The sequence below is a fragment of the Semicossyphus pulcher genome, unplaced genomic scaffold (genome assembly GCF_022749685.1).
Source record: "Semicossyphus pulcher isolate SPU_LCO1_2020_fin unplaced genomic scaffold, fSemPul1.0.p SCAF_6, whole genome shotgun sequence".
Lineage (NCBI taxonomy): Eukaryota > Metazoa > Chordata > Actinopteri > Labriformes > Labridae > Semicossyphus > Semicossyphus pulcher.
Genome location: NW_027211737.1, coordinates 31,730,001 through 31,789,320, shown reverse-complemented (window position 1 = coordinate 31,789,320; position 59,320 = coordinate 31,730,001). Strand labels below are relative to the sequence as shown.

The 59,320-nt window shown below is 42.0% G+C and overlaps 3 protein-coding genes across 4 annotated transcripts in view; all 3 read right to left on the bottom strand.

Moving 5' to 3' along the window:
- Positions 1–503: 503 nt before the first annotated feature.
- On the bottom strand, positions 504–3,139 carry LOC138610067 (ladderlectin-like). The gene is made up of 5 exons (XM_069682759.1): positions 3,079–3,139; positions 2,285–2,391; positions 2,071–2,199; positions 915–1,026; positions 504–577 (listed from the first exon to the last, which is right to left on the bottom strand). The coding sequence occupies exons 1-5, from the start codon at positions 3,137–3,139 to the stop codon at positions 504–506; spliced, it is 483 nt and encodes a 160-aa protein (XP_069538860.1).
- Positions 3,140–19,872: 16,733 nt separating this feature from the next.
- Positions 19,873–31,236, bottom strand: LOC138610676 (protein-lysine 6-oxidase). Its single transcript, XM_069683476.1, has 7 exons — positions 30,609–31,236; positions 29,172–29,280; positions 27,729–27,860; positions 26,898–27,054; positions 25,156–25,251; positions 23,357–23,472; positions 19,873–22,628 (listed from the first exon to the last, which is right to left on the bottom strand). The coding sequence occupies exons 1-7, from the start codon at positions 31,135–31,137 to the stop codon at positions 22,622–22,624; spliced, it is 1,146 nt and encodes a 381-aa protein (XP_069539577.1). The 5' UTR covers positions 31,138–31,236; the 3' UTR covers positions 19,873–22,621.
- Positions 31,237–44,196: 12,960 nt separating this feature from the next.
- ddr2l (discoidin domain receptor family, member 2, like) overlaps positions 44,197–59,320 on the bottom strand; it is a 27,988-nt gene continuing 12,864 nt past the window's right edge. Inside the window, exons 1-19 of one of the 2 annotated variants that reach the window (XM_069683305.1) lie at positions 55,540–55,791; positions 54,978–55,076; positions 54,417–54,519; positions 54,063–54,138; positions 53,051–53,203; positions 52,391–52,538; positions 51,496–51,601; positions 51,222–51,411; positions 50,887–51,133; positions 50,684–50,770; positions 50,399–50,538; positions 49,878–49,989; positions 48,717–48,833; positions 47,821–48,065; positions 47,572–47,699; positions 46,855–47,052; positions 46,533–46,767; positions 45,920–46,069; positions 44,197–45,188 (exon numbers count right to left, since the gene is read on the bottom strand). In XM_069683305.1, the coding sequence (XP_069539406.1) occupies positions 45,054–45,188; positions 45,920–46,069; positions 46,533–46,767; positions 46,855–47,052; positions 47,572–47,699; positions 47,821–48,065; positions 48,717–48,833; positions 49,878–49,989; positions 50,399–50,538; positions 50,684–50,770; positions 50,887–51,133; positions 51,222–51,411; positions 51,496–51,601; positions 52,391–52,538; positions 53,051–53,203; positions 54,063–54,138; positions 54,417–54,519; positions 54,978–55,038 (2,631 nt within the window). In that variant the 5' untranslated portion in view covers positions 55,039–55,076; positions 55,540–55,791 and the 3' untranslated portion in view covers positions 44,197–45,053. Of the gene's footprint in view, positions 45,189–45,919; positions 46,070–46,532; positions 46,768–46,854; positions 47,053–47,571; positions 47,700–47,820; positions 48,066–48,716; positions 48,834–49,877; positions 49,990–50,398; positions 50,539–50,683; positions 50,771–50,886; positions 51,134–51,221; positions 51,412–51,495; positions 51,602–52,390; positions 52,539–53,050; positions 53,204–54,062; positions 54,139–54,416; positions 54,520–54,977; positions 55,077–55,539; positions 55,792–59,320 lie in introns of those variants that run through there. The other variant, XM_069683304.1, reaches the window with a different exon arrangement.

Sequence of the window (59,320 nt, the reverse complement as noted above, 5' to 3'; positions counted from 1 at the left end):
TCTGAGCCGGGACTCGAACCAGGAACCTTCTAGCTGTGAAGCGACAGTGCTAACCACTGCACCACCGTGCAGCCAATAGTATTCTTTATCGGCTTATTGTTAATCTATTGTGTACATTATCATTTAAAGGTATGACAGCAGCAGCTCTTTCCATGAGGAGAAAAACACCAATAAAAACAACATGTAAGCAGCTTGTTTAAATGCTCAATACTTTTATTTGTGCATAAGAAAAGAAATCTGTTAAACATGCACAATTAAGTTGTGCTGAAAGCTTTCCACACACTCAGGTTGTTCTTATTGAAACCAAAATGTGTCCGAGCTTTAAATCCTTCAGATGTTCGTGTCGCTTCATTCTTTATTAATGTTTCAGTGACAGGATGGAAATAAATAAGTAAAATAAGATCTTCAGGTTATATGAGACTAATTACATTAAAGGTAAGAAGATGGGAACAGAAGTGTCAATCAGTGCTTTTGTTGTTGTCGGTGTGTCATGCGTCTGCGTGTCAGCCCAGGATTTTCTTGGCGCAGACGGATGGAAGGCGAACATTACAGGTGACATCATCCCAGCACTTCTTACCTGGAGACACAGGAAACACAGGAGTCAGTCAGCACTGTACCTTATTCTTTTTACTGATATAACCACACAGCTACAGACAGTAACTTTGTGATGCACTTTAAATTTCCATAGCTGCAATAAGTTGTGTTTTAAAACTGTATTAAACAGATTAAATATAATATTATACTCTTTACTTTGCTGAGCATCAAATGTTTCAATAACCCAAGAAATGCACTCTTTGAATTATTTAAATTGTGTTTCTTTCCGGCAAAAGTTAATATTTATTATTCTTAATAAGTGATGGATAAAAAGTAAACTCAGCCGAGCTGTCTGGCTTCCAGGGAAATGATTGACTTACTTCCAAAGTTCATTTGTAAACAATGCTGTTTGCCAAACTGGTTATCGGGCTGTCCAGAACACCAGCTGCCGTATGTGAAAGGTGTTCCGTCAATCCAGAACCACAAACGCTCCTGAAGAACAGAAGAGATTCAAACATTATGCAGGATCTAATCTCAAAGATTTCAGTTTCGTCCTGTTTGGCGCCACCTGATGGCGATAAAAGGTAACTGCAGGTGCACACTTCCCAGATATCCAGACAGTGCTGCATGTGTGACGTCCACGGTCGGCTCCGGTTGTAACTCTTGATTTTCCTGGCTGACGGTCGCTTTCCTTTTCAGACTGTTTGCTTCATCTGAGCGTCGAGTTTGTTTCTTCTTCTTTGGATTTTCACTTCTTGTTGAAGTTGTATCTGTAGTCATCCATCTTTTCTTTGTTTGTTCAGCCATAGTAGATTACTGTTTACTCGCAACACTTGCAGAGAGCGGAAAAGCAGCCGCTTAGCTCCACCTACCCTCTCTGGCAGACCAACCACTGCTGGCTGATGGAAAACGCGTCACTAACTGGGCGCTGCTTTTGATTTTTTCTGCAAATGTCGCTACAGACAGCCAGTCTGTAATAATAATATATACAGCAAATGCAAAGGCTTTCATCAGTGGGCCAAAGGCTCAGGCACCATGGTGTTACCTCATTCAGAGATAGATAGAGACTTAACATTTATTCAGATGAAAGTCTTCCAGATTATCACTTTAAAGAAGAAGATTTAAAGATATAAAAGAACCATTTCGCCATCTTTGAACATCTTCTGCAGGGCTGCCGTCTGCGTTGCAGGATATTTAACCTGCTTGTTTCATTGCTTGATACTTTTATTTGGACATTAGAAGAAAAAAGGGCTGGACTCGGCTGGACTCGGCTGGACTCGGCTGTCCACCTACACAGGACGCTCCTCTAAATACAGCTACGTTCAAATCCTGGTCAGAGCAGACCGCTGGTTTGAAGGAGGTGTAAAGAAAGCCGTCTGTGTTAGAGTTGAACGACCATCACTTGACAGAGATGGTGGCCAACCACGTCCAGTTGTCTTTTAGATTACACCTTGAATTATCGTGACCTGGATGTCTGAGAACCTTCACACATGTTGTACACCAGGTGAGCACCTTGTGTGCTGGTGGAAAGTGTACCTGTTGTGCGTCAGAGCCTCCGATCCACGTGTTTTTATACCCGTTCCAGGCAGTTAACCTCTGAATGGCCAGGTACTCGTCAAAGCTGCGGACAGACGCCAGGTTGGCCCTCATGGACTCACAGTTTTTCTACAGTGGAGACAAACAGACGGGTGAGGAGAAGGACCACACGGAGGCAGAGAGAGATGCGTATCATCCAGATCGGCCGGCTTACCTCGGCCATGGGCCAGGACATGATCTCAGAGACGTAGAGGAAGCAGCGGTCCCGGTACTCGGTCCAGCCGCAGGGACAAGACGAGGACCTATAAAAACGCGACTCTCCTGAAGACAAGCAAAGACATCGTGTTGAGTCTCTTCTGAAAAAATCTCTAATAATTAACTTCTGATGGTACTGGCTTCACTTCATGATTGAGAGGCTGTGACATTAATCACTCCTCCATTGAGCCGAAAAGCGTCCATAAAAACCGCCAACAGAAAGCAAAGATTCGTCTTCATTCACTCCTTTCTTCGTGACATTTACAGTCTGTGTTTGTTGAAGTGCAACATGACAAACGTCTTTATAAAGTCATCAAAAGAAAGTGCAAAGGTTTGTTTTTCCTGAGCAAACAGGTGTTTAAAGACCGGCTGAAATACACCACACTTCACTTTCACCATCCACCCCAACCTGTTTACTTTATATATTATTATATAAGTATTACAGTCATCTTTATGGTGATCCAGGTTCCATGAAAAGGGCGTCAATGTAAGAATGTTTATTCATTTGTCATCAGATCATGTCTCTAATTAATTCACAGAAGAATATGAAAAGTGTAACCCTGTTCAGGTGGTTTACCTGCAGGAGGAGAGGACGACAGCCTTTTTGTCAGCTCTGATGAAACGTTCGCTGACGGCATGTGCGCGTCTTTCTCAGTCGCTGCCTGGGCATCTGTTTGAGCTGAATGAAAACGCTTACATTAGAAACATACTAATTAAAACATAAACAGACACAGAGCTCACAGTAGTACTCACCAGCAGCTGCAGTCAGAGCCATCACTGCACACAGCAGCGCGGACACAGTCGACAGGGTCATGGTGAAGATGATGTTTCAGAGATGATGATCGTCTACAAAAACAAAGACAAGAGAGATGTCACTCTTATATCTGTTAGGACAACATGTATGGAGGTGTAAGAGTGCAAAAAAAAAAAAAAAAAATCTGTAAAAGAATAAGAAACAAATGTGGGAATAAAAAGAGAGAGATTTAAAGCTTTGACAGCAAACGCGACAGGGGAAAGAATAAGAGGGAAAGGAAGGGTTAACAATAAATTACATGATAAACAAATTAATAAAAAAGCAAGAAAAAAACACGTCTTTGAAAGCATGAAATAAATTAATATAGATTCTAAAAAAAGAAATAAATCAAGGAAAAAAATGACAAAGCTTCAGAATATTCTTGTTTTTCCTCTTTTGTTCTCTTTATAATTCCAACATCAAAAGTAAATCGTAGCGTTGTCAAAATGTGCGATAGTTTAATACTTTTAATACCACATTTTTACCACAGGTTTTTTTTGCAGGGTGTAGGAAGCCTATGTTGACCTTTAAAAGGTTTGTCATATTGGTCTGCCTTCTTGAGGCATATTGCACAAAAATCAATAATCAAACGTCATTTTTTCGGTCTATTTTGACCGCACCAGCAGGAAGGCACAGGGTTTAGTTTTTAGAGGTCGCCTGTGTGTGTCTGTGTGCTCCGCCCCCGTCACACCTGGAGCTCTTTACAGCAACAACAGTAAATTAAAAACGAGAACATTTCCTTGTTCCTAGGACTTCCATTTCTGTTGCCGCTGTATCGAGAATCATTTTCACCAGTATCATATCAAAGTTTAAAATTGTGGTATCGTGACAACCCCAGTACATATTCATTCATAAATCCATAATCCAATTTAATGGCATTCCTATGACTCCATACACCTGTAGTGACCGATAATCTAGTTTACAAAGAGAAAGATGAAGAGTTGAACAAACCTGCTGCAGAAAGATCTCCTCTCGGTCCTCCTCAGTGTGAAGCTTCGAAGTGCAGAACAAGTGAAAAGCAGCTCTTTTATACAGTTTCTCGTCCTGCCGTCACAAGCAGGAACAAAGGCCGAGCCCACCCACAACACAAAGGCTGGAAATGCTCATTTTATCCATAAAGAAAGTTTCATTCTTGGGCGTTTCTAAGTGTTATGACACATCCGAACTCTCCTGAATCATGCTTTAATGATTAATCTGCAGATTTATTCTACAGCTTCAGGGTTACATTATTATTATTATCACATTATCTGCAGTCCAAATCTACAAGAGGCTGTTCAGGGGCAGTTAAAGTTTTCACATGTGTACACTTATATAGAATAAAGACACAAACACTCACAATTAATTGTATTTGTCTTCCTATTTAATTATATATATTTAATCCTTTTTATTTACAGGACCTTTCATTATACGGTCATAATATCTGTCATCATAACATTTCATTTCATAGCTACGCCGACGACACCCAATTCAATCTCTGCATAAAACCCTCTGAATGCAATAAACTGGCGACACGCAAAGCTGCTTCACCGATGTGAGAGACTAGACGTCGCAAAACTTGAACAACTGGATTCTGACAAAACATGGGCCATAAGAATATCCTCCGCAGTCAGATCCAGCCACTGCTAGGCCTCCTCATCCCAAATACTAAAGACCTCCACCAGGTAAACATCTCCATGTGGTGTTCTTCATGTGCTACAGGACACATCAGGGACAACATCAGCAGTCATCTCCATGGCTGGGCCTGTCTGCTTTTAAACTGCAGTGTACCAAGGACAGGCTGAACAACACGTTTTCATGTTTGAGATGTCACAAATGGAATCGGTTGCTTAGTCGTTTCTTTGGTGAAACGTTTTTAACATTTTCTAGTAGATAACCCGAGAGACGTCTCTGCAGCATGTCCAACATGAATGTGACGTTATAAGTCAGCTGTTTCACAGTATAATGCACTGTGACCTCCATGACCTAAACACAGCCAGGTCTCCCAATGTGTTTCATGAATAAAACAACACATTACAGACGAGGGAATATTGAGGATTGGTTGGACACAGGAGATGTTTTTGCTGTATCACTGAGCTCTTTGCTAATCCCTCTCTGTACATACGAGTGCCCTCTTCTCTGAACAATATCCTCCTGCTTCCTTTTAACGTAAAACTCAATGTAAAACTATTGACCAAAAGCTAAACACGGGCTCGTGGGGAACAGACCTGACGACAGAAGAGAAAGGCACTTAAACCAACTACGTAGAAATAATCAATGTTCTAGCTGATAGGTTTGTTTTATTTATTAGTCTGTTTCATAACCTAGAGACTCCTCCGTGCAGGTTTAAGTAACATAAGTTGGCTCGGCTCCAAATGTAATTCCTCAAACGACTTTGATAAGAAAAAGAAAGGATGCTGTCTGTCCACGTTAAAGAAATCGGACGATGTTACCAGACTGCTGGGTTTGTCGTCTTTGCTCAGTAATGGAACACGCCTCTGTGTTGTCAATGTGTCAGCACTTCAAAGATCATTGTCGGCCCAGCAACACCCAAATCCTTCATCTGACAACGCTCGATACAAACACGGGCTCGGTAAGATTTAATATCTAACCTGAGACAATATTGGCTCAGTGCTAAAAAATAAGGTAATTTCTGTAAGTGTGCGACTAAAGTTTAAACCCGCTGACATTTGATCTGATGTTCATGTTCAAACAATAATTAATAACTGATAATAACTGTAATGATTAAACTAAATTTACTGTGTACTGACATGCTTGATATCAGTTTTACCCTTTGACCTCCAAAGTATTCAGAAGTTTTCAGCTATTTTTAAGCCACAGGCCCGATTTTTATTTAGTATTCATTTATTTATTTGACATATTTTGGCATCTAAGTGACTGAAAGGGACAAAAAGTTTTTGAATTGCTCCAGCAGATTGCTTTATCTGGAAGCTATAAAACAGGCTGTAATGGCTGTGAAATAGTCTTCGATCAAAGGTCGTCCACTAAGAGTTCTTGTTGTTTCCACTGACAGGCTCAGATTGTTACTCTAAGTGTCTGACAACATTACAGAAAGGATCCCTACAGAGATAGACGAAGAAGATTTTTTAAACCAGAAACAGCTGTGACGTGGCTCTCTTGATATACCATACTTTATTGATAAAAACAGTAATTTTACGCCCTAGAACATGGGACTTGTAAGTCTATCCGAACTCAGTTGTTCATTATCTTTTGTGTTGTGAAGTGACTAAACAGTTTTAAATCGGGAGTCCAGATCCAACACACTATTTGTGCAACACACAAAAAACATAAATAAACTGTTGAAGGTGGACCAGCTGCTCCTGTCACCTGCAAGGTAAAAGTGCAGTTTTTGTCAGTGGAGTCTGGTGTGTTTGCAGAGAGCGATGTAACGTCTCTTTCTGCTTAAAAAAACCATCTCCCTCTGTAACAAAAGAAATGTGCCTGATCAAAGTAGGTCCACTAAAAGTTGTCTTGTTCTTGTCACTGCTCAGTTTGTCTGCGTTGAGATGTCTCTACTTTCTTCACGTCAATATGATCTCATCTTTTATTGTTAGGGACGTTTTTGGATGATATAATAACATTAATGTATTATATTAAATTTAAACATGGTTTGTTATATAACATTATTACATAATACATTATGCAATTATTGTATCTACTATAATAACATAATACATTGGCATTATGCACACGCCTTCTATTGAAGATGAACAGAAGACCTTTCACGGGACTCTGACCAGGTAACGCCCTCAGCAGACTTCCAAAAACAACAGGTATAAAAATGTTTGTATCACACTTGACTTTTGATACACACTCGGATAGGATTTTGGTTGTCATAACGTTAGCAAGCATGCTAAGGTTAGTCAACTAGCTCTAACATAGCTACACTGCATGGATCTGGCATTGTGCTTCGTAACCAACCATCAATTACCAGCCAGATCAGCCCCGGGAGTCTGCGTGAGTTAGCTGATGTTATCTACTCGATGGTATTTTGCTACATTTCCTAACTGGCAAATCGTCTGCGACAGCAGACAAGCTAACGTTTGCTTGTTTGCTAATGGTAGCTTGTTGCCAGCCTACAGTCATGTTAGCTGGCGAAGTTATTTGTCAAGCTAGATAACTGACATACACACGGATAGTATTTTGGTTGTCATAATGTTAGCGAGCATGCTAACGTTAACCAACTAGCTCTAACATGAATACACTGCATGACTCCCAGCAACTCCTCACAAGCATTAGCGGACGTTACCCAGGCAGGGCGGCTGGAGAGAGCTGGGATGAAGCACTTGTGCTGTGAGAGAAAACGCGCTGCACCCGGTGAGAGAACGCTGCACATGGGTTTTGTTTCTATGACAACAATAAGTTGTTTTGATCCCCAAAAGCAATCGAAGGTCTCCATGATTCGACTGAAATGTTTCCTGTTTAATATCCCCATAGATTTCCAGAACATTCTGATATAAGAGCCTGCATCACACATGACTCTAAACTGTCAAATCCCTTTCATCACTCACCTCAGCAATGGAGCTCTGTCCCTCTCCCTGCATTCTGACTCGGTCTGCTCACATGTCTGTCTGATTGGATGATGAGATGTGAGGTGAGACACTCTGAACACTCGCTGTGTGTCCTCTTGTGTAGCATGGCGTCCTCTGCTAATCTGTTGTTTGCCCATCGAGTCTTTCTCCCACAAATAACTACTAATGACATATTATTATTATTATTATCATTATTATTATTATCTATTTAAAGAGGTCTGGGATATATTACTTCAAAATACACTTGAATTACACTTGAACTTGAACTTACTGTAACTGAAAGATTACTATACATGTAACACTGTTTCACTTCACTTTCATCTGTTGGCAGGTTACACAATATTTGGTGTTGGGCGCCTTTGGTTCCTGTTTGAAGTCAGAGTAGTACAACCACAAGTGTCTAAGCAGCTATTATCCAACGACTATTAAACTCTTCATTTATCTTCGTTAACAGACATCTGGATGCAAATACAGGAAGGCCCTACGGCATGCTCGAGGTGTCTACTACTCCTCCCTTATAGAAGAACATAAAAACAATCCCAGGTACCTTTTCAGCACTGTAGCCAGACTGACAGAGAGTTACAGCTCCATTGAACCATGTATTCCATTAGGCCTCAGCAGTGATGATTTCATGAGCTTCTTTAATGACAAAATCCTAAAGATTAGAGACTCTGTAACCTCCTGCCGTTAACTGGTGCAGATGTATCTTTGGAAACTGCTCAAAAACCTGATGTTTACCTTGACTGTTTTTCTCCAATTGACCTTCCTGAGCTAAATGCTCTGATCTCTTCGTCTAAACCATCAACCTGTCTTGAAGTCTTTCCCTCAATTAGCACTTCTTTACTAGATATGATCAATATGTCTTCATCGACGGGCTATGTACCCCAGTCTTTTAAACTAGCTGTAATTAAGCCACTTCTTAAAAAGCCTACCCTAGATTCAGGCACCTTAGCTAACTATAGACCTATATCTAACCTTCCTTTTATCTCAAAGATCCTTGAGAAAGCAGTCGCTAATCAATTATGTGACTTTCTTCATAACAGCAGTTTATTTGAGGACTTTCAGTCAGGATTTAGAGTCCACCACAGCACTGAGACAGCACTGAGAGTTTCAAATGATCTACTTCCTGCTTCAGACAGAGGACTTCTCTCTGTACTCGTCCTGTTAGATCTTAGTGCCGCTTTCGACACGATAGACCATCACATCCTGTTACAGAGACTAGAACAGCTAATGTTCATTACAGGATCTGCATTAAGTTGGTTTAAATCTTATCTATCAGATCGATCTCAGTTTGTTAATGTTCATGATGTGTCCTCTATGCACACCAAAGTTAGTCATGGAGTTCCACAAGGTTCTGTGCTCGGACCGGTTCTTTTTACCTTATATATGCTTCCTCTGGGTAATATCATGAGGAAACACTCCATTAATTTTCATTGTTATGCAGATGATACTCAATTATACTTATCTATGAAGCCAGACGAAACCAATCAGCTATCTAAACTAGAAGCATGCCTTAAGGACATAAAGATCTGGATGACTAGAAACTTTCTGCTACTTAATTCAGACAAACTGAAGTTATTGTGCTCGGCCCAAAACACCTTAGAGACTCTTTCTCTAATGATATAGCTGCCCTAGATGGCATCAGCCTGGCATCCAGCACTACTGTTAGGAATCTGGGAGTTCTGTTTGATCAGGATATGTCCTTCATCTCCCACATAAAACAAATATCAAGGACAGCCTTCTTTCATCTTCGCAACAAACATCAGACACATCCTGTCTCAACACGATGCAGAAAAACTCGTCCATGCATTCATTACTTCCAGGTTGGATTATTGTAACTCGTTACTATCAGGCTGCCCTAATAAGTCACTAAAAACTCTGCAGCTGGTACAAAATGCTGCAGCACGTGTGCTAACAAGAACTAGGAAGAGAGAGCACATCTCTCCTGTATTAGCCTCTCTGCACTGGCTTCCTGTGAAATCTAGAATAGAATTTAAAATCCTTCTTCTTACTTACAAAGCTCTTAATGGTCAGGCACCATCATATCTTAAAGAGCTCATAGTGCCATATTACCCCTCTAGAACATTGCGCTCCCAGGATGCAGGCCTGCTTGTGGTACCTAAAGTCTCTAAGAGTAGTGTTGGAGGTAGAGCCTTCAATTACCAGGCCCCCCTCCTCTGGAACAATCGACCAGTCAAGGTCCGGGAGGCAGACACCCTCTCTTCTTTTAAGAGTAGACTTAAAACTTTCCTCTTTGATAAAGCTTATAGTTAGGGCTGGCTCAGGCTTGGACTAGCCCATAGTTATGCTCCTATAGGTTTAGACTGCCGGGGGGATCTGACACACCAAGCTCCTCCCTCTCTCTCTCTCTCTCTCTCTCTCTCTCTCTGTCATATTAATGCAGCTCATTAACTCTGTATCTTCTGGTCCCGTTAACATTACTAACCACATATCTTCCCGGGAGTTCTCGTGCTCCCTTGTCTTGTAGGTTCCTGGGGATCGTTGCTGCAGACCACCTGCTGCTGTGGACCTGCTCGACTCAGACTGGAACAACTATTGATATCAGCCTTCCCTATAGTATCATTATAGTTGCTGCTAATGCTAATAGTAGACCTGTTAACTGTTACAATTACTATTATTACAGCCTTTCATCATGACTATGATGTTGTTGCTATCCTGCATCTCCTTCTATCCCACTGTTCGGCCCATCCAGTCTCTTCAGATGTTCAACATGAGTCTGGTTCTGCTCGATGTTTCCCTGTTAAAAGGACGTTTTTCTGCCAATGTGCTGAATGTAGCTAACTCATGGTGATTCATGTTGGGTCTCTCTCTAAATAACTAGGAGTATGTGTTTGTAAAGTATCTCCAGATAAAGTCCACTCCAGTCTCGCTTCTGGGGTTGCTCGTTGGATAGTAAACAACGCGGGGAAATATCAGAAGCCACAGGTAGTTTAATGAACTCGAGTTGGTCAGAGAAGAACTTGAGGGTTCAAATCAAATCAAATCAAATCAAATTTTATTTGTATAGCGCCAAATCATAACCAGAGTTATCTCGAGACACTTTACAGAAAGAGCAGTTCTAGACCGACTCTTTGTTATGTTATGAGGGTTGCTTGTATACAGGACGTAGAAAGGTTTGACAGTATTTACATTATAAACAGTGTGCACAGATTCATGTTGGATGATATTTAAATGATTAATTAAGGTAATGATCTTATTTACGTGGATGTTGTTTCACTGTGTTATTGTACATGGATATATCCTGACAATCGGTGACGGTTTATCTGAGTGGCGGCCTGCGGGAACAATCTGTTTTTGAGTCTGGTTGTTTTGGCATACCATGTTCTCTAACGCCTATACAGGCAACATCGGGTTAGTTTAGCTTAGCATAAAAGACAGAGCATGGAAAGCTAGCCTTGCTCTGTCCTGAGGTTACAAAGCCACCTGTCAGCACCTCTAAAACTGCCTCATCAATGTGTCCTGTTTGTTTGAAGCGGACCTCTGAAATGACGACTGAATGTGCTCTGAGTCGCAGCCCTGTCGTCAGCTTTAACAAAATGCATTGTAGTGCTAATCTAAGGTTAGGTTTAACAGTCCAACTGAATAATTTAGACGAGCGCGTAGTAACCTCTGGAAACAAGGACAAGACAACGATAGACATATGTCGTTAAGTAAATGGAACAACTGACATTAACCACTGACATGTAGTGGAACAGAGTGAGAATCATTTATGCTCCACTTTAATCAGAAAACAACGTTATTTATCCCAATTATCCCTCACGGATGTCGAAGCTGCTGCAGTCTCCGGTGTTACTTTCACAGAGCAGGGTTTAGTTTTATAGCACTGAGCAAATGTTTGCTAACTTAAGACATTGAAGCTCCTGTTGTTTGTGTTGGCTGTCAGAAGAGCCACGGGCAACAGGTAATATTTACCTTTCACTACTGGCTCAGCACTTAAGTAATAAAATGAAATTAAACAGTCACTATCCTGAAAAATACTCTCTTGAACTTCAAATGGAATGCATGTTTGCATATCTGCCTGTGTGCTGTCAGAGTCTGTTTGGTCACTGTAGCATATTTAAGGGCCAGACTTTGTTTTGTTCAGCAGCTTCACACAGGAAGGCTGTGAGGAACATCCTGCTGCAGGTATGGTGAACACTCTATTATCAGTCTCTTTCTAACTGACAGTATTATTTTATGTTTTGTTTGTCTCCGTCTATGACAGGTTATAATCATCCTTATACCGAGAACAGCTCCACCATGAAGCTGCTGACTGTGTCTCTGCTTCTGTGTGCCATGATGGCCCTGACCCAAGCTGCTCGTAAGTATTTACTGGTTGTGGTGGATATAATTTACTGAAGCTCCGACAATAATTTCTGATAATGATGATTTGTTGGATGATTAATGGCGAGCTTCTTCGATGTGAATATTTTCCAGATTCTGTCTCTACGACAGCTCACTGAATATCTTTGGGATGTAGACAAAAATAAGTTTCTGTTTCACGGAGCCCTTAATCCTCTGATAGAAGCATCCTGTAGTGTTTATTTCATGGTACCGTTCAACAACTTTTGTCCCTTTTTCAAGGTTAGCTTCTGTTCAAGGTACTCTTTAGCAACTATTTAACTGTTTAGTGTTGGTTTGGGTAGTGTGTAACATCAGTTTGAAGGTAAGGCTTAATGTCCATTAAAAGGTACCCTCTAGCATCTGCTTTACCGTATCCTACAGCGTCTGTTTAAAGGTCCCTTTAGTGTCTGTTTTATGGTACGCAATAATTCAACATTTTGGAAGATGACATGACCGTCAGCCAGGAAAATCAAGAGTTACAACCGGAGCCAACCGTGGACGTCACACATGCAACACTGTCTGGATATCTGGGAAGTGTGCTCCCGTTATTACCAGTTATCACCACAGGTGCTGCAAAACAGAACGAAACTGAGGGCCTCTGTCGTACACTCAGGGCAAAGTGCGCAGCGCAAGTGTCATTGGTATTTTCCACCGTACGTAGTTGTCCTTTTCACGGCCAGCGCCCACGGTGTGTAAATAACAAGTGATCTTGTGCCCACGTTTGGCACCCATGGGCGTGTCTTAAAATGAGGTGTGGTCGGCAAAAGCGTGGCGTGTTGCTAAAGTGTCACTCCACCTGAACATATTCATGAGGTTAGTTGAGCGCTGTGGGAGACGGCTGCCTCTCCAGTTGTTATCTAATTTTGTACTTTTTTATATATATATATATATATCGATAGATATATATATTTTGACCTTTATTTTTTACCCTCTGTGTGCTGATTCTTTCCTATTGTATTGTACTGTATAAGCTGCTGGAGACTGAATTTCCCAGAGGGAGTCATCCCAAAGGGATCAATAAAGTTGAGTCTAAGTCTAAGTCTAAGTCTAATGAGGGTGTAAGAGTCACTGAACCAAGTGTGGTCAAAGTAGGGGGGGGGGGGGGGGGGGGTGTTTTGTTAGAAGAAATAGACTTAAAAGTCTCAAATAATAGAAAGTATCATTTATTATATTTATTATATATTTTTTAAAATCATAATAAATATTGCAGAACAAAACATCGTGCAGCCCCGTCCTGTATCATGATATGTATGGTGTCGTCACACTGATGTAAGTGTGATGCCCTGTGATGGTTCTTCTGTTATTTATTCTATAATAAAATGTATTAAGGATGAATAAATGTAGAAGTCAGATTTTACTGTTGGAGTAACTCATTTTTGTCATGTGTCTAACTGTCCATCCAGCTGCTCATGAAGAACCACAAGACCAGTACTCCTTTGGTGTGTATGGTTTTCATGATTTATAATGACTGTATGCAATCGCCACACTCTTGGTTTAAGAGTGATGCCCTGCAAATATTATATTAAACCTTATTTTGCCAGATTTTACTGTCAGAGTAACTCATTTTGAACTGTCTTCATTATTTTCATTCTGCATTAATGTGTCTAACTGTCCATCCAGGTGATGGAGATGAGCCACCGCCAACTGTGCCACCCTTTGGTGTGTATGTTTTTTATTGTGTATGATGATGGTTTACATGATGGTTTCCCGAGACACAAAACAGGCAGTAATGGCTGCAACATAATCCTACACAGACTGTGATAAGTAGTAATGCCGATCTCACTGTTCTGATTTCTTTCTTACGGCGTATTCACACTGGAAACGTGGCGTGTGTGTGACGGCAGCGGAACGTAGTGTAAACAGGTTAGTGTATTCAGACCGCCGGCGTGAGTCGCACGTGTCTCGCGCTGCTCATGTGCTGAAAATCTAGAGAATAAGAGGCTCGCCTATTCTCGGCCATAATACACGGTGAAAATGAAATATAATGAGTTCTATTGATCTCTGAGAGCTATATTAACATCTCTTCCTGTAGTAAAAGTAACAGGCATGAAGGTCAACACTTCCGGTATGCTTTTCAAAGTAAAAGCCCGATCTCGAATTCTGACTACCCCTCATTTGTACACAATGCTTTTATTTTGAAGTGTTTCCCAGGCCGTTGTTGTTGTTTCTTTATTTGTAACATTTCCAGGAAGTTATTTGATGGATGAAGTCACTCACAGGCTCCTCATTCCTGTATATAATAAATCTAAATTACATTCATAAAGCGAACATATTCAAATTGTTTATGGCCTTTATTAAGGTAAAACTCATGTAGAAAGACGGGGCTGGCAGGATCAGCCCAGCTGAAGCCGCAGCCGACACGCAGCCGGTGTGAAGACCTTGACGGCGCGAGCTGGAGCCATCACGCCACGCAGCTGTCACGCCACGCAGCCGTCACGCTCTGCTCACGCTTCCAGTCTGAGTGAGCCGTTAAGGTTACCCAATATATTTAATGTTACTGTAACCCCTGTTTCATGATGTGTATGGTGTAGTGACCGTCCAATGTTCTAACATTAGTCACTTGCATGTGTGTATGAGCAGGTCTTGACGCGTAACCAATAACTAATGTCCAGAACGAAAAAACAGGAAGTTAAAACATCGCCTGTCTCCTCTGGGATAAACAATTATTTTCCAATGAGGAGTATCCGTTTGTTGTGCAGTGCTGATGATGTGTCCGTCTCCGGTAGATTAGTGTCCGTTTACACGGACAAACGCACGATAACGGTTTCTAGCATTCATTTAAAAACAAACGTAACGGACTGAAACTCCGTCTGTTTTCTCTCCTCTTCGTTTTGTGATGGGCCCACAGCCGGGCCGCTGATGAAGCAGCGGAGGACTGCTGTTAATAAGCTAACGCCACTGGTAAAGCTAATATAACGCTAACTGCTAATGTCCAGCTTCATTAAAGCATCACAAAATGGAGAGAAAACTGACGGCGAGTATCTCTGTCCGTCACGTTGTGTTTAAATTAACTTGTAAAGGCGTGTTTGTCCATCAGAGCGGACGCTAAGCTATCGCTAATTAGCTGGAATTCGGTCGGACAGACTCTGCAGTGTAACATAACGTTATGGAGTTTTTGAACATTTCATGCCATTAGTCAGAGACAGACCAAAGTGAAGCTTTTCTTTATTCACAACAGAAACTTGAGCAGTGACTGATTAAATATATTTTGGTTAGTTACATTTCCCTGTTATACTCACTTCATGGCTGCATCACCAATGTCCTCTTTTATTGTGGTGGCCTCGTCTGTACTTTCCTTTTTCATGTGACATTATGAAGTAAATCAACAAGATATTAACTGAGTCACATCATTGATATATTAACATTGCATTGTACAAGAAAACAAGATATAATATTTTTTGTGTTTTGAATATAATGCTAATACTGAAATTTAGCTATTGTTCTTTTTATCTGATTAATAATCGATTAATTGTAGAAATTATCGACAGATTAATCGATTATCAATATAGTTGTTAGTTGCAGCCCTACATGTTACCAAGTACCCCAACACGGCGGTTCCCAAACTTTTTATGCAGCGCACCCCCTTCTACATCCCGACCGGGTTGATGTACCCCAGACCCCCAATGCTTAAAAAAACAACAACTTTATAGACGCATTAAAGGCATCAAGTTTAATTCTGCACAAATAATGAAGATATTCTAAATAGTCAACAGATCACAAGATGCACTCTTACGTTCAAACTGAAACTGCACTGCAACAAACTTGTGCACAAGTCGTCACTTTTAAAGAGCAAAGAAGACGAGTGAGGGCGAGGAGAACTACACAGGCAGATCGGCCCATCATGACAGAAGATGGGGAAATGCTGTCATATTTTCAGCTGCATTAGAGAAAAATTGAATCAAGTTTAAATTACAATTACCGAACATAACACAGCGGTTACAGAAATTAGAACATCAGTAGCCTAATTTGAATCAAACTGCAACAATAAAGTCGCACACGATCCACCAAGTAAAGAGAAGGAGACTGACACATGCAGAGGCTCAGACACAGATCACATGCACATCAGAATTACAGAGCACTGTTGTTTCTGTTTCTCTCTTTGAGGTCGTCAGTAAAAGTCCTGCATGTTACTTCAGTTAAAGTGTGAAAGAATAATCAGATAAATAGTTTAAGTGTTATTATTTTCATTCTGCATTAATGTGTCCAACTGTCCACGCAGGTACCCCAGGAGGAGAATCTGGAGACCATAATGGAGGACATGGTGAGTATGGTTTATTTATAATGATGCCTGTTTACAACATGAAATGAATAAACAATACAACAAATAAAACAACGGATTTACTGAGTCACAAAACAGGCAGTAATGGCTGCAACATAATCCTACACAGACTGTGATAAATACTAAAGCAGATCTCACTGTTCTGATTTCCACCTTTCTTACAGTTACCTAATATATTAAATCTTATTGTGACCTCTGAATCATGATATGTGTGGGGTCACCAGATCAAATCTGTTAATACTTATTCATGCATCTTATTGCATTATCCAATATTGACACTGAATAAACTCACGTTGCAGCAGAAAAGATAAAGTTACATCAGAATTACAGAGCACTGTTGTTTCTGTGTTTCTCTTTGAGGTCGTCAGTAAAAGTCCTGCAAACTTACGTCACTTAAAGTGTGAAAGAATGATCAGAAAAATACGTATAAATAGAAAAATGTACCCTGTGATGGTTCTACTGTTATTTATTCTATAATAAGATCATCATTATACATGCAGAAATGTGGACGGCAGGTTTTACTGTCAGAGTAACTCATTTTGAACGAATAGGATTATTTCCATTCTGTGTCTATCTGTCCATCCAGTTCATCGCAGAGAATTAAACGCAAAATACGAATATGGACCCATGGGTATGTATGGTTTATATGATTTATAATGATGCCTGTTTGCAACATGAATTGAATAAACAATACAACAAATAAAACAACAGATATCCTGAGTCACAATCAGGCAGTAATGGCTGCAACATAATCCTACACAGACTGTGATAAGTATTAATGCAGATCTCACTGTTCTGATTTCCACCTTTCTTACAGTTACCTAATATATTAAATGTTATTGTGACCTCTGCATCATGATAGGTCGTGATGTTGTGATGTACTGAATATCATCACGGCTGTCTCCGGCATGATACGACCGAATCACAGAAGTGCTGATATTTAGGACAACATCACGACCTCAAGTGTGATATTGCTTAAGTAACATCATCATTATGCATGCATAAATGTAAAAGCTGCATTTTACTGTTAGAGTAATTAATTTTGAACTATTTTCATTTTGGATTAATGTGTCTAACTGTCCATCCAGGTCCCCCATAGCACAATAGGAACCAGTCCCACATGATCCATGAGCTGAAGGTAAATCAATCCACCGTAAGAACATCATATTTTGTGATACTGCATCAGTTCTCAAAAACAACATATTGATTTTTGATTAATGGCTGACATGCAAAGATTTTATTTTCCTAATGAAGTCAAAAGTTACTCTTCAAAAATAAGCAGTGGGGGTGCTGGTGTAGCTCAGTTGGTAGAGCAGGCGCCCCATGTCTAGAGGCTACAGTCCTCGACGCACTGATCGCAGGCTCGACTCCCGGTCTGCCGAGCCATTTGGTACATGTCTTCCCCGACTCTCTGCTCCCCACATGTCCTGTCTCTCTTCAGCTTTCCTGTATAAAAATGCCAAAAAACTAATCTTTAAAAAAAATAAAAAAGCAGTGCAATGATGCAGTGCAAGTAGTTTACTTAGTTGTTATCCATCAATCAGTTGGTTAGAAAATGAGCCCAAAATGAACCAACAGTCAAACCTCCAAATAATTTCAAACACATGCAAATTATTTCATCATGCAAAGGAGAGAAGGCAAATCCTGATGTTTGAACATGAAACATGACTTCAATATATCTATAACAAATCTTGTGAACTCTTCATATACTTCATCTGTAAAAGAATAACGAAACATAAGCACAAATCTTCAAGAATTAATTCTTGAGTAAATGTAAATTCCACCGCTGATACTGATGCACCATTAGACAGGTTAAGGTGTATGTTTATGTTGCGTTCACTGACTCCAGTGTGTTTATATATTTACAGGAACACTTCTGGGATGCTTGTCAGGAGAGAAGTGTGAACCTAAGCTCCCATTCGTCTGCAGTCAAACTCCCATGTGATCCCTGAGCCATCAGTCTCCTCTGCAGATTGAACTGTTCTTTCTTGTGTTCAGCACATTAAAAATTAAGCATTGAAAACGGCTGCTGTTCTGTGAGTCTGTGTTAAATCTCTGGTGTGTTTGGTGTAATCTCAGATATTCCAGTTTTAACACTGTACCACAGTTCTGCAGTATTTTAAGTAGTGCTGATCTCTATGCCACAAAGTGTGACAGAACTCACTATTATTTATGTTGAAATATATCAGGCGCTTTTTAAATATGTTTATACTTTTCCCAAATTGTTTACATATTTGTATACATGTAGTTGCAATTCTGTCACAGAAATGTTCTTCTGCTCAAATGTACGGTGGCCGGCAAGGGCAAACATGCTGCTAAAAGCCAAAACAAATACATTAACATCAAACACGCTGCAAATACAGAAACGATGCGAAGTCAAAAACACACAAACTCAGAAACTGCATGCAAAAGAAAAACGCTGCAAATACAGCCCTCACAACGGAAGTGCTCCAGGCCTGCAGGGGGCGCTCGTTGTGACAGGTTTATTATAAGGGGAGAGAAAGGGAGACGGTGCGTTTGTCCTTGCTGGCCACCGTACACCGTAATAACTTAGCATTTCCCAACTCCTCGTTTTTCTCCAGTCCCAAACTCTCCAGTCACTTCTGGCTCCAAAAAAAACCAACACCATGGTGGCCGGCAAAAAGGTATTAAATAAACTAATGGACGACGACACAGTGGTCACATCAATGTCTTGCAGTGGTGTAATGTAACGAAGTAATCGTACTTCGTTACAGTACTAGAGTATGTTCTGGGAGTATCTGGACTTTACTTGAGTTTTTAAATTTCTGACAACTCCCCGAACATTCTCCGTTACTCGTTACTTCGTCTTTGGGAGACATTTGTTGGTCTACTGAGTGTGGATAATCCGGAGAGAGGTTGAACACTGATGGTGGCAGAAATGCAACATCGTGGACGTTAACTGGTGTAAAAACCTCAAAGAAGAAGAAGATTGTTAACTTCCCTGCTCCTTTTCCTCTGCTCCACCCGGTGCAGCGTCACTTCGCCAGCACTTTGCCCATCTCTCTCTCTCTCTCTCTCTCTCTCGGTAACTACGTCCCCACCCCCCTACCCCCACAACACAAGTTACAGCAGGAGGACAGGGACATCACAGCCGTCATGTTATTGCGGAAATAAACCGTCTCTCCTGGTTGTTCCAAAACAGTAAGAGTAAAAAGACCCTGAAGTAACTTCTCCAAAGGGGTTGACTAATAAGATTATTCACGTTTCCCTTCATCATGATTGAAGATGCTATTGTTAAATTAGCGCCATTATTGTGCGATCACACAGCACGCTTTTATGCGAGTCTGTGAGTCAGACAGACAGACGTAGATGATAGAGAGGAGAGAGAGCAGCAGCAGCATTTTCTGGTTTGATATCTGTACTTTTACTCAAGTATGGCTTTCAGGTACTTTACCCACCACTGATTTCTTGTATACAGTCTAAGATATTTTGTCTGTTCGTATAATAGAGGCCTATCCTTTTTAGTGGCAGCAGTAACATAAACACTTGAGTAAAAACTTTTCTCCCACTCTCAGCTGAGAATTCACTTATAAACCGGGTGACTTGAAAAGTGATTGTAAATGAGTAAAAGCATGAAACTGTTCACATTCAAGCAAACTTTATTATTGTGATATGATGCAGTAATGCAGGTCGATAGCATGAGATCACTTCTACAGCTCTGCAGTTGTGTGGTTACAGGTCGTCAAGTACAAGTACACAAACAGCGTACTTTAAATACTCCAAACAGCACTCACCAACAGAAACACGTTAGTTTGACTTCTAGCAAGATTCACACCAGCAGCTCATTCTGTGTCCCTCTGCTAGTTTTGCTTATATTCAGTTCTGGGACACAACGAAAAGCTCAGAGTCAATCACATTAGCACCAAAGGTTCTATTCTACAGCACCAATAACGAACAAAAAATGTTTTATAAGTGAAATAAAACTGCCCAGGACATTTAAATGTCCCTCAAACTGTCATTTTCCCAAATTTCAAACATTAAATTTACATTAAAAATTTAAGACGGTCATATAACCTGATATAGAAAATAAATCTATAGAAGCTGAGGAAAAACATGCATGCAAGTAAGTTTGTATTCATACAATAATATTTTCTGTGATCATTAGAAAGAGGTTTTGTCAGACGTTAAAATAAAAATAATAAAAATAGTTTTCTTGGTTATAAAATTGTTATTCTGTGATTTTGTACGTCAATATAAAGAAAAAACAATTCCCCTGACCGAGAGGAAGGGTACGACGGAGTATTAGGGCCACACTAAAAAATAAATAAATTAAGATTTCGAGAATAAAGTCGAGAAAAAAAGTTGTAATTTTACAAGAAAAAAAGTTGTAATATTACGAGAATAAAGTCGTTATACTATGAAAATAAAGCCGTTATTTTATTAGAATAAAGTCGTAATTTTAGACTGTAAGCATAAATATAATAAATATCAGAAGAGCAGCCAGCCACCTGCACTAAAATGAGGAACGTGTGAAGTATAACTTCACGGTGAACATCTTGTGAAGTTCTGCTTGTAAATGATCGCACAGGAGGCTTCACACAGCTTGAGCCAGAGCTGTATTATTGAACACACCTGGGAGCATTGGAACATAGCATACATGTACCTCGCGAGACCATGCGAGATCTCCTGCCCAGTAATGTGCAAGCCCACTATACAGCTCAATACTCGTGATCTTAGTCATTTTAGCGCAGGCGACTGGCTGCTCTTCTGATATTGCCCTTCAAAATAAGATACAGGCTAACCATAGCCTAAAATTACGACTTTATTCTCGTAATGTTATTACTTTTTTTCTCGTAAAATTACGACTTTATTCTCGTAATGTTATTACTTTATTCTCGAAATCTTAATTTTTTTCTTTTCTTTAATGTGGCCCTAATACTCCGTCGTAGAATGAAAAGGACAGAAAACAGAAAAATACTTTGAATAGCCTCCAGGTCAAAACAAGACTCAACAAGCTGTAAAGAATAAATGTGCAAATGTTATTAAACAGAAGTAACCAGTAACTGCAGCTGTCAGACAAATGTGCAGTAAGTAAGAAGACGTTAGTCTTTATTCAGTAATTTGATGGAGGAAAAGAAGAAAATCTCAAGAAAAACTCAAAACAAATCCTGGTGTTTAGTTGAGATCAAAATTAGCCTTGGCTTTCTTTCCTTCGGTAGAAGGTGGAGATATGATCCTCTAAATCAAAGTTATTCCACCGAACAATTGTCTTACTACTTGTTCTTTATACGGGTTCTAAAGCTACGCTAACTAATTAGCTATCCTTTCTTCTAAAAATAACCTTATCTTCTTTCAGAGCTCATATTGACGTGAATTTATCAAAATGCTTTTCATTATTGATAGAAATTTGACAATTTCAAACTTTGTTTAAATAATGTATCATATGCTTAATTTCAGAAATGTTAATAACTCTTCTATAACACACTTGATTTGTTGGTCAGTTTAAGATGATTGTCCCCCTAAAAGTGACATTTAAAGAAGTTAAGTTACAGCTGGGGGTGTTATTGTTTGTATTTGTGACTTCTTGATTAGACAGGGCCACAAAGAAGAGATGTAAGTCATTACCACGTTTTGTTTCGAAGATACAATTTGTTCCCATGTTTTGGTTGAATCAAAAGATGTCACAAATTGTATCTGTAATCATGTTACATGCCTGTTCCTTAAATCACAAAAGTTGTTAGATTTGCATTTGTTAGATTTTAATGTTGAAACTTAAAGGTATAATCTCAAACTTTTTAATTTAAATAAATGTCTTTTAAGTCACTATCACCGAATGAAGTAACACAATGGTGATTAAGCCTATGGTCCACTGATGAAAGCCTTTGCATTTGCAGTATATATTATTATTACAGACTGGGTGTCTGTGGCGACAGTTGTGAAATAAAAATCACAAGCTGCGCCCAGTTAGTGACGCGTTTTCAATCACCCAGCAGTGGTTGGTCTGCCAGAGAGGGCAGGCGGAGCTAAGCGGCTGCATTTCCAGTTTCTGTAAGCATTGCGAGGAAACGGTAATCTACTATGGCTGAACAAACAAAGAAACGATGGATGAGTTTTTTACTACTACTTTAAGAAGAAAATCGCTAATTTAAAAATAGATATTAGATATTGAGAGGGCTACATACAAATTAAATGATGGAATTACAAAAAGTTGGTGCAACCTAATCCACAACCTTTAACATAACTTAATATTTACTCAACATATAAACTTACCAAAATCCTTTAATGCGTTCCCAAAATTATTCCTGAACTAAATTATTTCAGTCACTTGTAACTTTAAGCTTCATTCCTGTTTCCTCCTTTTGTGTTCAAGCTGTTGTTGCAGAATTAGTTTCAGTAGCTGCAAGAAACAAAAAAAACAACAACGTCAACCACTGACTGAAAGTATTGATCATTCAAATCCAACAGTTAACGCTACGTTTTCAAACTTACTTGAGTTTTCCACTTTTTCTGTTCAGGTCTGTTCCTTCTTTTTTGTCATATTAAAAATGAACATGGTTTGAAGAAATATTTTATCCGCATAAATCTATGGACAGCACTTTTGTGGAGAGCAGACCCATTATTTCATCATGTATATTAAACACTAAACAACGTGTCTGCTGTGTAGGGTTACTTTTGAGGTTGAATTACTCAGTCAGTGGAACAGCTTCTGCTTTTACATCCCAGAAAAAAATACAGATTTAATTTGTATTTCTTTCTGTAGTTTATGGAAAGAGCAACGTAAAATTGTCATTTTCCTTTGAATGTTTCAAATAAAAAAAGAACAGGTGAAGATTTGTTCAAGCATTTCTATTCCTGTAGAGTTATGGTTAAATCCTGACTACTTTCAACATAAAGCATCAGAATCTTTTAATTAGTAATATGGTTTAAACTCTTCTAGTCATTCCACATTTACAATCTGGCTTAAAAGCTTTCATTAAATCGACTAGTAAGTAATAAACCTCTAATGTAATAATAAACGTATTAAATAAATCTAGCTGAACAGATTTTGTAGATGTACTCTGAGCCCAGTTTAAACAGGTTTACTGTTCCCGACTAATATCTGGAGAAGAAGAAAATGTTTCTTACGACGTCGTGGTGCACCCGGAGACGTGAGCGGCAGTGCCGGTGTATTGGACCTCACAGCGAACCACATTGTTGTTAAAGTTGGACTCTGGAACCTGCTGCCTCGGGTTTACTGTCACCTGTCAGGACACAACAAACCAAAAGAAACACAGCTGTCAATCAGTCAAGTTTTGTTTGTTACATGCAATCATATAAAGATACATTGCAATGAAATTTAACATCATGAGGACCGGGGTTATAATAGTTTAGAATTTTTCATTGGTTTTTATTTTTATTTCGTTTTGACTTTTCGTTTTCAATTTCAGTTTAGTTTTTTGTTTTGTTTGTAAGTTTTAGTTTTTATTCTTTTTAGTGTTTTTTTTAGTTTTTTTAGTAATATTAGATACTTGTCAGGGGCAAGACCCAAGAAAAAGAAAAAATATTGTGTAATAAAAATTCATGGGAGGGATTGGTTTAAAACAGCCACAGCTAAAAAACTGGAAGATAGATTTAATATCCACCCACTCGGCATCTGTATGAAATAAGCTGACAAAGAGGAAAACTAAAGTCATGTTCTCCTTAATTTTATATTAGATTTGTAAACACACAATACAGTTTCAGTTATCTTTTTTTTTGTAAAGCAAGTTTTTCTTTTTTTTTTTTCTCGCTAAATGTTCCATTAAAATGTTACGTATAACAACTCATCATATCACGTCGTACCGTATCACAAGGTATCGTTTCACAACATATAACAACTTATTGTATCAGAACGTACCGTATCACAAGGTATCGTTTCACAACATATAACAACTTATCGTATCAGAACATACCGTATCACAAGGTATCGTTTCACAACGTATTACAACTTATCGTATCAGAACGTATCGTATCACAAGGTATCGTTTCACAACGTATTACAACTTATCGTATCAGAACATACCGTATCACAAGGTATCGTTTCACAACGTATTACAACTTATCGTATCAGAACATACCGTATCACAAGGTATCGTTTCACAACGTATTACAACTCATCGTATCAGAACGTACCGTATTACAAGGTATCGTTTCACAACGTATAACAACTCATCGTATCACATCGTATCGTATCACAAGGTATCGTTTCACAACGTACTGCATCACATCGTATCACAACTCATTGTATTTCAACGTATCGTACTACAACGTATGATGCAACGCAATGCAACATATCATATAACATCGTACCATATCACATCGTACCGTATCGTATCACATCGCATCATATCAAACAAACAGGAGGAACACTGGGGACTATTTTCAGCAGAAGATTAATCAAATCAAAATCATTGTTTATTACCAAGTAGGTTTACCCATACTAGAGAAGAGTATGATAGACAGAGTTTTGGTGCATACTGTAAACCTAACAATAAAAAATCAAAAATAGAAAACAAAGAACTACTACTGTTAAGTAACTTAAATAAACAATATAAATATAACAGAACACTAGATAAAATATGTAAAACAAATGAAAAGTGGTTTATGAAAAGACCTGTATGATTTGTACAGTAATGTGCAAGATGTTGCCTTGGAAGTTTGCAAAAGTGTGCTGTATGAAGAGCAGATTAGCACTGAACAATAACCAGATGAAGTGCGTTAATGTAACGCATTCAATCAGGAAGGAGGCTTAATATGATGTTACAATAATGTAACATTAAGGTAGGCTAGGCTTTGGTGCTTTAGTGAGGTTAATATAGAATAACACCGGGTCTGTACTTTACAAAAACACACAAATATCTGGAACTGAAAGAGAAAAAGTTATCTGGAGAAATTGAGATCCAGACCTTGAGGATGTATTTCCCAGGAGAGACGTCAGTGATGTCGATCCACTGACAGTCGATGTCAGCGTTGTAAGTGTCGTAACAACCTGGACTCAAACCCTGTAGGAACATATCATGACAGATATACAGTATATACATATTATTGCTACAATTTATATAAAAATTGGTAAATAGGTATTCAAAGAAAAAAAACATTTTGGCCATGTCTTTCTGAATTTCATTCAGAACTAAGATGTGCTATGCTAGGCTAATTAGTAGAGATACCGATACCGATTATTAGTAGTCAAGGAGGCCGATAACCGATATTTGGAGCCGATATTCATTTGCAGCAAAAGTGAAAATATTGGAGTCAAAATTTTTGATAATACAAACTCCTCTTAACTTTGTTTAAATGCCTTTAAGCATATGTTTATTAAACAAACAAACAAAAAGTTCCCAGGCTCAGCAGCATCTCTTATAAAGTTAACTGAAAATTTTAACAAATAATAAATAACTTCCTGAAGTTTTATAAAGTAAATAAAACAAAGTTAATTAAAATTTGCAAAGAAATGAACTTTTTCTCCTCTCCGCCGTGTGTGTGAGCACTCTGCATGCACAGCTTTCACTGCTGATTGGCTGTTACCTAATCGGCCCGGCCGATAATCGGTCTATCCCTACTAATTACACCTCTGATCCTTCCTTATTAAATAGTTCAGTACAAACACATAATTATGAATATACCTAATAATAGTTTTATACAGAAATAAATCCAAAGTACGAACAGACAAACCTTAGATTGTCTTTCATCTTTTATTTTAACATAATACTTTACACACGAACATGTTTAAAATGAGTTTTTCTCTCTTTTTTTTCTCTGTCTTATGTCCTTCCTAAGCTTGTGGCTCCTTTGCTTGCTCCTTTATTTGTGAGACAGTTTTAATATTTATTGTAGTTTAGGAAACATTGGAAATTGTGGTGCCAGAATGCTCTAAAATCACAGTACACTATAAGAGTAATACAACAGAGCATCAAATATAAGCTAAATATTACATTTTAAGTGTATCACGGGTCAAATGCAAAGAAAACAGCGCCTAATAGAAGAACAATCAAAGTACATTAAAGTTAGTCTCAAATTTTCAATTTAGTGCTCTTGAGCGCCACTGACTGGTGGGAATCTGGAATGACAGGAGCACACTTCCGAATTTAACCAGACGTCTACAGCTGGCTCCCTTTGTCACGGTTCTACCTCTTGATTTTCCTGGCTTCCTTCTTCTTTGGATTTTCACTTCTTGTTGAAGTTGTATCTGTAGTCATCCATCTTTTCTTTGTTTGTTCAGCCATAGTAGATTACTGTTTACTCGTAAATGCTTACAGAAACCGGACGTGCACCCGCTTAGCTCCGCCTACCCTCTCTGGCAGACCAACCACTGCTGGCTGATGGAAAACGCGTCACTAACTGGGCGCCGCTTGTGATTTTTCCCATGCGATGCCACCACAGACACACAGTCCATAATTCTGCTAATGCAAAGGCTTTCATCAGTGGGCCATCGGCTCAATCACCATTGTGTTACCTCATTCGGTGATCGAACCTTAACAGACTTTTATTTACGTGAAAAGTTCGAGAATGTATCTTTAAGTAAAGCGTAAGGGAAGAAGAAAAGTGGTAATGGTTTATCTGGTTTAATTAAAGTTGTATTATTACCTTATCACAGCAAATGAGAGCAATGATAGCACATGAGAGTGAAGGTAAGAGTATGAGTGTGTACCTGAGTGTGTGAGGTGCAGGCGAAGCGGCGGTAGTAACCCGGGTCACAGGAAGTGTCCTCCAGACAGAAGCTGGCCTTGTGGCCCTCAGCCACCTGCCTCTGAGTTTGTGCGTCCAGCAGCTCGTATATGCTGAACTCATCCATGCTGTGGAAGTGACTGAACAACAACAAACACACAACGATTGTACAGCAGCTCATTTAACTAACACACCCACATAATCTAATCAGTCCCTCCAGGATTTCGCAGGATTTTTCTGATTGTTGCCGCCGAGTTGCAGTGCGAGGCTTTGATGCTTCTTCTCTGTATAACACATTAAAAATCAACTGTGTGACTGGGACAAACGCTCCAATAAAACCATTTACTGGCTGAGCTCTGAGCGGTTTGCCAAAGAAAATGTATAAGAATTGAATGAAACAACAGGAAATTACCACGTAACAGTAACGTCAAACTGCGCGTGCCTTTATCAATGCTATCCATGTGCCCAAAGAACAATCTGCACATGATCTGTGCTGTTCTACTTGTTATATCGGGTTCTACGCTTATATAAAACCCTGCTAAGAGATGGTGATTATTATCTCACTGTACAAACACTGTGAGATGAATACTGACGCACATGTGAAGATCAATATTTGGTGATGTACATGTCAACCGCAGTGGGGGGAATAGGTTGATTGGTCTAATTTGCAGAAAAGTTGCAGAGTTTGGCCAAACTTGCAAGGTTGCATAAAGGTTGCGGTGATTGGCTCAATTTGCTAAATCGCTACTTCGCAACTTCCTGGAGGGACTGTATGATGTAAAACTGCTAATGCTAGAAGCTAGCAGCTACCTACTTATGACAGCTGTGCCACTCCCAGGAATATCGAGGTTTACTGGGCAGGAAGTCAGCTGTTCCCTGGTTCTTCACCCTCTGAGGGAACCTAAACAAAACCCGGGTGTCGTAATCCTGAGAGTAGGCGGAGGAACTGGAGGAGGAGAGGAGACGAGGACAGATAAGATTGTAATCCAGGTGGAATGTTTGCCAAAGTAAAAAGATGCTTCTATGATGATGCCACACAGATGAAGCTTTTCATTCATTCCTCATTTAAGGTCATTAGCAGAGCCGATAGCAGAAAAATGTCAAATTATATTACAAACATGAAGTAAGGTTACGTTTTTTTCTCCTTATTGATCAATCTGACCGCTTGGCTTTTGGAAAAAATCCAAGATGGTGGCCATTTCTGGAGATGGTCGCCAAATACTCCGACTAAAGTTAAAAGTTTAAAGAAATGTTTGTATTTAGCAAAGTCAGATTTTATAGGGAGACCAGTGAAAAGAGTTGCAATCAAAGTGGCTTGTATTATTCGTTAAGCATTGTTCAGAGCCAGTTCAGTCATTTTGGTGTCAGTTGAAGTTTTAAAATATCATTGAATAATATTCCACTTGTTTAAAACTGGTGTAATGATCATAATCATGAAGACGGACATTTGTATTGGAACAGGAAGCAAAGATGAAGCCTGGAAAACATTTTTGGAAAAGTAACAGGAACATACGCAAAATGAACCCTAATTAAAAATAACACTTGAGCCAAAAGGTGTTTTATTTGTGTTTACTGTATTTTTGTAAAAGACACTTATTAACATGGACTGCTGTCCATAAATGGATGTAATTCAGAAACCTCACACAGGGTGGACTCTTGGTTTATTGTGCACACAGTTGTATGTATCATCATATCCGAAGTGATAGCTCGTTTTAGTGTTTCGCCAAGAACACGTGTACAGAACTTGTTCCTAGTTCCAAGTGATTTTTTTATAAAAGTACTTTTTCTGCAGCTAGTAAAACAAAATATATGTAACGGCGATGCCAGGGAGGGGCTCGACAGAAATGATGTGGTTTATTTATATTTTTGGTGCAGAGACGAGAAACTAAAACCAACAGGTGATTTTATTCGGGGCGAGCAGGCATGAACTTTTGACCTTACGTTCCTATTAGCCAGAATGTTTTTTTGGTTTTTTTTGCTAAGCTAACGTAGCATTGACATATTAAGTGAATCAAAATTGACTTTTTATTCCATAACACGTCCACGTGTGAAAACATGATCGTCTGTGAACAGTTTAGTTATGCTGGGCTTTCTGACATAACTAAGTTCCTCTGTATAATTTAATGACTCAGTCCAGTTTGTGTCATTTTAAACTGATAAATTAGATGACTCCACCAATTTCTTTCACTTAATCGAGTCAATGAGTTTGTATAAATCTCAGCACGAATATGAGATGTTTGGACTAATTCAGACTTACGAGGCGAGGCAGTTCTCCTCAGAAGCACAGCGGAGGTTGTACATGGGCAACCTCTGGACGTAGGAGGCGATCTGGATGTAGTAAGGATCAGGAACCAGATCAGGGAGACCTGTGAACAAAACAGGGACACATAATACATTCATACTCCTTTAGACAGGAAATCACATTTATCAATAAAGCAATCCTCCAATACAAGACCGATGTCAGTTTTCCGGTACTGCCGTGTTAAGACCCCTTTCTAACACTGAGTTTGTTTACTGAGTCTTCTGGAGCTCTGTTGTATGACGATTACTGCCCCCTCCTGGTCTGGAGAACGATTTTCTCTTTTGTGCGTGTTCTTAACAGCGAGCTGGTTCTGCTGCGCTCTTTGAAGTGTGTTTAAGGAAAACTTTTTCCTAAAAAGTTTCGGTTTATTGACAAATTAAAGCAATGAATCTCCTAATGTGGTTCTTGGGGCGGATGTGAGCCATAGCTACGATATGCATTTGCTATGATACTGGGGTAAAGGTTCTGTTTTATGTAAACAGGAGCCCTACATTTTACACATTATTGATTCTTAAATATGTGCAATTGTTTTGGAATTTAAATGCTGTAATGGCTGCAATGTAATCCTTTGGGGCAACTGCACCTGTTCAAATCTAACCTAAACAAGTAACGTTGTTAGACACTTAGAATAAAAACTAAACAACTTTTAGTGGACTTTCCTCGCTTGCTCGTAATTGCCCCAAAGGATTACATTGCGGCCTTTGCAGCTGTATTGCGACTGCCATCTGAGGCAATCTACTGAACTAATTCCAAACTGACTGAACCTTGTACTCAACACCAAAATATGTTAAAAATAAATTTAAAAAAATTGGCCTATGTTAAAAGAAAACCTGAAGTCCCCTTTAAATCTTTCATGTCTGGGAACACGTAAATCCTTTCAATCCAAGTATCCGTCAATAATTATGACATCATGACAAAGGAGTGCGTGGATCCTGCTGTTACCTTATAGCTCAGTCAGTGCTCACACAGGGAGGAGGATAAAACATGATTTCATATGCAAATTCATTAATTCAGAAGAATAACCATTTTAAAGAAGTCTTAAAGCCACAGAAGCACTATCATAAAAATGCATATGAAATTAAGCCTCAGTTTATTGGCAGGCGTGTAAACACAGACATCTGTCTTTCCTTGTATGATCATGAAAGATTACTGAGGGGCGGAGCTACAGGAATAATGAGCCCATAAAAACGTACATTTAGACTCGGACGTTCATCATCTTTTAAAGTTTAATGGAGGATAAAACTGTAAACTCAGTTTAATAGAAGAATTAAAAAAATACAATAAACTTTTACTTAACATCTGACATTATAAAATCTCATTTTTAAATGAGATATAGATAGATAGATAGATAGAGAGATAGAGAGTGAGAGGAGATCAAAGGATGCTCCGTACCGTTCTGGTGGTAGCTGGTTCCGTATCCGTGCCGGGACTGAGTCCTGGGTCTGGGTCTGTAGTACGAGTTGTAGTAGTTATAATAGGGATAATAGTTGGAAGCCTTGTATGGGTTGTACGGATCGTCCCCGACCATCATGTCCTCACGTCTGACCGGGGCAGAGTCTCCGTCGCTGCCGGACGGCCGCTGCTGCTGACGCATCATCGCGCGTAATTGCGCGGTGCTGCTGGCTGCAGGGACCCGCGGGGAGCCCCGGGACGCAGCGGGGACCGTGTCGTTCCCGCTGCTGAGGACGACCACGGGGTTACCGTTGCGCGGTGACCCGGCTCGCCTCCTGGCAGACGGCCGGTACTGAGCGCCGCGGCTCAAGATGCTAAAAACCTGCCCGTTATGTTGCCATGTCAACCCCCGCCGGAGCGCATCATCATCACCTACAGCCTCCTGCGCGCGAGCCCCGTCAAGAAAACTACAGAGGAAACATAGATGTGCAAAAGAGAGCAACAAGGCGTCAGCGGAGAGTTCCTTCATTATTCAGAATAAATTATGTTTTAATCTATAAAATACAGGAACTATTTTCTTCCTCCAGCACGCAGCTGCTCATGTGAGTTTCTCTAAAGTGGTGCAGCTCAGAGGCTTCCACCGCTGTTACTGCTGAGAGGGGAGGAGGGAGGAGGGAGGAGGAGAAGAGAGGAAGAGAAAGTTTTTGAAGCCTCAGCTTGGTGGTTTTGGATGTACCCTTTGACTCTCATTTGATGTGTCGTTTAGTCTTTAAGCCAGCGTCAACAATAACTGTGATATAAGACCGAGCTTCAGGTGCCGTTTCTGCCATTTGAGGGCTTATTTCTTCCTATTTTTGCACATCATTAATCATTTGCCTCTGGAACTTTTAAAATCCACAAACTAAGAGGAAACCATTGCTGTGATTGAGACGGCTGAAATGTTAAACATGAGGCTTCAAAACAGAAGTCCAGAATGGGTGACATCATGATGGCTGCGTCCACTTTTCTGGGTCCAAAAGATGGAATGATAAAGGTACTTTTACTGAAAATAAAAGGTACGAAATGCCTTTATTGTGTTTGATTATTTATCTGCAAACGGCTTCAAACCTCTACTGACCTTTCCTGCAAAAGAGCTCAAACTAATGGTTGTGAGTTGGGATTTGTTGGTCCTTTTAAATCTGAAAATCAGGCTTCACTCAGGAAAAAAATGTAGCTAAACATCTTTTTGTCTTTTCAAAATATAAGTTCAGACCCATTGTTTTCTCCCCAAAGGCCGAGGTGTAATTAGAGCAATGCTTTGGCCTCATAACTGTCCTGTCTCAGTCTAATTATCTCTGTGGTCAGAGCTGCTCTCTAATTTGACAGCGTGTGGAGTGACCGAGTGAAAACTACATCTAGAGGGTCCTCACTGGATTAAAGAGGGGACCGGCAGGTTTAACCTGTTCGACATCTTCCATGTATTTTTTGGTGTAACATCACATTTTCCTACACTTCTTCCATCTTTGTTTATTTGCTCTCATTTTTAACTTTTCAACGCTGACCGAAGAGAAGAAGAATCTTCCCCGAGGATTAAACGTATGGAAAGCTGTGGGCTGTATGGGCCTCTGTAGCCACTGTAAATGAAACCTTGTAACCGTACAGGAACACAGTTTCATGCTTTTGTTTGGTTTTATTGGAGAAATGACGCCCCCCCCGCCCCCCGCCCCTACCTGCTGAGCACTCAGGATGCTTTAAAAACGCTGAAGCTGAAGCACTTACCAACCGAGAAGTTTCCTCCTCTTAGAACACTGTAAAACACACAACCTGCCACCCACATGCTGCAACACACACACACACACGTCACACAGGTCACTACTGTTGATCTACCTCAGATCAGGTCAGAGGATGTTGGATTTCTTTTTAGTGAAATTAATAAAAATAAGACAAACTTATTTCTGACTGGCTGATAAAGCAGAATTAAAGAGGAAATATCTTTGACACACGGTGAACATGTTCAATCAGTGATGCTCCCATTTAGAGTCACAGAGACCAGAAAGGGGAGGGGCAACCTGTGATTGACGAGTCACTACAACCTTGACCTGATAGGATAAAGACTTGTGTATTCATGCTGTCGTCCAAATATGGTCACTTTTGGCTTAAAGGGAAAAAAGATGTCAGCAGCCAAAAGGCCAAACACAAGGTTTCAAAATGGTAGTTCGTAAAAGAATGGGTGAAGTCACGTTGGCTTCTTCTTCTTCTTTATAGTTTAGATTACACACGGCTGTGTCCAGGGTGCAGCAGGGCGAAGCATGACTTACTGAGAGGAACAGAGTGAAAGACAAGATAAAGCAGAAAGCTTCTCATAGAGGGCTTGAAGATAAAATAAATGAGACCACAGTGGGACGTTGGGAACACTGTGGCTCGTAATGAACCCTGAACATGTTGTTTACAGTTCGCTGTTCTTGTTGTCCGATGGCTTCAAGTACAGAACACATTCTTTGTGACCTAATGAACCTGTACATCGTCCACCTGAAGGAGCAGCTGGAGCATCTGCTAACGATCTGCTGCATCATCCTCTGTGTGTCATTTCATCTGCTCATCTGTCGTTGCTGGGATTGAACTGCTAGCCAGCCAGGCTGCTGAACCTTTCACGTTGGGTGTCACAGTGGTTGTGTTATTTAGCACTGCTGCCTCACAACAAGGAGGTTCTCTGTCCCAACCCGCCAGTCGGCTTGGGCCTATTCCTCGTAGAGGTTGCATGTTCTCCTCATGCTTACTTGGGTTTTCTCTGTGTACTCCGGCTTCCTCTCACAGTCCAAAGACGTGCCTGTTGTTTTAATTACGATCTAAAGTGCCCTTAGATGTGATTTTAAAACAGTGTTCCTAAAAGAGAAGGATCTCCATCCTAGGACCATTTCAGAACTAATCTCCATCAGACAGGAAACACAAAACAGGCACTGCTTCTCTCACCCAAAATAGCGACTTCCTTGTCGTGCCGAAGATGCCATTGGACATGGGTATCGCTGCAATAGCTAGCCTCCTGTGCATGTAGACAGTAGTAGCATTATATGCTAGTCCAGGCTGATGTTTGCTTTCTTCTGGGAAAGGTGAACACTGTAGTAACAAGATGAATCTTGTCTTTGTCATTGATTCCGGGAGTCTGTATTTCTGAACGCACACGAGAAAACACAAGTGTAAAGTTTTTAAAATAAAACCAGCGTTTCCAAAAGTCTCAGTTATATAAGCACCAAAACACAGGAGCAGTGTGGACGCTAGATGTAAATGTAGAGAAGGGTATGCGTTTCAAAACAAAAGGTTTGAGTGCGAATGAACACTAATAGAGGTAAGTTTGATTGTTGAATTCAGGGCAGGATCACACCAGGTCACACCTGGATTGCGAGTAGCAGTAGAGGTGCCTCATTGTTCCTGCAGTAGCAGGAGGAAGCCACGCAGCTAGCTTGCAGCAGCAACACGTGTGCGTGGTTGAAGTGATTCCTTTATGTTCAAGGAAAAAGTGATCAAGCTGAACAAGAGCTCCTTTTTACGACATTAGTGTAAAGATCAAAGGCAGGCTGACTTTATCGCAGCGATCTGCACTTCCCTTTTAGGAATACAACGCAGCAGCGGCTGCTGTTTCAATGAGAAGCAGGTGTCGGCCTGATCTGAGCCGCTTAAACAGCTTCATAATGAGGGCTGGCCCGCCTGGAGGGGGCCTCCTGCACACAGGACACATAAAGAGCCATGGAAATACCAGACACAATAGTCCTGCCTTCATCACCAACACCATCATCATCATCACCTTTAGAGTGTGTGTAGTAGAAAATGGAAGAAAGAAGTTCACAAACTACACCGAACATCAAGGTATGATCCTGAGAGACGTGATGTATACATATTAACAAACGAACCATCTATGTGGGTTAATGTGTGTCTAAGTGCTGAGTACCACACAGAAACCCTCCACAGCCTGCCCCATAAAAAGGTGTTAAATACTTGATGCAGTCATGTTGGTGAACGTCACACCTGCATTCAGTAAATTAGACACGTGAGGCACATGACCAAACTTCAACTCAACCATGTGTTAACGTACAGTGGGCTTGATTAAATAGGTCAAAAGTTATGTTCAAAGCGAGCTGCGATTCCATCCATTTATTCTTAGACTGGTGCTTGAACATGACACACCGAGCTCACAGACATAAGAGAGAACATATACTATATATATATATACTGTACACCAGAGTGCTTTCAAGTTCTCCTGTTGAAGGAGCTAAAGCAGAAGTGTCTCCATTCCTCCAGTCCAATGACGGTATATAGACAACGTGTCTCCATCTGCTCCCATTGTACTAAATTAATGCTAAAATAGCTCCCTGATAGGCGCTGCCTTCTTGCGATGGTGACGTCATATGGAGCCAGAGTCTGCGCAGTAGAGATCAGTGAGTGAAGCGGCCGTAGCCACTTCCGCTAACCCAAACACACACTTAACTTACCGAAAAAACAGCAAGGATCCCGCACGCCGGCATGTTTAACAGCAGAACAGCTTCTCTGTGTTTGTCTGAGGTTAAAGGTCACAGGTATGGAAACTTCAATGACTGTAGTGATTGTTTTAGTTACGTTTCCACTCGCAGATCGTCCTCCGCTCTGCTCACCCGGAACTGATCGGCTGCAGGAGCCGAATTTGTCAACAGAGCTGTCAATCATCATTTTGACAGCATCAAATAACTAATTAAAAATAAACTTGTGAGAAAAATGAACACTTGGATGTAAATCAGCAGGATAAGAACTAACTATAATGACAGAAACCATGTTTGAGAAAAAATTATTGGGCATGTATTTTGATTTTATAGTTTGACTCATGTCCCATCTGTTAACATGGAGGAGGCGGGCTTTATGAGCTATACTGCAGCCAGTCAGCAGGGGGCGCCCGAAATGTTTTGGCTTCACTTTTAGGGAGCTGTCATGTCGGCCATCTTTTTATGTCTATGCTCCAGTCCTTATGATAAGTAAGGCTAGATCTGTCCAGTATCAAAAAGACAGAAAAAACTGCAGTTCCTCAAGTGGCCACTAGATGCTGGCCTCAGAAGGTAGTAAATCCCAGTAGAGCCCCGTGTTAAAACTCCCAGCTTCACGGCAGAAATGATCAAGTTTACAGCCTTGACATTGTAATAGGTAGTGCTTACATATCTATAAAATAATACTAGAATTTCACTCAGTGTAAAAACTGGAGCACAGACTTCTTGGACGGTCTGTTTTATAATAAACACTGCAAAACAGATTTTTCTGATATTTAGTAAAAAATCCCCAAAAGGCTCCAACAGCACAAACATGGAAGTTTAAGTGGCTGAACTAGCTGAGGTGACACCGAGCAGACAGAAGCATCTCCTTTTCAATCAAAGTGGCCACACCCCTAATTATGCATCACTCAATATATTAAAACAGGTGAGTTATAGAAAGATTCTCCACCCATACAGCTTAATGAAGAGAGAAATGAGCTACACCTTTTTAAAGGGTACGTCTCAGTCACACCATCCATACGTACATCAGTTTGTCAGTCAGTAGAAAGAGCTCATATCTGCCTGTAAAGCTGCTCTAACAGAAGCTAATACAAAACAGACTCAATAAACCACAACAGAATCTGATTCCACCTCAGCCAGCTGGCCCCTGACCTCTGACTCCCAGGTCAAACAGCTAGAGCACAGATCCAAAAACCATTAACATCAGAGAGAGGTGGCTCGTGTTTCACTGTACTTTCCACTAACCGTCTGTAAATCCAACATTGTAGGCAGGACTGTTTCTGACACATGGGGGTGGTGCTAGGCTAGGCTAGCCTTAGGAGCCAATTACTGTCCACTGTTCATATTTGCTTTGATGTTTGAGTCATCCTTACCTGTCACCACCTCATCTGTCGCAGTGTGAATCGATGTTGCTGTAGAGACGGAGACCGGCCCCTTGTCTTCCTCTTCCGTCTGCTGCCTGATGTGTGAGGCCCCATCGCTCCTGCTTCTGCCCTGATGTAAGGATAATAAATGATACTAACTAGAGTCCAACAATATATCAGTTTGCCGACATGTTAGCCTATTAAAATGATAGAAGGAATAACGCAATGCCTGGTTTGATTTAGAAATGGTGTCATCACCTGTATTTACCAGCAGGCACTCTATTGGTCTACTGGTCTGTTTCTATTTCAGACCAGGTGATCTCAAACTTTGTGGGGCGAGAACATTTTCCAAGGACCCCCTCATAATCGTAACACTGATTAGCATGCGTTTACCACCACCGGCACTCTTAGATGCCATTGGAACTATTTGTATCGTCAAACTTATCAACCTGAGTACTTCAGACCTGTTTCATAGTGATGAACGGAAAACATTTCAGTTTAAATCACGTTAATACCACTTATAAACTTTAAATCAGAGGCTCATGTTATTCAAACTGCTCGTGGACTCAGCTTTTATACTTTTAAGTCGTTGATCTTAAAAGCTTTCAGAAAATGAACGGAACGGTTCGCTGCGACCTGAGTGAGTCGAGTGATGCGTGACAGGTTGACGTGATGCGTCACGATCAGATCAGTTTCTATTGGTCCACAGCTATCGTGGGTGGGAGTCATGGACACGATATGCTTGTTTCATTGGTGCAAATGGTCCTGATCTGTAGACATGCAGTTTTTAATGATACAACACAATTTTATAATTTAATTTAAATTTATTATAATTATTTTGCGAACCACTGTTTTAGACAATACTAAATGCCAAATGACACATGTTCATCAACACTTAAAAAAAGAGTTTAAAGAAAAAAATGATAGATCAGCAGCAACAACAGCTAAATGTTGGATTATTAACTGCCCGTGTTTAAGCCCCATTTCCTTTTTAACTCCTTTTTATTTGCTGGTCTTTGTATGTTGAACTGCTGCAGCAGCCCACTTTCCTAACGTGGACTATTAAATATATTCTCTTCACAATCTTATTAACCTTCGTTCAGCAATTATTCGCTCCATTTCCTCCTGGCTTTTGAGTTCCACAGCTTTTACATTTTTTAGAGTTGAGGTTATCTTATCTTTTGGCAACATAAAAAACAAAACTGGGTCTTAAAAAGGAGATCGACATTTACCAGCAGCCAACTACAACAGTTTTATTGCATAAAAAAACACATAGCACATATATACCTTCCAAAATCCTTTGTTTATTATCCAACATGACAGAATTAAATATAATGGTGTTGCTTTTGGTTTGGTTATTACTGGATACTAGCATGCTATGCCCAGTGTGGCTCAGCAGTGAGAAGAGAGGAAAGCATTCTCTCTGTCAGGTCAAGGACTTTGTACTCTACAGTGGCCTTTCAGTCACAAATATATACATGTCATTATCCAGTTGCTTTGTTATTCAATATGATATCCTCTTTCTTTGACAGCTATTCGCCCCTCCTCCTTCCTAAAGATATTTAACCTGAGGCGTTCCACAGGGCTCGATTCTGGGGCCCATTATATTCTTTCTGTCAGTCGTATGATACAGACTTGTTCATGTTGTTGGACACTAAAAGATCATGGTTCAGACAAATGAAAACTAGTTTAATTTACTGACTATTCCACAAGCTGCAGGGGGACTTTGTTTAGGGCTCACCCAGAGCTCACCTTATGCTAAAGATTGGTCAGTTGCTAACAGTCACAAACATCATTGAAAAATGAAATCACTTTGGGGCCTTTAAGATTTTGATTTGTGTAAAGTAGTTCCTTCATGCACTAAACTTCAGACTTCTGGATTTGGTGATGTTTTCTGCAGTTATTTGTTACGCGCTCCCTAAATATTTTTGGCATTAAAGGACAGAAATGGGAAGGGATGTATCCAAACATGATCTTTTTCCTCAGTTCCTGTGAATGCATTTGTGGATGTGAAAGTTTTCACACCAAAAAGATAAAAATAATCCTCATCTTGTCCAAACCGCCACACATTCAGGAGGACAGCAGAACAGCACCAACAATTACAGCCAGTTGGGTTTGGCTAGGCGTACTCTAGCATCACACAGCTGAAGAGAAAAAAACACGTAAGCTGTTGTCGCCTCGCCTAGTGTTGTGTAAACCTTTCACGTTTGTGGAATTTCTGTTGCTGTCCAAAAGTCATTGTGTTGCTTATTTTAGTCTCTTTATCTTGCCAATAAAGAGTCAATTATCCTTCATACCTGCAGCTGCTCAGGTTTGGCAAATAGTTTTTTACTTCTATCCAAATAAAATCTGGACCGTTGTTTATCTCCCTTTGACTTTCCTTTTGGGCCTGTACCAATGTTGAACCACCCTTATGAAAGCTGTGGTCACGGAGCGAGCACGTCCCAAACAAACCTCTGCTTTTGGTTTCTTTGTCTGTCAAATTTAGCTTTGCTCCAGCCAGGGACAATTACACAAAGTGTGGTTCTCACACAGATACCACACTCTGTCCTGCAAGAGCTTTTTAACACCGTACCTTAGCATCACTGTTCAACACAAGAAGAGAACTAATACTTCCTGTTCATGAATGATGCTCGGGGCACCAAACCAAGCAAGTACAGTAAGGCTCGATTAAACAAGACATGAGAGTCAGGATATTCTGAGATGTTGCTGCTTTCATAACAGTGATGACTTCTTTATGTCAAAGTTCATACCCACTGTGTCTACAGGCTTCACTTTAAACTACTGAGATCCATCAATTAGCCATTGGCAGAGATGTGTTTACAGTGTTTACATATTTGCAGCGTAGGTTTGATTTGGGAAGTCTTGGAGTTGCTGCAGTTGCTATAGCCATCAGCCTTGATCAGGCTGTAGTGCCTGCATGTGAATGTGCCTGATCAGAGTACGTCCACTAAAAGGTCTTGTTTTTCTACTGACAGGCGTACATTGTTATCCCATGTGTCTCACAACCTTACAAAAAGGATCCCCACAGAGACAGACCTTTTTGCTAAATGTTTTTCTTCTTTTTTTGACAGTAAAGGAAGTTTAATCGCTCTCTTCAAAGCCACCAGACTCCACTGACAGCAGTAATTTTAACTTTAAGATCACAGGAGCATCAATCAGTTAGTATTTAATGTTATTGTGTGGGACACAGATATTCCAAACAAACATCGATCTAGGTAACTATTTATTTTCTTATTCTATTAGTCTATTTGCCAGGGACAATGCAAAGACATTGTGTTACAGTAACATGAGACATATGTATTGCATACAGGGCTTCTAGCCGAGGCTAATTTGCAGCCCCTGTCCCTGGTTAGGCTTTTCTACTAAAAGGTCAGAACAAGTCATCTTTAACTAGAGCACATACTCAAGTTGCATTCTCATACGTTATAATGTATTTAAGTTTTTAAAAGTTACACACACAAAAAAAACAACCTACTACTAGGTAGCTGGTAAACCTGCTGTGCACTAATCCAGTCATGGTAAACTTACAGCACATTTAAAAAGACGTAAGCTGACCAAAGTGCTTCACAGACAAAAGCAACAGAAAAGATACATGAACAGCAAAAAATGACCAAAAGGAAAAAATCAATGGGTGATATAAAAGTCTCATAACACAGTTTGACTTTTCCCTGTGGGTTCTGATTCAGTGCAAAAGATTAATTGCGTGCCTATTTATTAGTTTCAAAGCTTTGTTGCAGTGTCCTGGGCAACAGAAAGATTCCGTCCCACCATGAACCCTGCTGTTAAACTGGAACACAAAAGCTCTTTTTGTTTATCCTGGAAACAGGAAAAAACAAGGGCCTAAACACTTTTAGACTTCTTCAGGCCAACTTCAGCCTCTTTCTGAATCTTCAGAGAACAAAGTGAGGGTCTGTGATCAATCAAATATATCAGAGGTACTTTTCAGCTGTTCCTCGTGTTATGTAATTAATAATATAATAAATGGAGCACAGGGGTGGAAGTTGTCTGCAAGTATTCAAAGCTTCACCTGCTAATCTCCAGCGTGTGGACACTCGGTACCTCTGGATGTACTTTTATACTCTTCACTAATTCTTTCATCATGACTGAAATCCAGCGAATAGCAAAAGTTAAAACAGCTGAATGTGAAAGGAAAGAAGTTCACTCACACAGAGGTGAAGAGTCATGATGATAAAGACACATTTTGAGCAGCGAACGTTTCTATCACACTAAACGTGATATCTTCAGTCAGCGGTTCTTAACTGCGCTCGTCTCAGGAGGACCCATCACCACCTCCTTAATGACAAATCGCCACCCAAGTTTTTCAACCACAAATTTATTGTATGAAAAATGGAGTTTGGACCTGAGACGGATCAAAACATCGCAGCATGTCAACATCACAAACCTCCATCATAGTCAACCAAAACGACCAGCAGGTGGCAGCGCATAGAGGAGAACATTCCTCTACAGTTCATTCAGTGAGCAGCCTTTCTCCTCAACAGGAATACAGCAAACACAAGTGCAACTACTTGTAGGGCTCATCAGGTTTCAAGAATGTAACTGTAGCTGGGATTACCCAGCTACACTACTGCTGCCCACGCGTCAAAGGAAACCTGTGTCCTTCAAAATAAAAGCGCAGCATAGCCTTTTCGCCTTTGAACTTTTTTTTTTTCAAGCACAAATCCGTGACCCACTTTTGGGTCCCGACTCACCAGTTGAGAACCACGGTCTTAAGTCATACTTAACTTTTCATCAATATCAACAGGTTTTAATGCCGTGCTGCCGAACCTGAGACGCCTAAGCCTAAACTTTAGACTGAAAGCAGCCTCATTCAGTCAGTGTGAGACTCCCAGAGTCTCCTCATATCTGCAAATATTGAAGCTTCATTGCAAGTTTTCACAAAATGCCTTTAATGCTTCAAACTGTATCATTTGGCTCATCATTTGGTCATCACAGCAGAGTAATCCCAGCCCGGCAATGAAGGCCCAATTTGTTCATGTGAATTAGTCTGGAAGCTCAAAGACCTGTTCGGTGAACTCGCTCACTTCCTCCCTCAAACAGTTCAGACACATTTTGTACAATGAGGTTCATGAGTTCAAAAGTACCTTCAGGTTCGTCTTTGCCTCATGGTCAGCCATGCTAACTGAAAAAAGAGGGCGTGGCTCGACTGCAGTCCCTTTTAGATGATGTGGAACACTGTGATTGGCTGACAGACATCCAATCACATACATTTGGGTATTGGGGGAGAAATTCTTCATTCTTTCATCATGTGTGTAAAATAAGACACGATGTTTCTTTATTATATAATTTTTTCTGTTTATTATGAGAAAAACACAAAGATAGAGTAGAGAGTGAAACTTGGAAAGAAAGAACACAAAGTCCAAATCCCCATATATATTAATATACACAGCGACGAGCCTACAATGCATGTCTAACACAGGGAGCGTTCTGAACTTAGACTTTGAGGAAAAAATAACCCAAACACCGTCCAGAAGAGAAATAATCAGAAAAACACCAGTACTATAAAATCTAACAGATAATCAATAATCGATAACCATGATCACACGTGATCTGCATTCACACACTGAGACATAAAAGATCATTAATCCTGTTTACTTCAACTTAAAGACTCGTCTATCCCACTCATGGAACCTGAACAAATTATACAGGCTCACTGTAGCAAAGGACTCTGGGAGATTGAGTTTAGTGGTTTCCTCACTTAGTGTCATTTTCCATTCTTATTCACAAAACTCTCTGTCACACACACACACACACACACACACACACACATGCACACACACACACCTAAAAGTATTAACATACAGTACAGAGAACAAAACACTACTATAACAATGGAAACGCTGAAACATGAACTCAGACTGAACATATTCGGCTCCTCAGTCTTCCACGTGAAGGTGATGAAACGTGTTCCATGAACCAGCAGCCAAATGATTCCCTAAAAACACCGTGGCATTCCACCCTGAGGTGGTGCCTTGGTGGCCTGCGGTGGGTCGTCCTGCACTTTCTGGATAAGCCAGCAAAACTGTAACCTTAACGATGTTTAATAATCTAATCTTTGCCTTAAACTCAAGACTAGACCTGCAGAAGACGTGTAACTGTAGCCTCAAACAGAGATGGTTTGTATTTGTTTGTGATCATCGATTTATGGGGTACACTTAAGGCTTTTGCTAGTGACTGGTTAGCTAGTAGCCTTTCCTTTTTTGACAGTTGATAATTTCTCAGACTGACCATCATAACTGGAAAATATATAGTAAATAGAGCTAAAATGTATCGACATTAATTCATTTTCGAGGGTGTCAGTTTAGCTTTAGTTTAGTTCAGGCCTAAAGATTATTGACTGTTTAGTTTATTTTCGTTTTGCAAAAACCAGATTGCTGAGATTCGATTAAAACAATTGTTAGATATTTCCATTTAAAATGTGACTGGTGCAGGATATATTTAAAATTATACAACACCTGACTTAACACATGACAAATACGGTGATTAGCAGTTAGCTGTGCAGAAAGCTAGTCAGTAAGTAAAACCAGGTTTAGGTTACCATCCTTACTTGTTACGTCCTTCCCCTGTTAGCTGGACAGCAAGCAAAGAAGTTTGTTAGCTTGCATTTGTCCTCTAGCCTAAGTTAACCTCGTCTTACATATTTGACAACACCATATATTTGGCAATCTATTAAGCGAGTCAGTTGTTTAGCATCTACTAAGCAATTATGCCACTCTTCAAACAGAACCAAGCCAAACCAAGCATCACAACACAACACCTTTGTAGCTTTCTAGTCACATCTGTCAACCAGGTGGTACGTGTCAAAGTAACATCCACATGAACGGCAGGACCCGAGGTTCCCCAGCAGAACATCGCCCAAAGCATCCCACTGCCTCTGCCAGCTCGCCTTCTTCCCATAGCGCATCCTGGTGCCATGTTGTCCCCAGGTAAACGACCACACGCACCTGACCATCCACATTATGTAAATGAAAACAAGTCTTATCAGACCAGGCCGCCTTCTTCCATCGCTCCGTGGTCCAGTTCTGATGCTCACGTGCCCATTGTAGGTACTCTTGGTGGTGGAACAGGGGTCAGCATGGGCACCCTGACCAGTCTGCGGCTACACAGCCCCATACGCAACTATCTGCGATGCTCTGTGTAATCTGACACTGTTCTACCAGAACCAGTGTTAACTTTTCCAGCAGTTTGAGCTACAGAAGCTCGTCTGTTGGATCGGACCACACGGCCAAGTCTTTGCCCCCCATGCGCATTAATGGACCTTTCGCCGGTTCACTGGTTTTGCTTCCTTGCACCACTTTTGCGAGGCACTGACCCCTGCAGACACTTTGGCTCTGGTAAGAGTCGCTCACAGTCATAAACATGCCCATTTTTCCCTCTTCCAACACATCAACGTCAAGGACAAAATGTTCACTAGCTGCCTGACATATCCCACGTACCGACAGCTGCCACTGTAATGAGGTAATCAATGTTATTTACTTCACCTGTCAGTGGTCATAATGTTATGGCTGATTGGTGCACACTTCTTTAGGCTCCAACATTGACCGGCTCTCACACAGCTCAACACACATTTTGGTCACATGTTGCTTTAGATACTTGTTGATGCTCGTCTCTCCAGCAGCAGTATCCGTGCTGTAGACGTTGGCTTCATTCCTGTTGTTGCTACTTTTTATTGTTTAGCCACGAGTCCCTTCAAAAGGAGGAGTTTTACAAATCAACTATAATCATGTAACAGTTTTATTACTTACACACTTTATTTCTCTTTGGCAACAAAAAAGGCACAACACATTTGTTTCTTATTGGCTCCAAAAGCCTCCAATCAAAGTTTGAGACACATTTTCAGATAGATTTTCAGTCTGTGAACGACACAGGTTTCAACGCCTTCCTCTTGGCACCTTAACATGAACAACATTCATATCCACATAACAGACCGACACATATGAAATACTGTAAAAACGAGAAACATAAAATAAAATAAAAATCTAAAAATAAAACTACTCTACAGTTTGACCCTAGCCCTAGCTCCAGTGTGGGTTAATATATGAACATGAATAACTGAGAGACACAGACAGTGCTTTACAATAATTATAAAACCCCAGGGACAGGAGGGACTACCGAGAAGTGAGAGTTTGTCCAGTTTTTGGCTCCTTTAAAAGCCAAAGAAAAGAAGAAAATTAAGTTTACGGCAGAAAAAGGTCAAAAGGTCCAGCGAGATGTTTTGGTCAAAAGGGCTTCAGATAGATGGAACTGTTAGGAATCCAGAAACGCTTAAAAATCTTTGTTCACAAACAACTGAAAATCTTTAGATTTTAAAATCTTATGTTGCAAAAAGTTTCTCCTGTAAGTCGATCAGCCGTCTCTCCTTCTACATCTCGTCTTGCAGAATAGAGCACTTTTGTTACCACAAAGCAAACAAACCATCGGACCTCAGTTCTTCCATTCTTCCTCTGACAGCGACTCTTTCTGATAAAGCAACTCCAGTCCTCTCGTGTCAGTCTGTCATTTTTACAGGAGTCCAGAGATGGACAAACCCACCGCCAGCGAGCGGCTGAGTGGTACGTCCCCGCGGCCTCGGCTCACTGGTTGACGTGGGGTCTCAGGGCTTGGTAAAGTCCCTCGAAGGTGGGCCGGTCGGGTATGTCGCGACTCCAACAGCGCATCATCAGCTCGAAGAGTGAAGGTGGGCAGAGTGGAGGGCCGTAGAGAAAGATCTAGCAGGGATATACAGGAGAGTAAGACATCTGATAGTAAGCAACAGGTGCATGGACTTCGTCAGGTGATCTCAACAATCATAGTGTAGTGTCAAAGAGTTGCTCATGCAAATCGAGGGACCTTTAGGCGTTTACACCTGGCTTTAAAATGCGTCTCCATGTGGGTTTCCCTGTTTAAGTATCTCAACATGATCACAGTGTGCAGCTGGTGGCTACGGTCGTGAGTTGAAGACCCGGATGATGCAGAATGAACATTGTATACTTGTGCTGCTTGAATTAGAGACACGTGAGGGTTTAATGACACTTCTGGACACTTCTGCTCAAAATACTAAGTTGTTGTGCAAATGTTCGGTTACTTTAAAAAGAAGAACATTCGATAGTAAAATCCTCTGAGCACTTAACGGCTCCTGACTCCAGGTTAGGAACCTCTGCTGCAGGTGGAAGCTTGTGGAATAATAACTGAACAGCTCCCCCGTGTGGAAGAGTCTGCAGCCGGCTATAAGGACACTAGTCAGCAACAACTTGGGAGTTGGAGTACCGGCTCGTTCCATGCAGTGCTAAATGTCTCATAAGAAAGCACATTCGCTGATTGTGTTCAGTAACTATGAAGCACAGAATTATTCCGATGATGCAAGCATTCACAGGATGTGGAGCTGCTCTGCCGGACCGGTGCCAGGCCTTTGACGAACAACATATCAGAATGAAGTGAACTCTGCTTTGGTTCCTCTCACCTGTCTGCCCTGGTTCCTGAAGAACTCGCCAGTGTTCTCTATGACCTGTTCGTCGGACAGCAGGCTGTAGGGCTGCTCCTTGCACAGGGTGAAGATCTCCCACAGGGTGACACCGAACGCCCACACGTCACTGGCAGTGGTGAACTTACCCTGGAGAGGAGGCGGGGACAGACCCTTCAGTGCAACAATCAATAAACAACTCTTGAAAGAAAGACCGAGGCGAAGGAAGATTTGGTTGCAAGCCAGTACCACTAGCCTGTAGATGTTTGGTTAAGGACTTTTTATCTGGCAGGCTGACATGTTACTGCTTTGCCTGGTAGTTGCAGTAGTTCCCTATGTAGTGCAATGAGCTAAGCTGGCTTAGATCTGAATGAATCCTGACCTGAGGTAAGATGGTTTCTGCTTGGACTGTGGTGAACTGTTTCATCATGTAAAATCACTGCAGTCTGCAAGTTGCAGAAATTCTCTTGCAACTTGAATATAACTGAGCTTCAAGGAAACATGACGGCATGAAGACCTTCTTGTCTACTTCATTGGGATCAGGAAGAGGTTGCATGGAACAACAGCTAACAAAAACTAGGTGCATATGTTTTTAACTCCTCCCATCCCTCACCAGCAGGATGCTCTCCCAGGCCATCCATCGTATGGGCAGCACTGCCCGTCCCTGGATGCGGTAGTAGTCGCTGCTGTACAGATTCCGACTCATCCCGAAGTCGGCAATCTTGATGGTGAGGCGGCGGTCCAGCAGGCAGTTCCTGGTGGCCAGGTCACGGTGCACAAAGTTCAGAGACGCCAGGTACTTCATCCCCGACGAGATCTGCACCGACATGTGGAGGAGGTCGGACAGACTGGAGGAGGAAGAAGAAGATCATGTTGCTTCCAATAAAAACTGCCTCATGTACAAACAGTGGATACAGTGTGTATGGTATATTAACCTGACTGAAGGGATGTTGTTGGCGTGTGTCAGCGTGCTTTCAATCTCCCGCTGCGACAGGAACATGTTGAGGTCGCCGTTCTCCATGTATTCGGTCACCATGCACAGCGGGTCGGACGACACGCACACACACAGCAGTCTGATGATGTTGGGGTCGTTCAGACGAGACATGATCTTTATTTCCTTCAGGAAGTCATTCCTGATGGACAGGCAGACGGACGGAGACATGTTTAGTTTTCATTCGTTTCAGTTTCAGCTCAAAAGACGTTTTTACTCTCTTCAAAGGCTCCAGGCTCCATGGACAGAAACATTAAGTCTCTGCTCTGCGGCTTCATCAGTCAGTTCATTTGTTCTTGTAATTGTGTGACTTTGTTACTTTAAATAGTGAATTCAGAGCCAACGCAATATTTGTGTAACCAAAATAACAGAAAGTGCCAACTGAAAAGGCAGCAGACCAGCAACTCTTTTGTCATGGGTCGAGTCTGGTGAATTTGAAGAGAGTGACGTAACGTCTGTTTCTGGTTCACACCGGCCTTGTTTAGTCTGACGGAACCGGACCCTGGAGCGTTTGTCCCCTCGGTGCGGTTTGTTTAGGACCAAACTAACGGACTTCAGGTGTGAACGCGCCCTGACTCTTGAACAAACAGGTTTATCTCTTGTGTTTACACTTCACAGCTCCTCCGAGCAACACACGCTGTCACACAGAAACACTGTGTACCTGGCTTGGCTGGTCGCGTCGGCCCTCAGCTGTTTAACAGCCACCAGCACTGAATGACCATCCACGTCAGGGAGAGGCGACCCCTCCCCAAGGAATTCTGGGAGTCCCTCTGCCTCACACAGGTGGACCTGCAGGAGACAAGGAGGTACAGAATGTTCTCAAGGCAAAAGAGTTTGAGACAGTAGACCAGCAGTGATTTTATGTTCAGTATTCTTTGCTTGTCTGTGGCCCCGCCCCCTCACCACTCACCTCTCCGAACTGCCCCTCCCCTAGCTTCTCCCTGAAGATCAGCTGTTGCCTCGGGAACTCGGCAGCAGAGATGTCCTTCCTGGTGAGAGAGTCCACGGTGAGGGCGGGGACGGCGTACATGTTGCTGCCTGTGACGCCCTGCAGCCGCACGATGTCCGTCTCGGCGTAGTGCGGCGCGTTGCTGTGAAAGCACTGATGTGGAGTGCACTGGGTGATGTCGGGCTCGGCGTAGCCTCCTCCACACGCTGACGGAGAGAAAATGGAGAGGTGTCTGTTTGAATTTTTTGTTCATCTGCAACGCCTGACGAAAGCTGAGGTGTGTGAGTGGGAGAAAGTTTATCTTAACTCAACCGCCAAACAAACACGCCCCTCTCCTCCAAATCTGAAAGATGTTTAAAGGTCTGAAGTCACACCTTTCAGCTCTTACCACGCAGCCAGCCTGACGTCATGTGACAGGAAGTCAGCAGGAGGAGGTCATAGAGAGGATTGCCGAGGAGGAGAGCTGGAGGAGGAAGAGGAGGAGGAGGAAACAAGGACAGAGACAGAGAGGGCTGGGAGGTAAAAGAGAAAGAAACTGCAGAATGAACGAGCATGCGTGTTCAGTGTTTACAGCATCGTCAAGAAAATACTGAAGACCATTAGAGACAGACAGAAATAGAGTTTGTGCAGTGTTTTCTGAAGGAAAGAAAAAGAGTAAGAAGCAGAGACGCATTCAACAGGAGGAGGACAGAAGCTGATCTGCCAGCAGGGGGCAGACTGCAGCACTTTCATGCCTTTAACTGGAGGCCTCAACTCTCTCAGTCAGCTCAGTCACGTCTCAACTTGTTTAATATTTGTCAACTATTTTCTTAAACATTTTTCTGGTATAACTTCCGTTATTCTTCAGGTGTGTTTACCTGAGGCCTCAGCACTCTGCGACAGCTCGGGCAGCTTGTTCCTCAGCACGGCCGGGTTCTGGTACTGAGGGTCCAACAGGAAGACTCTCTCATAGTGAGGGTCAGTGTTGGCGGGGCCTGAGGGAAACAGAACACATGAAGTAATCACACACGCAGCTCACTTTAGACGACTGTGTTACTAACATCTTCTTTTCAACCAATCGCCAAACTGTGTTTCGTCATGTGTGGACCCGAACCGTTCACACGCTTCTTCTCTGTATGAGAGCGACTGCATCGTCCGAGTTCCCCCCGTTAGGTACGATTGTTTCGTACCGTACCCGAGTCTGATTGCCCCCCCCCCCCCTCTGCCCCGACGGTCAGCCTTCACATTAATAATTTCGTTCTGTACCAGAGTGCCCTTGCTGTAGGACTCCGAAGCAGAAGGTGGCGGTAATGCACCTCAAAAACAAGGAGAAGAAGAGCATCATCAACTACGTCACATTGTTTATGTTGTCGTTCCAGTGTTGAAAAGCGTGCGAATCACATGATCCCACGCCCACACACTGGAGCCGGCCTTCTCACTGTGCCTGCTATTATTCATGTTTTGGAGAAAATCTCAAGAACGACCGTCTCACCTACAGACCGGCAGCGCTGCACGCATACGCGGATATCGGAGGAGACGTTATAAAAAGCAATCCATCTCTGTGGTTTGGTGCAGTAGCTTTAACACCTGAGCTACTGAACCCGAGTGCATGAGTACACATGAACTGTACCCACCTTTTCAAGTGGACTTTGGGGTCAAGTGTACTCGGATCTGGGCCCGGGTCTCTAATGTGAAAGCCCCCTTCGTCATTAGACGTCTACATGAATAGAATATGTTTAGAATAACTGGAGCATCCACTGAATGCCCTTTTATCTTTCATCAGCAAGTGTGTTGTGATAACAGCGCCTTCAAACTTATTATGATGCCATAAGCGTGTCGCTTTAGGAAAACAACAACAACGAATTTATCTGAATGATGTCGTGTATCTGTATATGTGCAGCTGGTGGAGGAAGGCAGATTTCACAGCTCTTGTACCTGCTGTAACTACAGGTGACAATAAAGAACCTTGAATGCAATCATGGTACTAAAACACATCGTTAACCTTTTCAGGCCTCTAGTTGGACACTGTGATTGTCTACCTGTAGGTGCATGGCCAGAGCGGGGGGGCACAGGGGGCGTCTGGAGGATGATTGTGTCACTGCAGGACGACAGCCGAACTCTCACCTCCTCGTCGAGGATCCGACGTGGAGCCTGGAGGAGGAGAGGAAAACATGTCGTTAAACTTCAAGGACACATTGTGTTCAACCTGTATTCATAGTATTCAACCTTTGTCCAGGTAACAGCTTTCTGTGTTGTAATGGTCAACACCTGGATCTATGACATCACTTGGAAAAGGTTGTGGCAAACAGTTTCCAATCTTAGGAGCTTATTTTATATGCACGTGGTGTTAAAAAGTTGGCTCGCCATTTATTCTGCATTTAGTAATCATCACACACAACAAAGCTGTGGTCTCAATAATAACCAGAATCAGAACTTTCGACTGATTTTCTGGTTAAGAAAAGAATCTTAGTCTTTAACAGAAAACTCTTCTCTCTGTGAGGATCCTTCCTGTTCTGACAAAGTGCATAAAACAAACGTTAAATAAAAACAGACCGCTCACCTTCTCCAGCACCTTGCAGACATACTGGCACCAGAGGATGAGGAAGATGATGATGACCAGCAGCAGGATGATGGTGACCAGGCAGCCAATCAGAATGGGCGTGTTACCGTCTTCTGGCGGGTCACTGGCGGATGGATCGGCTACGTAGAAGAAGGAACAATGCAAACAATACGACAAAGTGTCTTTGTTTGTGTCACTGCTCAAATCTGGTGATAGTTTATTCACGCTTTATTGAGACACATAACAGCCTTAAAATATTAAAACGGTCGAGGTCAAAGGTCATACCTGTCTTTGGTGTTGTTGGCAAGGTGCTATCCTCACTGGCTGGAGGGGAGGTCACCAACAGGGTCTGGGTCGGGAGCACAGTGTCCTCTGAGGAACGAATAAAGGCAACTTATTTTCATTTCCTGTTTTGAAAGAAATAAGTGTGTGTGTGTGTGTGTGTGTGTGTGTGTGTGTGTGTGTGTGTGTGTGTGTGTGTGTGTTACCCGACTGAAAGGAGATCTCGCTGAACATCATCCAGACGTCTGCAAAGTAAAAGCGGCAGCGGAGAGATTTGGCTGTGCGGCGGTTCAGCGGTACAGTGACATAGCGGGCACTCGGGTTTCTGTCGTCCAGCACTGTCTTGAATGCCACTGGCTCCGCCTCCCAGCCAGCAATTAGGCGGGGCTTAAACCAACAGGAAACAGAGGCGAAGATCTTCACACCGCGGGCGAACATGTTGTTACTGTGAACCTGGAGGGAGGTACGTCAGATTAAACACAGAATAGCGATATTTAAAGTGAGCGTATGAGATATTTGTAATGTAGGCGGAGTCTCAGACCTTCATGGAGGTAAAGTTTCTCTGCCTGTCGAACACAAACTCCATCTCCACGTATCCCTGAGTTCCCAGCGAGTCGTTCCTCCAGCCCAGGTAGTCGTAGCCCGGCCACACGTGGTACTGACGCGTCAGCAGGAAGTCGTCCAGGCCGATCACACCGTCCGTCAGCTGACCCATCCCTCCAAACAGCCTCCTATTGGACGAGACAGCTGTCAATCACAGAGAGCAGGGAAACAGGAAGAACTGATGTGTGATGTGATCAGTGCGCGGGAGTCACCTCCTCTCATGGGCTCCGTCGTACGTCGAGTCGTTGAGGCTGGCGATGGGATAACCAGGCGGCATCATGAGCTGACCCTCGGGAGCGCTGTAGGTGATCAGACCGTCTGCCGGGGGAGGGAGGGACAGGTTAGAGGCGGGGGCATCCACCTTTACTGATTGGAAACCATTTTGACAGAGCTGGCCTTCCATATTAGACGAGGCTACATTAACTGTGTCACTCTCAGGAAAGTCAGCCTGCCCAGGTGCACTTTTCAATAAGCTGACGTAGCCAAAGCAGCGGCTAAAGCTTTGAGTTCGCCATCTTGTTTTTTTGGTGACCGTATTTGGACAACAGGGTGGAGCTGAAGAGGAGCAAGGGCTGAGACAATGCAAAGACATCAGCTGATGCTACGACTAGCCTGGTTAGCATGTTGCATCTGAATGGGGATGGTTTTTTTTCAGTTTGGGAAAAACAGATTCTTTCTGTAGCCTTTCTGCCGTCTCTGACTCCGGCGGTGACCGCGCTGTCGCCAGCAGTGCATCCGCAGGCTGCTGGTGAGCTCGGCTGTGTCGTCTTTCAGTTGTTTCATTTTTGTTACCAGACAGTTGGAATATAATCGCAGAGTCAGGAGACTGATCATCCGACGATTGTTTTACTGCTCCTTTTTTTATGTGATCAAACGTTCCTTGAAGTGTTTTTTTGGTGATGAATTGACAAAGTCTGTCATAGATTCACAAACCGCGTCGGGTCTGAGGTTGTCGATTAGAAGGAGGAGGTTTCTGTGTTGTTTACTCGTCTCTGAGGAGGAGTAAACATTTCTGAGAAGGGAACTTTAAAGTCTCAATCCACTGAATAAACAAGCTCTAATGTCAGCAACACATGGACAGAGTGAGTGTGTGTTTGTGTGTCGTACCCTCCCACGGACAGCCGTACAGCTCCACTCGCATGCACACGGTGGTCGACACTTTGGTTACCGGAATCAGCCGGATGTAGCGGGTTATGATTGGAGGGTGGAGGTCGTTGATGACGGAGGCGTAGGCGTTTTTGTTGCCCTCCATCACCTGTAAACAAACATTCACACATGAAACAACGAGAACATTAATCATCCTGAAGGGAGGAAGTAAACCTGCGAAACACCTGCATGAAAACATCCATGTACATGCATCCTTTGATATAACGATCTGACGGCTGACGGCGTGAAGGCCTCTGATTGTGGATGTGGAGGTTTGTAACGAGTGAGAGAGTAAAAACAATATCACAGATTCAAGTTAACGTGCATTCAAAATAGTATAATTTTTCAGACTGCATCATGTAAGGCCGCCCCCCAGTGTTCAAACTGTCCTCACAGTGTTGCTGTGGCTGCAGTGACTTCGAAGGCCAACAGGAAGCTGGTGTGTAAATGTCATTTCCTCTGACACGTGTGTGAATGACCAGAAGCAGCTCCCATTCTTCCATGTATCGCTCTCTTCTATCTCTCATGAAATGTTTCCGCTGCAGATTTTCTTCTGTTCGCTCAGCTTCAGCTTCCTGTTTCACTCGACGCTCGGTGCTTTGAAACATTTGTGTCACTCACCGTGTTTCCCAGCCGGTTCCTCCAGGACTTCCACAGCAGGCCGTCCCTGCTGTAGTTGAGGCGGTAAGCTCGGGCAAACTCGTTCCCAGAATTCCTAGCGTATCGTCCCTGAGTCCCGACCACGGTCAGGAAAGTCAACCTGCCCAGGTCCACCTTAAACACATCAGCAGGTTTCTGTCAAATCATGAGACACAAGAACCTGCAAGCCATGTGTTGGTTCATCTGTTATATTAAGACACGATTTAGTGAAGTCAGGATTCAGCATTTGGGAGAATTATGAAAATACAATATTTTGTTTTTATAAGTTTGTCCCTAGAGAATCCCTCAAGCCGTTTAATTATCACACTTGGAGCTTGTGTACACAGAGCATTCTTTCTGGCAGAGATCACTGGCATGGCTCTAAGGTGTGCGGGGACGAAAAGCTGTGTGGGGACGAAAACGCTTTAATAACCACATTATCAACCACGATCACGATTGTGTTTTGACTATGAGCACCAATCAGAAGTGGGTGCGTGTCATGATTCTTCTAAGACAACACTACGGTGAATATCATCACCTCGTCCAAGAGCTGTTGTTAGATGGAGCACGTAAACGCTGATTTGCTCCAAGAAATGCTCCTTTCTTTCTCTATTGTAACTATTTCTGTCACATGGTACAGCTCGGGACAGACCGATACGACCAGAACAAACTTCTTTCTTGTTTTCCAGCGTGACAAGCCCCGTTCCCTTTGAGGGGTTTAATGAAAAGTGTGACGGTGACTGTATCAGCACCATTCTGAAATGTTCTGGAAGGCCGCTCAAAGAAAAAAGACAATGGAGGCACTATTCCTGAAGGCAGCCACGTTTCCACATACGCTCTCTGCTCTCTGGGAATAATTGGAAAAGTAACAAGAAGACGAAAACGCTAAGAAGACATACGCCCCTTACACTTGGTAGTTTGATAGATATCCAAACCCATACTAGTACATGAATACAAACTTAAACGTGGACAAGATTAAAGATCAGACACCGACCTGCAGGTACTGACTGTCTGAAGGCTCCAGCTGTCCCTCAGGACACCAGGCGCCGTCTCCCTCCTCACGGTTCAACCTGCAAACACACAGAAAAATGTATTTCATCTAAAGAATGTTTGAAGATCTTGAAAAGCGTTGTATAAATAAATGTCCTCTTTTTAGTTATTATGCTAATAAATAAAAACGTTTTACCGTTAATAATAACTCAGTATAACGTGCTGTAACCTTCCACATGTAAACAACATTTTACCATGAATGGCAGAATTAATTAACTCTGGTTCAAAGTATCGACAATGTAAACAGTTAAAAGATAAAAAACTAAATCTACTGTTATTTAGCTCTAATTACACTGACCTGGCGTACTGCGGTCCCGTGGTCTCGTACCATTGGCTGGATGCTGTGATGTCATCATCTTTGATGCGACCATCCTCCATGCCCAAGGCATAGCGACAGTGTGCTAAGAAGACACGTAAACAAACACTTAAACAAACACACGTAAACAATCTCATCAAACATCTAAAAACACAATTTTTAGCTTATGTATGTGTGTGTGTGTGTGTGTGTGTGTGTGTGTGTGTGTGTGTGCAGAACTAGGAGTCCCCTCTTAGACAGTGTACAACGTTAGTCCCCTGTTGGTAATAAAGACGTGTGTGTGTGTGTGTGTGTGTGTGTGTGTTCTCGTTTATCTGCTACATGGGGACCATCTGTACACCATGAAAGGACAGACTGTCATATAAATGAATAGGACTAAGTCTGAGTGAATGTTGTATCAAGTGCGGTAGTACAAATATGGTGTGTGTGCATCTGTGTGTGTGTGTGTGTATGAGTTGTTGTACATCTGACTTTGTGGGGACCACTGGTGCACTTTGACAGGACCGAGTGTCATATGAATGTTTGCGTCAGAGTGTCTCTTACCGGGGTCGATCTGTCCGAAGGCTGCTGTGGCTTGAAGGATCAGCAGCAGGAAGAGGTGCATGATGGTCCACCGATCTCACCAACACACACGCTACATCTCTGAGATACAGAGAGAGACAGAGAGAGAGAGGGAGCGAGAGAGAGAGAGAGAGAGAGAGAGAGACAGAGAGAGAGGGAGCGAGAGAGAGAGAGAGACAGAGAGAGAGAGAGAGAGGGAGAGGGAGGGAGAGAGAGGATTAGGACGGAAACAAAACTAAATAATCATTTATTTTGAGGGATTCTTTTTGCAGTTATTATTATTTTGTGTTGTGATGATCATGTCGGCCGTTATCGTGCAGCCCTACTGAAAGACCCTTTTGTGTCTCAGCTTGTGAAGTATAAAAACAAAAGTCGGAGTCTTTCTGACGAATGAATCGAATGTTTGACTTTTATAAGGCCGCCATGTAAGTCACACTTAATAAAGTTTCCCCTCAGGACTGATAACACACGAGCTTTCACAGGACTTCGTTGCATAACTGCAGCCGCCGCCTCCACACACAAATCTAACAAGTCAAGTTTTTACCGTAAGAGGTCAACAGTGAGAGTTCCACACAGCTACAGCAGGATCGATGGACACGGATCTGTCCTAATGACACCGAGCTTCATTTACCAGAGGACTGGGATTTCACAATGTTAGTGCCGTCGGAGCAGAGCAGTTTATAAATACTGGAAACAAACAGCGACCTACTCAGAGATGTTACGCAACACTGAAACACACACACACACACACACACACACACAAACAGATATATACTTCAAACAACAATTTAAAGGAGGAAACAGCTGGACAGAGGAGGGGAGAGAGAGAGGGGGGGAGCGAGAGAGAGAGAGGGGGAGAGAGGGCAGAAAAAATGCAGAGGGAGATACACAAAGAGAAGAAGAATACAGACTGCAGGGAGACAGGCTGCGGACGGAGAAGGGAAAAAAAGGAGAAACAGGAGAAAGAGAGGGCGGAGTCTGGGCAGGAAAGAGAGGGTGGAAAGGTGGAGAGGAGAACAATGGACGGAAGAGAAAAGCAGAGAGAACCACGCCGAGTTTTAAAACTCAGCAGCAGTGTTTTGCTGCCGCCCTCTCTGGTTGAAAGTTTCCCCTCTGACCACACGGAGCCGTGATGTCACAGGTTCACTGCAGCAAGGCGAGGCGTCAAACCCTCATCGGCCCTCGTCTGCAGTTTTTCAGCAAATGAACAGAGGAAGGAGACAATCTTCTGGTTTCCCTTTGTCAATGACGACTACCGCTGCCTGCTGGTATGAAGAGTTCTTTCTTCTCATGAGGGAGCAGCTAGTGAACCGTCCATTGTAGTGTTTGCAAGGTGTTCAAGTACAACTCTTGGCACAGACACAGGCGGCATGAGGTTTGGTGTTTTGGGGTTTATATGACTCTAGAAGTTAGAAGTTAGAAGGTTTTGCAACACAAGAATCAAAAGCTCATCCAGACCACACTCATATTTGTCTACTACCTCTTTCCCACCAAAATTAGCACGTTGACGCAGTTTTTTCAGACCCGGGAAGACCCGCTTATACATGCCGATTGTCTCTTTTCCCATTGCCAGTGAAGATGTTACTGTGGTTAGGTCTTTATTGTAGCTATCACTCATTCAGTCTGTTTATCAAACTCGGCGCCGACAAATGTGGAAAGTTGTTCGAGCGCTGCTCGGACGGAGACGGGCGGAGTTTGTAGCTGAGATGACGAGGAGCCGCAGAAGTTACCGATGGAGCATCGTCTTGGAAAGGGGCGGAGATTAGCGTGTCGACACGGTTCCCATCAATGCTGATTGGAGCCGAGGCGGCAATTACCCGGGTCTACTACAGAGTCACGTGACCCGTGTCTGAATGCCGATTGTAACCTTTCCCACTAAGCAAAAAAGCCGAGTGTTAGCGGGTTTTTTGACCAGTGGGAAAGCGGCTTAAGATTACTTCCAAGCAGCCTGCTAGCTTGTTATATGAACCCAGCTAATGTTACAGCCTCACTCATCTCAGAAACTGAAACCACTGCACACAAAGCTGCTTCTGTTTTCTGCTCGTTTGTTTGTCATCTTGTAAATCTCCACCAGAAGCATGATGGGAAATAATCTGGACAGGAAACTAGTCTAGTCAAAGTGTTTTGTGTACTGAAGGCATATCTCTGATCAGACGACTCGCTCTGATGTAACTCTACTTAATCAGCCTACAGAGACAACAGGCTGCAGCAGCTCTCAGGTTACAGCCCGGTCTTCATTCACATACAGAGCGTTCTACAGCTGGGAGACACTCGAGGACAAAACGAAGGGAAAGACCGACCAGTCCCTGAAAAATAGCTCTTCAAACAATCTGTTTCTGACGTAGATCTCCGCTCTGCCTTCAGGAAGTGAGTTCATTCACTTCAGCCGAGAACCAAGCGGTTCACTTTTTATTTTCTGGCAGCGATCGGGAGGGAGAGAGGGTTTTATGTAATGTGTTGGCTGCAGCTCAGATTCCTGCACTGTTGCTCATCTCTACAGAAAAATCACATGACCAGAGAGGGGAAAAAACAGCACAGAAACAGTAAAAGCATCAAGAGAGGCAGAATGAGAGCAAGAGAGAGAAAAGAAGAGACAGCTGAAGGCTGACATTCGATCTGCTCCCGTCTGAGAACAGGACCTCCTGAAGATCAACACAACTCAACTTCCCTTAAAACTGTTTCCTGTTGAGCTGATTCATCTTTTGAACGTGTTTTTACGATATCAGAGACTCAAATAAGATGATAAAGATCGGGCTGCAAAGCGAGTTCAGGCGTCTGTGACCCTACTGACCAGAGTTTATATATCATGGCAACAAGTCCAAACTGACCAAACTAGGGATGCACGATATTATCGGCATGTTATCGGTACTGGCCGATATTGGCTTAAACACGCCAACACGCCGATATCCGCCGATATAATTAACCGATAAAATAATGGGCTGCTGCACACTTGATTAAATGCCCGACCTCAGCGCAATGTCCCCGGTGCGAAGAAGACCTGTGTGGCGCAGCGTGATGACGTCACGTGTGTCTACCTGCAGCATGACAGAGTTAGAAGCCAAAATGTCCGTGGTGTGGAAGTTTTTCAAAGTGACCGAAATAGATAGCAAAGCTGCTCTTTGCAATGACTGCTCAGCTTCAGTGATGCGAGGAGGAGCCACGGCAAAGTCTGTCAACACTGCAAACTTGATTCACCATCTCAAGACCCGTCACCCCGACCGATGTAACACATGTGATGAGAGTATCACCATTATACTGTACGCTAAATCCAATACAGAAGAGAGTTGATGATCTCTGCAATTAGGTGTGCGGGAAAAAAATATCGGCATATCGGATATCGGCAAGAAATCCAATATCGTGCATCCCTAGACCAAACCGTCTTCATCCTCCCCGCAGACAGGGAGGTGAAGACTTGAGAGTTGCCACCCTGATCTTACCTGGACGTCACCCAGAGAAAACGCTTGTGGAATGGAAACCTGTTTAACGGGACACTAAACTGACTTTATTCTGCTCGTCCCCGGTATGACGTCCGTGTGACGTCTGACTGCTGTGTGAGTGGAGTAGCGACTGTTCAGAGTGTTCACAGCGAGCGAGTTTACAGTTTTCTACACTTTCACTGCCGATACGTCCAAATACATGCTGCAGTGATATCAATGCAAAACAGTCATTACTACAGATGAATCCTCCTCTCATAAAACATATGGAGTATTTCAAAGCCTTATTATCCCAGGTAGGGCGTCGGATCACTTGATTGACAGGTGGATCCTGCTGGCTGTCTGCTAGACGTCAACACAGACACAGACACTGAGCTTAACTTCACCTGTTTGTGTTGTTGGAGACTTTAGGGGATTTTTTCATTCAAAGTTTGGACAAATAATCTCTCTGTGGGATTTATGGAACTTTATGGCCGTGCAAGAAGTCTGAGCTCCAGCTTTACGGTGAGTTAAATGCTCGTGTTATTGTATTGAAATATTTTTAGCACTAAGTAGCAGGTATACTGTGCTCCCTTTAGCTGCTTGTTAGCCTGTGCAGTGTTTATTTATTGAATCGTCGGTCAGTAAATAGGAGTCAGGAGTTGTTGGCGTTTCCCCGGAGAGATTACAGCGGACCGTAGTGATGAACAGACCGGTTCTTTTACGTTTCCCGTTACGTGCCGGCTTGCCGCTCTCTCACCGGGCGAGCGAGCAGCGAGTCTGCTACTTCTTTAGTCTGATAACTAAACACCTGCAGTCAGTCACCGACAGAACCTCCTCCTGGGAAAGTCAAACCAGCTCATTCATGATTTATACAGTCTATGGATAATAACCGTTAGCTACGCTGAGGAG

Excerpts from the sequence above, each read along its gene's own strand:
- LOC138610676 (XM_069683476.1), bottom strand. The coding sequence starts at position 31,137 with ATGAAGGAACTCTCCGCTGACGCCTTGTTGCTCTCTTTTGCACATCTA. Across the intron at positions 29,281-30,608 it reads AACCAGCTACCACCAGAACG|GTCTCCCTGATCTGGTTCCT; the intron begins GTACGGAGCATC and ends TTTTGTTCACAG. Across the intron at positions 27,055-27,728 it reads GAGTGGCACAGCTGTCATAA|TCACTTCCACAGCATGGATG; the intron begins GTAGGTAGCTGC and ends GTTGTTGTTCAG.
- LOC138610067 (XM_069682759.1), bottom strand. The coding sequence starts at position 3,139 with ATGACCCTGTCGACTGTGTCCGCGCTGCTGTGTGCAGTGATGGCTCTG. Across the intron at positions 2,200-2,284 it reads TGTCCTGGCCCATGGCCGAG|AAAAACTGTGAGTCCATGAG; the intron begins GTAAGCCGGCCG and ends TCTCCACTGTAG. Across the intron at positions 578-914 it reads TTTACAAATGAACTTTGGAA|GTAAGAAGTGCTGGGATGAT; the intron begins GTAAGTCAATCA and ends CTGTGTCTCCAG.